General features: G+C 41.0%; 2 protein-coding genes across 2 annotated transcripts in view; both read right to left on the reverse strand.

Annotated features, from left to right (window-relative positions):
- Positions 1 to 21619: 21619 nt before the first annotated feature.
- STK31 (serine/threonine kinase 31) lies at positions 21620 to 60531 on the reverse strand. Its single transcript, XM_069860400.1, is given in 24 exon segments — positions 21620 to 22113; positions 22115 to 22306; positions 26997 to 27065; positions 28972 to 29097; positions 30478 to 30627; positions 31444 to 31530; positions 31777 to 31902; positions 32557 to 32682; positions 33057 to 33137; positions 34137 to 34238; positions 35268 to 35399; positions 35872 to 35991; positions 37040 to 37156; positions 39612 to 39791; positions 43163 to 43285; positions 50011 to 50170; positions 50990 to 51105; positions 52856 to 53015; positions 54763 to 55118; positions 56581 to 56739; positions 57466 to 57540; positions 58523 to 58621; positions 60306 to 60358; positions 60447 to 60531. Coding segments are annotated over 24 exon segments (3027 nt in total). The 3' UTR covers positions 21620 to 22080.
- A 6830-nt stretch (positions 60532 to 67361) lies between these two features.
- FAM221A (family with sequence similarity 221 member A) overlaps positions 67362 to 72089 on the reverse strand; it is a 5793-nt gene continuing 1065 nt past the window's right edge. Inside the window, 4 exon segments of the mRNA XM_069860401.1 lie at positions 67362 to 68358; positions 70084 to 70166; positions 70843 to 70953; positions 71050 to 71078. Coding sequence (XP_069716502.1) covers positions 68296 to 68358; positions 70084 to 70166; positions 70843 to 70953; positions 71050 to 71078 — 286 coding nt within the window. The 3' untranslated portion in view covers positions 67362 to 68295.

Below are 72089 nucleotides of genomic sequence, written 5' to 3' on the forward strand. Positions count from 1 at the left end.
AGATGTATTTACAAAAACTTGGGCTGTGTCTGTGTCCTGGAGTTGAGATGAAGCTTGTACAAAGGACATGAAGTCTTGGCACTGGTGAGACCGCTCCTCGAATCCTGTGTTCAGTTCTGGGCCCCTCACCACAAGAAGGATGTTGAGGCTCTGGAGAGAGTCCAGAGAAGAGCAACAAAGCTGGTGAAGGGGCTGGAGAACAGGCCTTATGAGGAGCAGCTGAGAGAGCTGGGGGTGTTTAGCCTGGAGAAGAGGAGGCTGAGGGGAGACCTCATTGCTCTCTACAACTGCCTGAAAGGAGGTTGTGGAGAGGAGGGAGCTGGGCTCTTCTCCCAAGTGACAGGGGACAGGACGAGAGAGAATGGCCTCAAGCTGCACCAGGGGAGGTTCAGGCTGGACATTAGGAAAAAATTCTTCACAGAAAGGGTCATTGGTCCCTGGCAGAGGCTGCCCAGGGAGGGGGTTGAGTCACCTTCCCTGGAGGGGTTTAAGGGACGGGTGGACAAGGTGCTGAGGGGCATGGGTTAGTGTTTGATAGGAATGGTTGGACTCAATGATCCGGTGGGTCTCTTCCAACCTGGTTATTCTATGATTCTGTGATTTATTCACAAGACCAGCAGGAATACACTTCCCAAAAGACATTTACACCAGAAGTTCCAGCACTAAACCTATCACTTCCATCAGAAATACAACATGCATTTTATAAAGATATATATGAAATGCACTCGTAAAAATGTCAGGATTAATTCCGCAGAGCACACAAGGGCAGTGCTGGGTTTTACACCTCTGAGCAGCCCAGAAGGTTCCTTGTGCCTCCTCTTGTTCCACCTCCAGCCTGTGCCCCAAGAGGGCTGTGCAGTCACAGTCTGTGGCCAGAGGAGCGCATTTGCAGGTGCCCACAATGAAAGGCACTTACTTACCCCACCTCTTTATCCACAGAGTATCTGTGATCCATGGACAGGGCTGAGAAGTGTGGTATCAGGTGCAATTTGCCTGAAAATTTCTTTCTGCTACAATAATCTGCACCACACACAGAGATTTGCCAGTGGAGCACAGTGGGAAATCTTGATGGTTAAAGAGTTAGGCAAGGCTCACCTGGACAACCTCTCATCCTGGACAACCTCTCATCCTGGACAACCTCTCATCCTGGACAACCTCTCATCCTCATATGTGGTCACTTCCATAACGTAAGGATTTTACGCGACCCATGATTCTCCAGATGAAAGCAACATCTCCATCAACAAAGCAGGACCCTTGTTTTCATTCACCAAGATTTCAGAAACAAAAATACAGGTCTGAGCAATTATCCTTGAAGGAAAAGCCAACAGCAAAACTGGAATGCATTAGCCATAAATGAGGCAATTAAGCCTAACCTTCACTAACCTGGCAGGTCAATGGTACAAACTATATGCCAGGAATTATTTGGGTCCTATAGATGCCCTTTAAAAAGCCAATTATCTGGAAATGAGTGACTCTGTCAGATGACAATACAGCAGCCCTTCAGAAAGTGCTAGTGGGGGGGAAGGGGGGGTGTGTCTCTCCCCCTGGCCCACAGGCAGCTTTCTAGTATAATTGAACAGCTCTAACTGTTCAGAGGAAGTCAAAGGTTTCTTTCAGCTGAAGGTCTTTGGAATTAATTACACTGCTCTTAGAGGGGAATGGTAGGGCACCTTTGCTTGGATGCTATGTTAACATATAAGTTTTTAACACAAAAGAAGTGCAAAAGTAAAACAAAAAAAAAAAGAGAGATGGCACAGCAAGCTGTATAAAACTACCAAGTCTTTCAAAAAGAGGTGAAAGACAACTGAGCTTGAATTACTAAAAAAAATAAAAGCATTAAAATGGCTGTGAGGGTGAATATGCAGAGCACAAAGCAGGCAGGACAGGTGTGCACATCCTCAGACAGGTGGGGAGTGGGAAAATAGGGCCTTGATTTCAGTTTGGCTTTCAAAACTAAAATACTCATCTGCATACTATCTCAGAAAGAGCTAACACAGCAGCTTCACCCCAGGTGCTTCTCCAGGTGACACGGCTGGCCTCATGGGAGGCATCTTAATCAAGCAATCTCAGGTTCAAATATAGATTTAGACTCAATTATTTTGTCTCAGCCCTAATTATTTTTAGTCCATGAAACAAACTAAACCCAGGGAAATATTACGAATTATGGTTTACCCACAGCCCTGACCCCAAACCACACCTGCACCTCTCAGACTCAGCAAGAGTGAACCAGGAAAACCTGAAAAAAAGGCAAGGAATCACAGAATCACCAAATAGTTTGGGTTGGAAGGGACCTTAAAGACCATCTATTTCCAACATTTATCTGCCATTTTGTGTCTTATCAAGAGGTCTCTCCTTTCTCTGCTGTCCCATTTACACCTATCTTGCCCCATTGCCTTGGGTAACCATCCCATCTGTCCCTCATTTTCCAGCATCTTTAAGCAGCAGGTGCTGTAAAAGCTCACCAGAAAGCCAAACCACAAAACGGATCCAATAGCAAAAAAAATGAATAAGACAAAAATCATTACCTGCAGCCCCTGCCAGTAGGAAATAAAACCCTGGAGATGAGCCAAAGCCTCACAGAGAGAGCCTTTTTAAGCTCAGCTTTCAGGGTGGCCAGGAGAAATGCTCTGAAAGGCAGATCTCTGATCTGATTCACCTGTGAATCAAGAGAAGCCCTTTGCCCCACCCAGGTGAGCACTGTTAACCCTGAACTGAGGGGGCTGCTCACAGTCATAGAATCATAGAATCATAGAATCACCAGGTTGGAAAAGACCCATTGGATCATTGAGTCCAACCATTCCCATCAATCTCTAACCCATGCCCCCTAGCACCTCGTCCACCCGTCCCTTAAACCCCTCCAGGGAAGGTGACTCAACCCCCTCCCTGGGCAGCCTCGGACAGGGACCAATGACCCTTTCTGTGAAAAATGTTTTCCTAATGTCCAGCCTGACCCTCCCCTGGTGGAGCTTGAGGCCATTCCCTCTCGTCCTGTCCCCCGTCCCTTGGGAGAAGAGCCCAGCTCCCTCCTCTCCACAACCTCCTTTCAGGGAGTTGTAGAGAGCAATGAGGTCTCCCCTCAGCCTCCTCTTCTCCAGGCTAAACACCCCCAGCTCTCTCAGCCGCTCCTCATAAGGCCTGTTCTCCAGCCCCCTCACCAGCTTTGTTGCTCTTCTCTGGACTCTCTCCAGAGCCTCAACATCCTTCTTGTGGTGAGGGGCCCAGAACTGAACACAGGATTCGAGGAGCGGTCTCACCAGGGCCGAGTCCAGAGGGAGAAGAACCTCCCTGGACCTGCTGGTCACACCGTTTCTGATCCAAGCCAAGATGCCATTGGCCTTCTTGGCCACCTGGGCCCCTGCTGGCTCAGTCGTAAGCACTACAATTATTCTCGCCGTGGCTGCTACCTTCCTGCACCTTCTCAGCTCCTAAGGGGGAGCAGGCTGTAGGCACCATCTCCCCCAGGCATCCATCCCTGCTGCTCCGATTTTGTCACTGCGATGCATAAAACTCAGCACTATTTTGTAACCATTGCAACACGAGAGAGACCTGCGAGTTAGCAGAATAGATGCCACTGGCAGAACACAGGCTACTTTAATGTAATGTACAAACACTGCACGATGGAACTACGCTGTTTCTTCTCTCTGCAGCAGCATCAAAGCACAAGCCAGAGCGCACACCCATAGGATATTTTTCCTGCTTGTTACGACACAGGCCTTGACTATTAGCATTAAGCCCTTCTCTTGAGCATTCACCTTCTTCAGACCTCTTCTCTTCTGCTCTTTGTGCAGGATGACAAGCTGCCTCACACTGGCTGCAGCTGCATTTAGGAATTGTGGACATTAGGAAAACATTTTTCACAGAAAGGGTCATTGGTCCCTGGCAGAGGCTGCCCAGGGAGGGGGTTGAGTCACCTTCCCTGGAGGGGTTTAAGGCACAGGTGGACGAGGTGCTGAGGGACATGGGTTAGTGTTTGATAGGAATGGTTGGACTCGATGATCCGGTGGGTCTCCTCCAACCTGGTTATTCTATGATTCTATGAAAAGTCTCTGAGGCTTGAAGAGCACGATGCTGTCTGGGGTTAGGAATTTGTGTACAAAAGCACTGCTGCTGATGTAGGTTCTTGCCTTCACAGGCCAGCAAAAGAGAATAGGAAAATCCATAAACATCAGCAGAGAGCAGGGAGTAATTGGAAAACATGAGATCATCAAACAGCAAAGTACTGTAAAATCATTATATGCTTAACTTCAACATGCAGACTGCATGACTCCAGCTTTGTAAGACACAACAACTATCACAGCAGCCAATTAATATAAAATAAGCACCAAAATCAACCCCATCCATCAGCTCTGTAACTATCACATACAGCCCCACCCTCCAAACTCCTTCAATAAGTGTTTAGTATTTTCTCACCCCAAAATCAGATATACAGCGGAGGACGGTTTTCTCCCAGGACTATTTTCTTCACAGCACACGTCACTCACCCCTAAAGCTACGGGTCTGTAACAGTGGCTGCTGTGTGTGTGCCAGCATCTTACACAGGTGAGCTGAACAAAAATCATCTCCTGGCGTGCTGCACATTTAATGAGCTGGGATCTCTGAAAAGAAATAAATTTACATATTTTATATTTATTAGAGCTCTCAATATAAGCAATTGCAATGCCTGGGCCATTAGTTAAGCTGCTTTTTTGGCTGATTATGTTATCAGAACTCCCTATGGTGATCTGACTACACGTTACCATATTTTTAATGGCAGTAACGGTTGCTGTACCTGATCTGACAATCATAGGCATTTACAGTTGCTTTTTTGAGAAAAAATATCTCCAGAAAAAGTGACCCTGTGGTCCTTTCAATGAATCTTAAGACAAAGAGCACACTGAGTTCTCCTCAGCAACACAAGTTTCCTCTGTTATTAACTTCCCACTCAGTCCATTTAATGCATGCCCCACTGACACTGGACCTAGCAGCTTGTTTCTTACTAGTGCTTAAAGTCCTACCAATTCATCTCTGTTCCCATTCCATATTTTTTTCCATTTCATTAACTGCTTAGGTCTGTTTTTTCACCCCATTTATGTGATCACTGCAGTAGTTTTCATACACCTCAAGCAACCTCCTGTTCAATAACCATCAAGCTCCTAATGCTGCTACCAGCTCCGTGTTGACTCGGTCCTGCTGAGACAGCCCCAGGTTCAGTCTGCTCGCACTGCAGCCTGGACACGTGCTGCCATCAACTTATAATGGGAAAAGCATTAGTACAGAGGGTAAAAAACCCTACGATCTCAACTTAGCACTTTTGTAATCAATAAGAGCTCTCGCTCAGACCTGACCTTTAATCAAACAACACAGGATAACAACAAAAAAGCCTCCAAGGCCCTAAGATTACTAACAGGCAGTACTAGTAAATCTCAAAAAGCTAAGAGACACTTTGGAAAACAACAGAAAATGTGGAGGGCAGACCTAACCGAAGTATTTGGCATCACTGTGACACTGTGACTCCCTAAGTCAGCTTCTTCTACCATTTAAGTTTTACCCATTTCAAGGAACCAGCTGAAGCAGGAAGCCTGAGATGAAGGAGGTTCATAGGTTTTCCTTGGAAGTTCAAAATCGTGTTTGATTCTACCTCAAATCATTCACTTCTTCAGCGCCTGGGAACAAACTGCATCCTCTTGAAGTCATGGCAAAAGTTTTACTGGCAGGCGTCTTAGAGATGGCTTTCCCAGGGCTGTCTTCACAGAGATGACCTCTTGTCTGAGATTTCTCCTCTTTCCTCTATTCTACATCCTGTTCAGCTGCACTTCACATGGCAAAAGTGACCACAACAGTTTAGACACACCAGAGGTCTTGTGGTCGCACATTAGTGTCCAGCCACTGTTGTCACTAGGTACTGTACAGAGATAAGCTTGACCTCTCCCTCTTTTAAAGACTAGATTTTCGGTCTTCATACCACTACTTCCCAATATCAACCTTTACCACATTTTATGCCTCTGCTCCTATTATTGTGGTGCTTCACGTGATGTTCAGGACCTCGCAGACCCTCAACAATCTCTCGCTCTGCTGATTCTACCTATGCACGACCAACGTCTGCTGCTCCCCATTTTAGAGCCTGGAGAAGTCATCCTACTCAGAGACATTTCTTCAGCACTACTGTCCATCTCATGTTTCACCCTCTGAGTTCCTCAAAACATCCTCTATGCTGTTTTTGTTTACTATTATAAACACTTTCCTCCTGCTTTGGCCAGATCTGTAGTCTTGCCTACACAGACAACTGATGCGAACTACACTGACATTTCTTTTTGCTTGGTACTTCTGTCAAAAAAATTGAAGGATGTCAGAATTGTTCTATCTTTACTCCAAAACAACCCAGAAATACTGTGTAGGAAAAGGGATACTGAATGTTTAGCACCAAAAGCTTTTATTCCATTTGGCAGAATTGTAAGATGAATCTACTTTGTAGACAACTTAGAAAAGAGAACAGTAAACGGTCTTTAAACAAAGAATCATGCTGCCTCAGTTAACCAGATTCATTTGCTTGTAATGCACGATCGTACTAATGCTGCAGCGTTTCAGAAAAAATGGGGTGAGCAAGATAATTTTGTAATATGAAAGCAAAAATTCTAGATGCCATTCTAATATATCCTAGAACAGCAACAAGTATGACTCTTTTTCCTTTTTGCAGATGGTTACATCAGTCACTTAGGAACTGCAGCATCATTTCCAAGTGCCTTCTCTACCACAGGAAATTTCAATTAAATCAGTTATTAAACCCAGTTAATTAAAGCTGCATGATTTCTATACATGAAGTGTATAGAAGTGCTTGGTTTTGTTCAAGGGAGGCTTACTTGCTCTTGATCCTCTTTCTAATCAACGTAAGCAAATCAATATATGAGAGTTGATACAGCCAGTGCTTGTTGAAGGATGAATTCCAAGTAATTTAGCTACAGTTAATTTGGAAAAACTTCACTAAACAAAGCCAACCCAAATTGCCAGTTTCTCTTAACTGAGAATTGATCATTTGTCGTGATGACACGGAGGGGTGGGGGGATACATCCCTTCGCTCTACAATATTAAAGGACTAATTAATGATTTCCAGGTAACATTTTAAGTGAGGAAAAGGAGAACTTGGATGGAAACTACTTGTCAGAGCTTGAGGAAAACCTCCTGTCTCACAAAATGGCCACAGCCAATATTGTGAGATTCTACAAGCTCCACGCAAGGCCTCACATTAAAACGTTTGCCGTAGCATTGGCTTGTCTTCCCTCTCTTCCTACTCGCATCCCACAAGCTTTTCCAAGTGTTTTTCCTTTGGTTCTTCCATTCAAGAGTTCCTTTAGGTTTTTCTCATGTCTTCTACGTTCATTCCTTACCCCCTTCAAATCCACTCTTGTCCTTCTCTCCCTTTGCCTGCTGCCTTCTCAGAACTCACTTCATCTCCAAGTCCATTCCAGGCACTAGTAAATGTGGGTGCTCGGCAGTCAAGCAGAAAGGGAAAACCCAGGCATCAAGGGAACCTTACTGCCTAGGTCTAACCTGAAATAGACTGACAGGGGAGCAATTAGAATGCAATTTTATGTAATAGGATGATTTATTCATTAGTACAAGGCAGGGATAAAAGCTTACAGCTGATGAGAGAAGCAGGTTTGTTACAGCTGTCAGCTCCACCAGAAAAAGGTATTAGTCATGTAATTTCTTTTTATTTTTTAAACCCTGAAAGCATCCTACAACGATGTGTATGTGCCCTTCCTTATAGAAGAAGGCTTTGCACAGAGTTCTTTATTTTCATAATTGAGCAGCAACAATTAAAGTGTCATGAGATGATTTGTCTGTCAGTGAGTTTGATTGTCCCATGTTTACCAGAAAAACATGTCTAAAAAAAAAATGCAATAGTAAGGTATTTTTGAGTCCAATATCTATATACTTCTCCATAGTAGGAAGGTTAGTAAGCATCAGGTACTTCAAACACACTCTAAGCCAAGAGATCTACACAGAAATTCAAATGGTTCTTTTCAAGAACAGCTGCATTAATAGGAGGCAGCTCCTGTTTTCAAAGTAATTTCAGCACAGAAGGCTGAGTACCAACCTCTAGAGCACTTCTAAAGCTGCCCTTCCAACCAGTTTCTGCAAAAGATCACGATCACGTCTACAACGCTGATGGCAGAAGAGAAGGAGATCCTCGAGGCTTTGGTTCATCCTCTCACACACTAGCCACAAAGTCTGGGACTCCAGAAAGTACAGAGCACTTTGCTTTATTTCTCAGTGATCCTGACAGGAGAGCACACTCCCTGCTTTGCAGTAGCTCCCAGGTAGAAGTCACGTTGGATGGGAGCACCCAAAGCCTATGTGACGGAGAACAGTGGCGTTGCTGAGACCGCAGCAAAACCATATTTATCACTTGGTGCGACTGAATTGGCAGGAAAAACAGGCAGAAAGGACCCTTGCCCAGTACCGAGTCTCCTGGGTCATTGCTCAGAATACTAAACTATGGACTAAGCACCAAGCAAGAAACATTGGTGATGGTTCACTTCAAGCAAGATTCTCCTAAAAGAAACTCCTAAGATCCAGGAAGGCACCTGGTGATCTGTAGAAGCAACTAAGGCTGGTAAAGAGACACCACATACTGAACAGAGTGAGGCTTCAGACCAAAAAAAGTGAAGTGTGACAACAGGAAGGTCCCCAGGGGAGCAAGTTAAAACCAGGACGACTACAGTCCATCTGTGGATTTCTTAGTGTGAGAAGACCAAGTTGGTAACCCCATCTTGGATGGTTTTTGGACTGCTTCGATGTCTACCTAGGTAAGCTGCTAAGAACACTGACCCATCTTCAAAGGAAGAGCGTGAAGTCTAACTCTATCAACAGAGCAGGCTCTGTGTTTCTGAAGGGAGCTGTGATAGGTGGGTTATATAGAATCATAGAATCACCAGGTTGGAAAAGACCCACCGGATCATCGAGTCCAACCATTTCTATCAATCCTAAACCATGCCCCTCAGCGCCTCGCCCACCCGTCCCTTAAAAAAACCCCACCCATAAAGAATTTAAACACCTTAATTCTGTAAAAAATGACAGAGGTTATTAAATTCTGTCATTAAACATGCTTTTTTTCATGCTCCTCTTGCAAAAAAAAGGTACCAGAAAAAAAAGCAAACCTTTTTTTTAAAAAAACCTATCTTTCTAGTGTTACAAATCCCATTCATAGCACCCTGCTCTGCAATGAGACCTCATCCCTCACTGGAAGGAAGTAATCTACCACCACATCATAGTGACCTTGCAACACAATTCAAGCAGGAGGTACACACAGTGGTAGAAGGGATGTCAGCTTCTGTTTAAACCATAATACATAGAAAGAAATAATGAGGGCTCATCAGAAAGCACACAAGACACTTCGTTCTGCGCTTCATGCAAAAGCATCAATTACAGAAGGGAAGGCAGCAACATAACGTGGGAACATCACAGAATCATAGAATCATAGAATAACCAGGTTGGAAGAGACCCACTGGATCATTGAGTCCAACCGTTCCTATCAAAGGAACAACAATATGCCATCTGCATAACTTATCAGAGCAGGCAGGTTAATCCTGGAAAAGGAAGGAGTTCAAGTGATGTCCTTTAATCAATACCTTGTTTTTCAATTCATAATGAGAGGAAAGCACTAGGGCCACGTGCAGGCTGGAAGAGTGGAAAGGCTGCGGTTCTTCCACTGAGAAGATTAACTGACGGCTGTAAAAAAACACTACAGAAAAGCTAAGTGGAATCTGCTCCGCTGTCTCAGTGCACAGCTTAGGGAATACTCAATGGATGCAGGGCTAGAACCTCAGAGGCTGTATAAAGCAGACACTTTTTACCTTCCAGTCTCAGCTTTTACCAAAGAAAACTGAAGACAGATATAGAATTAAACAAAACTGCCAGTGAGCTAAAAACCAGGAATTAAGCACCTACTGTTACGACAGCTCCCGAGGAAGTTTCATCAGGATGCCATGGGATTCCCACTCCATGAGCAGTTACGGCTTTGGGGGGGTTGCTTTCCTTTAAGACAAGGACTCTAGATCCAAGTACTATCAGCCAAGACTTGAATGTCTCAACTAGAAGCAAATGTGTTTCTAGGAGAAGTCTGGCTGGAAAGCTGCCTGGAGGAGAAGGACCTGGGGGTGTTTGTTGACAGCAACTGAACATGAGCCAGCAGTGGCCCAGGTGGCCAAGAAGGCCAATGGCATCTTGGCTTGGATCAGAAACGGCGTGACCAGCAGGGCCAGGGAGGTTCTTCTCCCTCTGGACTCGGCACTGGTGAGACCGCTCCTCGAATCCTGTGTTCAGTTCTGGGCCCCTCACCACAAGAAGGATGTTGAGGCTCTGGAGTGAGTCCAGAGAAGAGCAACAAAGCTGGTGAAGGGGCTGGAGAACAGGCCTTATGAGGAGCGGCTGAGAGAGCTGGGGGTGTTTAGCCTGGAGAAGAGGAGGCTGAGGGGAGACCTCATTGCTCTCTACAACTACCTGAAAGGAGGTTGTGGAGAGGAGGGAGCTGGCCTCTTCTCCCAAGTGACAGGGGACAGGACGAGAGGGAATGGCCTCAAGCTCCGTCAGGGGAGGTTTAGGCTGGACATCAGGAAAAGATTCTTCACAGAAAGGGTCATTGGTCCCTGGCAGAGGCTGCCCAGGGAGGGGGTTGAGTCACCTTCCCTGGAGGGGTTTAAGGGACGGGTGGACGAGGTGCTGAGGGACATGGGTTAGTGATTGATGGGAATGGTTGGACTCGATGATCCGGTGGGTCTTTTCCAACCTGGTGATTCTATGATCCTGTGATTCTATGTTTCTATGATTCTATTGGTTTGGTACAGAAATAAGATGCCTTCAAAGCAGTCCCTGCAAAAGCAGCTGGCTCTCAAAGTATTTCAGAACCAATCATCTGCTCTATGAGGTGTAAAGCATCTGGCATCTCAGTCAGCAGGTTCTGTGCAATACGCCACCACGACACAGAACAAGTCATCTCCAGCGTCAGCAGCGCTGGTGCCTTTCTGCAGAGATTCAGCACATTAGCCTGAAGATACAGATACATGAGTCATAGAGAGACTCTTTCAGAAAACAGCAGTACAAACATTTCTGCTCTTTATATGAAAAGCGCTACTGCTCAAAGGTTTAAGGTGCTGGTATGCACCTTAAGAAGGGGGAAAATAACTGCATTGAGTGTGTACTGTAAGAAATAGAAGAGATACTCTACAAACTTCTGTGCTGAAACATTCAAAAATCAAAGGAAAATCCAACAAAATCAAGATCAGGTCATGCTGGTTGCATAAAAAATTAGTAAAGAGAATGTCCTCTGGAGACACTTGGTTTATAAAAAATCTTTGTTTCAGGTTAATGATACAGGCTGAAAAATTTATTTCCACGTCTCCTGCGTTGTAGAATCCAGCTTGAAAGCAAATGCTGTTCTTGAAGCAAACAGGTGACATGCTGAATTGCACTGAGAATAAAAAGCCTCCTCCAGCCAGCAGGCAAGCAAACAGTTCCTGATGCGACTGCACGGAGGTTTTGGGTACCTGTGCAGCAGGTAAGGCTCTGCCCGCACTGAGGCAGCACCCAGGGGCTCCTCTCGGGCTCTGGGCTTTGTTTTTGCCACAGAAGTTGACACATGAAAAGTTTCTGCACTGATTTTTTCCGAACCAGGTGAGATAAACAGGCAACAAACAAAAAGCAAAGGAAAAAGACAGACCAAAACCTAAAGATGCACCATTGCAGGGGTTTATAAGGCAACAACAGCTCCAGATTTGACTTTAAACACACACATCTTGTCAGGGACCCTCCTTTTACTGGGGCAGGGGAAGGGGGATTTCTCTGTTCCAGCTGAAAGACTGATGCCAACTGGGCAAGAGAAATAATCCTTCCCGTCTACGGCACCACTGAGTCCTCCGGAGCCCCGTGTCCAGTTCTGGGCTCCCCAGTACAAATGGGACACGGACGTACTGGAGCGAGCGCAGCAAAGGGTCACGAAGAAGAGCTGCACGGATTAGAGCATTTGCCATGCAAGAAGAGGCTGAGAGCTCAGCCTGAAGACCAGAAGGTTCGAGGGTGGCCTTACCACAGTGTATAAATACCTGATGTAAGGGTCTAAAGGAGATTGAACCTCACTTTTCTTAGTAGCATCCAATGAAAGGAGAAGAAACAAAAGGCACAAACTGAAACACAGGAAATTCCACTTAAACATAGGAAAAAGCGCTTTTTTTTTTTTTTATTGTAAAGGTAGACAAAACCTGGAAGATTACCTGGAGAGGTTTGCTGTCTCAATTGGTAGAAATACTCAACACTTGATTGGGCACGGTCCTGAGCAACCTGCTTTGAGCAGGAGTTCGGACTAGATGATTTCCAGAGGCCCTTCCCAACCCCATCCACTCTGATTCTGTGACACGCTGGATCTACGTGTCTGTTGTTAGCTTAATATTCAAAAAAGCGAGTGGAGCCTAAGTCAGGGAGAGTAAGTACATAAATAGATATGCAGGCTAAATCAATTTATCACAAACTCTTTTTATTTTTTAGTAGATTTTTTTTCCTTTTCCAAGCATGTGTACATCATCTGTCTGCCCACACACTTGTGACAGTTGTGAGGTTTGCCTTGGCAAGCCCTGAGTTGTTCACATCATCTTGGGGAATATTAAATTAAAATGTCAGCTTTCAGATTAGATACGTTTGAGTGCCTTTCTGTATCTCTGTCAGCAGCGCAGTGAGGAGAAAAAGATCTTGGATGCAAACAGGCTTTGCCCTAACATTTACTGACTCCTGAAGAAGAGTAATTGAGTTGAGTCACAGCACAGCACAAAAAAAGAAGTGAATGCAAGAGCGCATGCACACACACACGTTTTTTAATCATCACTCGCAAGAAGTTGCATTTATTTCACAAAGAAACACTTTGAGAAAGTATAAGGATGCAAAACCCCCCCTCCTGCATGATAATGAACAGCTGCAAAAATACTGTTTCCAACAGGCATTTTACACACTTGTTACAGAAAATATTTTAAAGGCATCAGCATCTGAAGAAATTGAATCTTTGACAAATGGTGCAGTCGAACCATGGATCCAGGTGGCAAAGTAAAGGCTTGATGCTGTAACGAGAATGTTTTGCATCCTTTAAGTGACCTGCTAAAGAAAATATGGTTTGAGTAGACACCTGAATATGAACAGAGAAGTATTCTGTGCCGCTAGCTGGCATATGAACTGATGCAGCCCTGTAAAGTTGCATTCAAAGGATAAATACCCAAGAGACATACAGTGGGGTCAAGGGATTCAGTACAGAGGAAGACAAGATTAAGCAACACTGAAAATCAGACTGAGATCAGTCATCACATTAATGAAAGTGGAACAACTCCTGCTGCTGCACAAGGCAGAATGTTCCTTGGAATGGAAGAAACAGCGCAGTTGATGGGAACTGACCCATTAGCTTCATTGGAAGAGGACACTGAAACTTACCCAAAATAGGTTTGTTTCGGTGGCCCATTAAGCTCCACTTTTACAAAGAAAATCTGCCCCAAAATGAACAGTAGTTTCATGTTTCCTTTATCACTTTGCTTTTACATACATTTCTTCAAATGCTCGGCTAATCACAAAAGATCTTTATTCACACTATGTAATAACGCAGACTCCTCTCCATGACTGATGAAGGCTGTTCTATGTCAACACGTACCACACAGTAACAATCAGTAGTAACCGTAGAGAAGATTTTCAGCCCTAAACAAAATACCCTCTTTCTCCCACTCCAAACATGTACTTTTCCTCCTGTTTTCCACTAACAGCTTATAAACTTCCACTACCATTTCACTTGATCTTTTTTAAAGACTACAAGAAACTTTATAAGAATACTATTTCAGCTTTAGTTCCCACCAAGAAACACTGGATAATTAAGAAAAAGGCCATCAAATTCATATAACCTGTCCACCAGATATTACCTAGATATGTCTACACAAGATCTGTATGTTCAGGACAAATTTATTTTCACATTTTCCAGGAAATTATAAAGTCTTTCTTGTACGTATGTAATTTTGATAGGAATGGTTGGGCTCAATCCAGTGGGTCTTTTCCAACCTAGTGATTCTGTAATTTAGGAATTACTACAGGAGCTGTATGTTAATGCTGCAGCCTAAAAGAAAACACACACGCTTTCATCCGTGCTGTTCCACTCTGGGTCAGCAAAACAACACACAAACCATTCCTGTGCAGAAATCAAAGTGCTCCCAACACCTTTATCTTTAATCAAACATACCTGTCCTAGGTCAACACATTGATTTAAAAAGCAGAACAAAAGCTAGATAGGCATTATAGCTCCTCATCATAAATATTTGAGCACACAGCAGGGGAAACAGTGTCCAAGTTCATCAAACCACTAAAGAGAGCTGTTTCAATCCACCTCCACTCACTAAACCACTTTCAGTGTCTGGAGAAGGGCCAAATAGTTGCTGAAATCGTATGAGAAGCAGCTGAAGTCACTTGGTCTGTTCATCATAGAGGAGACTGAGGGGGGACCTCATAGCAGTTTGCTGCTTCCTCACATCTCTCTGATGACCAACGATAGGACCCGAGGGAATGGCAGGAAGATGTGCCAGGGGAGGTTCGGGTTGGATATTAGGAAAAGCTTCTTCCCTCAGAGGGTGGTGGAGCACAGAAACAGGCTTCCCAGGGAAGCAGTGATGGCACCAAGCCTAACAATATTCAAGAAGCATTTGGACAACACCCTCAGACACTTGGTGTGAATGTTTGGATTGTCCTATGCAGGGACAGGAGTTGGACTCGACGATTCTTGCAGGTCCCTTCCAACTCAGGTCAGTCTGTGATTCTTGATTTAAAAATCTTCTGATGAGGCAGAAGAACACCGCACGTTCAGAAACAGACTGCTGGGAGATGTGGGATTCGTCTATACCTTGAGCTCACTGCCTGTGGTGGACTTAAGAGCATTGGCACATACCCTAACTAAGCTCAGAATGATTTCTAGGGTCATATCAGATGACTGCAAACCCTTCCAAGACAATCACTACTCTAATTCCATGGATGCAGTGAATAGAAGAATGCTCATTGTCAAGGCTGTCTCAACAAGAGGACTGTCAGGGAAGGGACACTTGAGTTTCTGTTTATGCAATTTAATCAGTGCAAAGAGTGTGATGAGATTCTTTACCTCCTCCTGGTCCAGGATTCTAACGCGACCTTTGATTGTCAGGCTTCCTGAGAAAGAAGCTAATAGCAAAAATTTTGTATCAGCTAATGGTCTAAAACATTCTTCAAACTGAATCTCTTCTGGAATTCTTGGCTCATTGCTCCCTTTAATAGACACATCTGTTTGTATCCTACTCTGTGTATTATTATTTTTTAATACTACTCCTACCAGAGACAGCTGAACAAAAGCAGGAGGTGTAGAAGTTCACCTCTTCCTGCTGCTTATTCCTCCGCCTGAAGGCAACTGTGACTAGATCGTTGTAACTACCTCCGCTGCAGATACGCCAAACAAGCACAGCAGATGGGGAATCAGCAGCAGATGACAACCTGTATAGAAAAAGGTCCATCAGGAGGTACCATCTTTAAAAAAAAAAAAGGAGGTATGAAAGCAGTGGATACAATTTTGGCAACATCTCTCAAGGGATAAAGTCAGTCCCACTCTGAAGTAGATTTTCTGGGAGGCCCCGTGTGAATATTGATGTAAACGCAGCTTCCTGGCCCAGCCTGATGACAATTCAGCAGCGGGCAGTGTGTTATCTGGCAACCCCACCCCCCTGGCAGGCAGTATACTCTAAATAGAATGTTTCCCAAGAGGATGAGACATTTGTGGGTGTTTTCAGCCTTGTATGCAAACATGGATCAGTATCTCACTAATCATATACCCATAACATTCTGGCCACAAAAGAGTTCCTGCTTGCAGCAATGCATTTGACAATTAGCTGAGGACAATAGGCTTCTGTATAAAATCAGTTAAAATGCTTTAAAACCAATTTAGAGATGTACTGAACAAGACTTTACAATTGATAAAGCCTTTGCTGAAGTCATCCTTGCAGGCAGAACTTATTACTTTGAGTGCTGCAGGTCTCTGGAAATGTCAAGTTGCCTTTGGTAGAGAGCAAGTCGTGTGCAGCTTCCAATAAAGAGAAAAGGCCAGCCGCTTTTTAAGCTTCCTAGGACTGGAATTGCAGACACAACTTAATTGCATGCAGTTGACCCAAGTCTCCTTTCCCTACCATCTGCAAAAGAGAGATTCTGACTCAGGCTTCTATCTTTCAGTTTACCCAAACCTAGGTACTCAAGTTCACACATTTTTCCTTGATGAAACCAGCCTACCTAGTAGTGACAGCTTAAGGCAATATGATATATTAAAAAAAAAAATAATACAAAATACAGATCAGAGTATAACAAAAAAGAGTTATACAGCCCATCTTCCAACCCACAGTAGTTATACAAACCCGTCATTTCTGCCAGTCAGTTGCCCCATCTCACCACTGCACTGGAGGCTTCGAGCCTCCCTAAGCCATACATTCCAATTCTGAATCAGAATGTTTCTTTCCCTAATGTCTAATCTTAATTTCCTTTGCGGTAAAAAGTCAGCCCATTAATCCCCAAAGGACAGAACAAGTAATAAGAGCTGTTTTTCCACATCTGCTCAAGGCATTTACCTGTTTGAAGACTTAAACCCCACCCTTTCTTTACCCAAATCCAGTCTAGCTCACAGATCCTGGTTTGTAGATGTCTGACTTCTTCATACTCCTTCCTAAACTGTCTCTGTTGATTTTTCAGTCTTCCCTGATGCGTGATGTCCAAGTCTGGAGAAAGTACTCGGCCAAGAAAAAGGGTATCCCCATTATTTTAGTGAAAAGACAAATAGTAGCACTGGGGTCACCGGAGATTTTATAAGTCTCAAAAAATCATGTCTTCTACAGAATTTGCTCTAAATCGTATAGTCAAAAGCAATGATTTTGCATATTCTTTAGAAGTGACCCACTCTTGCACAGCAGCTTATGCCAATGAAAGTGAGTTAGCATATTAGGATTTATCACAGCAATGGAAAAAGCAGAGATCTTAAACAGTGGCTGACAATTCCAAAATCAACGTAGCTCTTATAATGGCACAGTTGAACCATTTATTCACAGAGCACCTCAGAAAAGTAACATGAGTGAGAGAAACGAGAGCTGGGAAGCAGCAGTGCTAGAGGAATCTAAGCACAAACACCAGAATGCACACAGGTATGTAGACATGTGCAGGATAGACATGTGACAGAAGGGAAGCCTGCAAGAATTTTATAAAAACTGGATTTGTTTCAGGGAGAAATGCCACCTCTTAGTGGCTCACACTGATTCTATTGTTACTTTGCCAATTCTGTGGCTAGAGCCAATACCCCAGCACTTTAAACTTACATGACTTTTACCTTAGCATAAGCTCAGAAGCTTAATAAGAGCCAAGGGTATCAATTTTGTACCTACGGCCGTTCATGATAAAGATGCCAGTATTTTTATGTCCGTAACTTCTTTCTCCTCACCACGTGTTTCCTGAAAAAGCAACAAACATTTCTAGAGCAAATTAATTTTCCTGAATAATGCAAGTTCTGATATAGTAACACATCTCTACCTATCTGTCTGTGTAAAGGCTGATCCGTTCTGTAGAGCTTTTCAAACCTCAAAACGAAGTTACCAGGTGGTAGGTGCTGTTGCTGACACAGCACCTAAAAGGAGGGAGCATTCCAAAACAAATCACATCACTTTGAGGATTTTAAACTGAAAGTGAACCCACGGAGAGTAATGAAAAGATTATGCTTTCTCTAATTAAATTAGAAACGTCAACCATTGAAGGGCTTGACAGTACTTCTCCACCAGCACTGACTTAACATTCAGCAAATGCTGATTGCTTCCAGCTCAAGTCAGCCCAGGATCACTTTGTAAATGTCTGCGCGCTGATCTATGGTGGTAGGTCACCCTCAGCAAATGAACAAATGCATTTCAAAACAATTAGAACAAAATATAAAATTTAGGTTGAGGTAGCGGTCGCTTGATAATCTGAATGGCTTAATCAGCAAGTGCTTCACTGAAGCAGGGGAAAGCGTTTTGCAGACTTAAGAGGTCAAGAGGGACAGATTTACTACATCTAAGGAGGAAAAATCAAACCTGTTTTCTCTCTTGCAACTGAGGTGAGACAAGACAATTCTGCCACCTTACTGTTAAGCTATTTATCTGATGACACACTATAAAAAGAAACGAATAGACTTATGAATCATAAAATGATACTAACTGCAGTGGATGATGACATTCATGACTCAGGCTACTAAGATTATCACGTTCCAAATTATACGACTTGCATTTCTTTTATGTATTCCTTTGCAGCTAGTATAATTTGTGGTTACCATCAATTAAATGACAGTCATAAATGGAACCTCTAAAAGATAAAAAATGAATCGTGATGTTGAGCCAAAAAGCAAATAAAAATGTCAAAAAATTAACTTTCTAAATGCCCTGAAGCATAGTAGTAAGATTTTAACACAACATGCTGGTCTGTCAGTACACTCTGACTAGAAAATGTTTTACATTTTCAATAAACCAAGTTCAGGATTTTGTCCCATCTGACAGCACTAACAGCTTGTTTCCTCTTGCTACTGTGTTCTTGCAAAGTATGAAACCAGTTAACTTCTCACAGAGTTAATTCCAGCAGGAAATAATACTGCCACCTATGCTTTCAAACAGCATAGAGGTGATCTGCATAGACACTATCAAGTAGCCTTGAAAACTTGCTTAGAACAAGGCTCAGTACACGTTTCTTAAGCTTTCTATCAAAACCCATTTTTAGAGACTTTCACTGAAACAGAAATACCCAGGAAGGAAAAGGTGGTGTTCAAATACTAAATCATTGGAATCCAGTATCTCCCGGAGTTCCCCACACCGTTTCTGTCTCCAGCAGTACGAGCAGGTAACTATAAATAAGAATGAAGTTTTTGAGCCCATCTTTAAAGATTAGCTGCTTCCCTAGTAAAACACTGGGGTAAGATGCAGCGCAGATTCAGACGAGGCTGGAAGCCCATTAAGTTTGAGGGGAAAAAAGGCTGCTCTTGACAAATCACTACAGCAGACCCCAAAGCGTTGGAAACCGCTGCCCTAGCTGCACCTACAAGTCCCACATGTTTTCTCCTGCTCCTTGAGCATCCCACGCGACCAGTAACAAATGGCAGCGCCGGCCCAGACAAATTCCAGTCTTCAATGCTCTCCAGTATTAAAAGGAAGAGGAGCCTCTGGGAAGGTAATGACTGTGTGCTTCATTTACAGAGAGATTCACAGACCATCCCAGCCAAAAAACTTGTGCTACATTCAGTGAAAAAAAAAAGATGGCATAGAAGAACTGTCAGAGGCTTGTCTCTCCTCAGCTCTATCAAAAAGTATCTCGTATGGCTATCAGCTGGGAGGGTTGAGCAGCTCTGGGGGGAAGCATTTAGAGGTACTGGTGGATGAAGAGGGCAATGGGCACTGGAGCCCAGGTGGCCATCAGGTCAAGAGAGGTGATTCTGCCCTTCTACTCTGCTTTGGTGCCACCCCACCTGGAATATTCCATCCAGCTCTGGAGTCCTCAGCACAAGACGGACACAGACCTGCTCAAGTGGGTTCACAAGAGGGCTACAAACATGATAAGGAGCCCGAGTTGCTTCCATATTAGAACAGGCTGAGAGAGTTGGGATGGTTTAGCCTAGAGAAGAGAAGGCTCCAAGAAGACCTTATAGCAGTCTTCCAGTACTTAAGAGGGGCCCATAAGAAAGATGGGGGGACACTTTTTACAGGGCCTGTAGTGACAGGGGGGGATAATGGTTTTAAAGTGAAAGTGGGTAGATACAGACTAGATAAAACAAAGAATTTTTTTGCAGTGAGGGTGGTGAAACACTGGAACAGGTTTGCCCCAAGAGCTGGTAGATGCCCCTGTCTGCGCCAGGACACTGCTCAAAAGTGCAGAATGACAATATCAAAGAAGAGCAAGGCAAGTTTCATTTGGGCTTCTCAGAAGCAGCAAGTGAATAAGGAGACAGACTGTTCCTACAGCATCATTTCAACCTCCCTTCTCTATCCTCCAAGTACCCATCTTCTAGCCATAATCGATGCAGTTGAGAAAGGCGTGTCTCAAATGAAACAGCAGGCAGCCCATTGCCATGGCTACGTATTCAGCTTTAGCAAGTTAGCTGTAAACATGAACCTGGACCAACCCCTTTTCTTAAGTCCTCCAGCAAGTAAGAAATTAAAAGAAATCTAGGGCTACAAAATCACCATAGAAAAGGTCAAAGTAGAAACAAACAGAATTGGTGACACTAAGACTCTAACCAACATTTAATTCAAACGCAAAGGCTGTCTCATACCTTGACACTCTTCTATACCAAAAAGGTTCAGAAGTTTTATTCAAGTTCTTCTTGGGGGAAAAAAAAATAATATCTCAAGTGCTATGTTCCACATGTAAAAACCATATTACTTACAGCTGATTAAGAGATTCTGAAGAGATTGCCATTTTTTTTTTCAGTCAAGCATACACAGAGATTCTGGTTTCAGAAAATCAAGGTTAGCAATTTGGGGATTCAAGTAGTATGCTTTAGACTGCACGGACTCTGGAACAGGAAAACTCCAAAAATTTATTTCAGCATACACGACAAAGCATGACACAAGCCATCAAGTTAATCTTTTGACTTCTCCTCAGTGTTTAACATTAATTAAACTGAAGTTAGCCTTTTATTAATAGTGAAAGATAACAATCAGCGTTTGAAAAGCATCCCAGAAAACTGCTTAACTGTTTTTTTTTCATTGACAAAAAACAAGGTACTATCTTTGTGTGATTTCTGTATTGAAAATATTTATCATACTATTCAAAAATTCTACATGAAATATTTTAACAAAGTTTTTGCATTGGTTGTACACACATGACAGAAGTTTGAAAAATCATTATAATTTAATGAAAAAAGGATGAGGCATCTTACAAGCTAGTCCATATAAAGTACTAATAGGTTTAAGGGTAGAAAACGAAGTCTAATATCAGAGGTGGATCTGCCAAGGTGGTACTTTCCATCCACTGTGGGCTGTATTATTGTACCTCAGGGCTCCCTAATTCCCCTGGTGCCGCTTCTTTCCCATCACATACCGCAATTCTACATTCTTCATCCAACATGAAGCTTCAGTAACTCCTCTACAAAACACTCTCCTGCCAACAGCACTGTCCAACAGCAACACCCAGAGGCTAAATACATCACTACAGCACCTCTGCACATTTTGACCTGTTTCTCTCTGAGAAGAAAGGGAAGCATTTATAAAGATAAGCAATAATTTTCTGTAAAAATAAAGAGCTGACAAAACTCTTTAAACAGCAACAGTAACAGCAAAGTGTTGCAGGCAAAAAAACCCACTCATGAAAATCTTACCTTCACAGCTATTAGGAACAACACTTAAGAACAAATGATATAAACACACACTTATTTAGAGCAAATAAGCAGTACTTTTTGCAAATGCATGTGTATGGTACTCTGGTTGGCAGCAGCACTGCAAAGAATCAACCAGAAGGATGCCTGCTTTCTAGAAAGCCAACTACTTTCTTCAAATGCAGGAAAAGGCAGGCTGCTCTCCATCTCTCCATTTCTTTTACCATTTTTCAAAGCAGTAACTTTTTTTTTTAAATCTGGAAGGCTGCTGCTGTAGGAACAGCTTGTCTGTGCAATACAAAAAGCCTCCAGCAAGAAGGTAATGCCCTAGAGCATCTTGAAGAGGAACACGTTATCTGGAAACACAGCAAGAAGACGGATAGAAAACAGGATACAAAACCAAGTTACTACAGCTTCATCTTAAAGATCTCTGGCAACTAGCGAGACCATCCTCTGTAAATTTAAAGCCTACATAACAGACAAAGGCTGACAAACTAAGAAGAGAATCAGTAATATCACACTTACACCCCCAAACCCTTATTTAGAAAAAATGTACTCAAAACCAGAACATGGTGAAGATTGTGTAATCACAAAACATGACTGCACCCGACAAATCTTTTGTATTTGGGGTTTTCAGATGAGGACAATGATTTCAAAAGCAAACAAAACCCAAAAGTCTCCATCAAACACCTAATGGAAAAGTTCCCTATCTATTGAGTAGGGTTTGCTCCATTCTCCTCAGTTATTCACATTCTTTTTTTTCTATTCATCTGTCTTCTCAGAATCATATTCTTCACATGGCTCTTGCTGTTCACCAGGTTGTGGTGAAACTGGAATTTCATCAACTATGAGGAAGCAATCATCCTTCAGCACCTGCTCAGCTGTCAGCCTGTTACAGCAGAACAATTTCAGGAGAAGAGACTTAACTTTATCATCCTACAAACAGAGGAAGAAGGATTTCATCAGTAAGGAAAACAAACTTGATTACATATAACAATCAAGTATTCATCAAATACATCTTGTAAGTGATTAGGGCCCACGCCCTCACAAAAGGTTGCACCATAGTATTCCCAATGGTCAGCAACACTTGACAGTCATAGGTCATAGTAGTCATCAACAACAGAATAAAAGCGAGCATTCAGCACCAGGTCTGTTAACCTAGAGCCAGTGTATTTCACAGAAGAGCACGAATTAATTACGCTTTAAAATATCAATTCACTGAACTACTATAAATTAGAGAAATACTGAAGTTGGTCTTTCTACTGAGAAGGAGCAGAACACGTGCCACTCACCTATTAGAAATTCATCTTTTAACTTTTGTCGTATAGCTTTATCTCTACAAGAGTAAAGGGCAAAAAATGCAAACCATAGGAATGGGCACTAAATCAACAGCAGTTATTTTGCTATTAACCCACCACTTACACTCAGGCTCTTTGGATTTATCAGAAGGGATTATGTGCATAAATACTTCACATATTAACAGTGCTGGAGTCCATACACAAAAGATAAAAACACAGCTGCTTACATGTTTGCATAAACATCAGCTGTTGAGGGGAGAAGAGCACACACTGGATTTGGACAAGGGAACTGCAAGGAAAAATCTCGAATGCTGATCTGGAGGATCTAGATTACCAAAACGTAATGGGAGCAGAATCCTTCTGTTAGGAGGCTTGCCTGTTCACAATCTCGAAACCAGCAACACATTTGATCAGGGTCAATAAAAGAGCAAAGCACAAGATACCCTTACACCTTTCGCCTATCCCCATTTCACCCAGACAGAAGAATCAGTGTAATGCAAAGGAATGTACACAAGTAGTCAGAAACTTGAAGACAGAAACGAGAACTCAACTTCCAACTCTTTCACTAATTATGAGAGTGACTCTGGAGCATCAGTCACTCCTCAAATAATCTGAAATCTGGGCAAAAAGATGAGCTCTGAAAACTGTTGATCTTACAAGCATAAAAGACTGTCAAATGTTTATAAAACATTTTAAATGCTCAAAGGAAAATCTCTAGCTAAGAGGATCCAAACATGTGCAATGAAACAGGAGCGACCCATGATTACACACTTCCTCAGCAAAATTAAAAAGTGAAGAAAATTTGAGCATTCAGAGGGCTTGAAAAGCTTTGTACTTGTATATTTGCATTTCACACTATCAAATGTCTGTCATCAACAAATATCCCCTTCTTACCATCTTCTCACACTAAGGAAACTGAAAATTGATTCCACAAAGAATAGTGCCTTAAGACATTTCATCATGTTTGCTCCATTTTACTGTGTTTGCTCTTATTTTACTCTTGTTAAAAAAAAATATGCAGAACTGGATGCTGAAACATCCTGAACACGGAAGCTTGGAATGGCTAAATGAGTGGCCACGAGATCATAGCTCTAAACTTTGTTTTTCCCCACCCTGCAGTCACCTAACATTAATATCCCTGTTTTAAAGCTTTATGCCATCTTCCTGTGGCAATTTTACATTTGCTGAAAACACCAAAAATTTTACTAGTAGCAAGTGTGCAATTCCTCTGGGCAGGAGACTGAGAAGGAAGGGAAATTACCAGTCCATCAAGAGGCTGCAGATGGACATGGAGATTAATTCTGAGTAAGCTGATTATAGATAAAGCACTTAAAAGCAAAATAGATTTTCCCTCAAGAACTGGGACAAGGATTAACAGCCAGAGGTCTAAAAGACTCCCCAAGAAACAGCTGAAAGATATTTATGAGTATTACATTTCTTAGTAAAGCCCTCATCTGTGTCCCTGTGCACTCCAGGCAGCATGGATTGTTTTCCAGCGTACTTTGTGGTCGATGCACGTGCATGCACACACATCCAGGACAAATCCTTAAAAACTGCTGACAATGACGTATTGGTTAGAATCGTATCACCTGACAAGGTCAAAATCAAATGCTGCTTCTTTTCATCAGGGGAAAAAAATTAAAGACATCTGCTCTTATTAGAAGCTGTAAAATTAATTAATCCCTGCTAAGAGCAGTAATGGCTAAGTTCATTAATTGTCCTTGAGATACAGGCAGCTGTTTACACTCCAGAAGATACCTGCTACAGAAGAACAGACAAGTATAATATCTGGAATATCATGGCTTCGATATACACCACGGGAGGTTCAGATTGGACATCAGGAAAAATTTCTTCACCAAAAGGCTTATCAGCACTAGCACAGGCTGCCCAGGGAGGTGGTTGAGTCACCAACCCTGGAGATATTTAAAATGGTGGCTGAAGTGCTCAGGGATATGGTTTAGTAGCAGACAGGTATAGTCAGACTCTACGATCTCTTTTCCAACCAAATGATTCTATGAAACTGGCCATTTAAACTTGGATTTGCGTATTTCAGATCTTATTTGTTAAACATTATCACAGCAGAAATTTTATGGAAGCAGTGGTGAACCAACCGCTACTTTTAATGTCCCTAGAAATCTTTCCTACTTTCTGGAACAAATAAGTTTTCCCTTATGCATGAAAGAAAGTCAGTACCTAAGGATTATTATGCATAATCCTGAATGATGCACTGGGCAGACAGTTCTGTAAAAGTTTTGTGGAATACATTTAAAACCCTCTACTTAGGCCTAATGGTGAATCATGAAGCACTGAATCATCTTTCCTATAGTATTGAGTGTTCCATGAGATTAATTTAATTTTTAATAAGAAACCATAATGAGCAATAAGAATTTACAGGATCCCCTCCCTACTCAAATGCTGCATTTTTTTATTGTCCATGGTAGTGTCACACCGGAAATAATTTTGCAGAGGGATTTGGTAGACTGTCCTGTGCTTTCATCACAGGTGAACACTGCTGAAGTTATTAAAAGACAAACTGTAGAGGATGAGAGTCTCATAATAAGACCAAACTCTTTACAGTTCTGTGTTGTGCAGTGATACAGAAGCCGCCCTCCCCAGACAACAGAACCATTACAGCTGTGTTAATCTAGTGCTGTATCATGACAGTTTCTTAACCTAAACACAGTAAACAGGACACACTAAGCTCCTAATGAGCACAACTCTAGCAAATTAAGGCACTGGAACAGACTGCCCAGAGAAGTCACGGCTGCGCCATCCTTGCAGGTGTTCAAGGCCAGGCTGGATGAGGCTTTGAGCAACCTGAGCCAGTAGGAGGTGTCCCTACCCAAGGCACAGGGGCTGGATGATATTTAAGGTCCCTTACAATCCAAACCTACAATCCTATGATTCTGTCATAATTTAGCCCCATGCTTTAACAGTTCTCTCTGCAAAGCAGGTCAATCATTAATACACAAGTATAACCAATAAAGAGGGATTTATTATTTGGGTTTCTTTTTCCCTTCACAAAACAATCCAAATTTATCTGACCAACTCCACTGCTTTGTTTTCTTATTTTCCATTTTAAGTATTTTTCTTCTTTTCTGGAAAATATGGGGATTAACCTCTAACTCTTCCCTACGTTTCCTAGAAATTTCTGTCCACAACTTAAATATTCACTTAAAAGCTAAACAGAGTCACCTGCTTGCAATATTTTTAATAACAGTAAAGTCTTCATTTAAGAACTTTCAAGGCCTTTTAAAATGAGAAGAGCAAGCTGTCACTTAAAGTAAGATGAACAGAATAAGCATGGTATAAGTAGGAGTCCATACAGATTAACAAACACAAGGGTAATCCACTCAAAGGAGATGGAGGGGACAAAGGACAAGAACAAACCAGTCAGTAACCAGACAGGGGGAAGTACAACAAAAGTATGAAATGGGAGAGAGTTAAAAAAGAATATAAACCCAAGTAAGGAGAAGTACTTAGGTAACTAATGCACACAGAGAGAAGGCCATAAAATTATCTGCTTATGATTAGCATCCAAGAGATAGAGAAGTTAGTGGAGGGTCAACTTCAAAGTTGAAGACCTAGATCGAGAAACATGAAGGCACACTCGTTGTCTACTTATTCTCAAAGAGTCATTGAGAGACTGGGTAAGAATAAGCTTCCAAAAAGGGACAGAAAATAAGAGTTTGAGGTGGCAATAGTTCCTGGCAAACAGTAGAGAAAGAACAATAGTTGAAAGTAGAAAGAATGAGGGCAGCAATACAAATTTGTTACCATGCAGGGTCCACTCGCATCTGTGCATTTGTTTGAGAGGCACGGGGAAGTTTGTTTCACATATACAGTCAAAAACTCACAAAGAATAAAGGGCACAATACAACTTACGACTGCATTTAAGCAATTAAAATGGAATTCGGCTGTTTTATTAATGGTCAAACACTGTGCAATCATTACGTAGGAAGACAAATGAACAAAGTCAACTTTGATGACTTCAAAATAGACAGGTTCCTAATTGAAATAACCTCCTTTGAGGCTGAATCTCAATGACTTATTCCCCAAGTCTGTAACTTATTGTCATTTAATTAATAGCCATCAGTGAAGAAGTTGCTCCTCCTGAAGTCAGAGGTAAATATTAAGAAAATTCCAGGGTTTTCTACCTTCTTAAAGATCCTTTTCTTTGTGTGTGCTACTCAGAATAAACCAAATGGTCAATTAAGAACATTTTCTCAATCCAGCACTTACAATGAAATTACTTGGAAAAAAAAAATATTGATTAACCACCTCTACACAAAAGCAGTCTAATCTTCCTCATCTAATAATTAACATACCATGACAGCCCCATCCATCTCAGGTGTTCCATCTTCTTTCACGCCAAACTCCTGGTTTTGAATACAAACCTGTAAATGAAAATATATGTACATATTGCACAACACTGGTTTGTTTAACAGAACCTAATTTCAGTCAAAGAGATTCCAGGTTTCGAGTGAAAATGTATTGTTACAGGGAAATAGCAAGGAAAGGCTTTTTTCCTAATTTTACATTAGGGTAAAAGAGGTAAGGGGCTCAAGTTCCTCTTACAGAGAAACAAGGAGAACAAAATTAGTATCAGAAGGAACTTTCAGGGGTCAGAAGAAACAGACTTTTAAAAATATTCTGACTCAAATTCACGCCTAGGCCACATGTTTAATTATATAATCCTCTTTAAGAACGCTGAGGGGAAAGAACACTCCAACCCATAAACGAAGCAGAATTTCCCCAGTCTTCACACTGCCTAGAACCACGCCCGAGCACAGCATTTTTCAAAACCCTGCCTGCAGGTCAAGCTGAAAATGCCTCTATTCTGAACTACACAGACACCAAAAGGCAGCATGTGTTTAGTCAGTGCTGGGCTCTTGTGACACAGATCCACAGAGAACTCAGAAAACCAGTCTCTAAATTTTAGAAGTGACACTGCTGCATTATGAAGGAGAACACAATTTCAGATGCCTATCATGAAACTGGTGGCTGTTGAACATAATACTAACACCTGAGCTAGAATTTTTCATCAAATGATCAATACAACACCAAGGCCAAGCTGAACACTAGTCACGTGTGGATTAATCTGAAATTCAGCCGGTAAACTTGGATGAGGTTTCAGAAGAATACTGATCTTCCCCTATCCCAGATATTCTCTTTAGGCAGAGCCAGCTATTTGTAAGACTTTTTTAATTTCTTTTTTTTTTTTACTGGTTTTTTTTCTTTACTTTCTTTTTTCTATCCTACTTGTAAAAAAACGTTTTTCTAGAACAGATAAAGATCTAAATAGTGGTGCTGAAAGTGTTCTAACTAAGCTGAACCACATTAATAAATTATAAATCTCTATAATATTAAGTTATGCTTTAGTTTGTCTGTTTCAATAGAAAAAGCAATTTTAAGCAACCACTTCCTAAACTGGGAATAAAACATAATGAACAGTGACTTTTATACGAACTAGCTTCATTATCTCAGCACAGGTAACTGACAGTGGCTACCTATCAACTTGTAGTTTACGTTTGTTAGGAAGGGTTTTTAAGATATAACGGCACAGAAAGGATTACTAAAGCCATCACCACGCAGCTGATGAAACCACCACTGTTTCCAGAAAGATTCCCCTCTACCTGGAGCTCCAATTGGTATTCACAGAACCAGTTCCAATACATCAAACCCTCATCAAAATCACTGGGTAGCCTGTGGCTTTTCAGGTTTGAAGGAGATTTGAAGTTTTCCCATTCAGAACTCAGGGCACTGATGCCTCGAGTTGGGGAGGCAGCAATATGGTGCCAGAAGACAAAATGAGATGGAAGACACGCTGTGCAACGTGCACCCTAACACAGGAAAGTAGATTGCTTTCTCCTCCCTGGCACAACATGCACTAAAAAACAAAACACTTATCTAAGCACTGTTGCCAGCACCAAAACATATGACAGTCCCACTCTTGCCTTTATCTTCCTTCTCTTTTGATTTGGGAACTCCTCAGGGGCAAGGTCACAAAAAAAAAAAAGAAAAAAAAGGCTCACAAGGAAGCACAGTAAGAACTGACAATCCACAGCATGAGGAACAAAAGCGAGATTTTTGTTCATATTACTACACAAATTATATTGTATATTTTACAGAAAAATGCTCATAATCACTAACTCCTATTCATTCTACACTTGCCACTCAGTTGAAAACACGGACATTTATTTCACCAAAACAGCTCAAAGGAGAAGCCGAAGATAACATTTATGACTTTATAGGCCTGCTACAATTCCATAATATTACTAGAAAGTCTCCCACGTAACATACCCAGAAGAGAAGGCAGCCATAAGCATACATGTCAGAGGCTGGAGAAGGTGGCTGTCCCATTTTCAGTTCAGGAGAAACTAAGCTCAGGGTGCCGACAACCATAGTGTTTGCAGAAGCACGTTCTTCCTATGGGGAAAAAAAGGTACCCATAATTTCAAGCAAGGTCAACAGCACATTGAAGCAAATTTATCTCCCATTCCCTTTCAATGGGTCAGGCGACTTTACCATAAAGTTCTATGCTGACCCAGAAGGAAATGTAAAATCCTCCTTCATTGATCAAAAAAAAAGTGGTGTGGAAAGGAAAAAAAAAACTTAGAGATACTGCCACACATCTATCATCTGTAACTGTAATAGAAGAATAGGAATGAGAGATTTTATATCATAGTATAACTGTTGAAGCTCATAGAATGGTAAAGAATATAAATTGCAACACTTCTCAAATTAGAAAATCTTAAAAATCACAAATGTTAAAAGACATTTGTCACTATTTTGTAAAATTTTACTTCTAAAGTACCGTTCTGCCAGCTTTCCCGTTTTCTTCTTCCCTGATCTTTACCGGAAACTAGCTGCTTACTCCCTCCTGCTTTCCAGTATATTCTAGAACTGTCTATCCCCTTCCATGACAGCAGTGAGCACCAGCTACAGCCAGGCTGGAGAAGACTGGTCTCCAGATTGCCAAGACTACTCGGTAACCCATCAGTTGTCAGCTCCACTCACGCATTCGGGATTGTGCAGAAAGCAGAAGCACTAAGCACTACTGACACCCCTACAGAGAAGGCACAAATTGGACCCAGGCTGTGAACCACGGAGTGGAACTTTCCTGCTCTATCACACATGAGCTGCTCGCTTCCACACAGCCCACACCTGAAGGGAGGAGCAAAGGGAGGGACAGTCTTCCTCAGCTCTTGCAATTTTCACAATGGCGCCATCTGCACTATAATCTTTCAGAAAATTCAGCTGTCAAATTTTTAAAGCATCTCTCTTAAGCATGCAGCAAATTAAGATTTATTTCAAGGGAAGCACACCTGGCTGTCCAATCATCTGACACTCTTCATGACGTTAACAGACAACGCATTTCCAAAGCAGAAATGAGGGTTTGTCAATAGAACTTACTTTTATTTATATTATGTTTAATATTTTATATTAATATAATATTCTATCACTATTTTAAAAAAACAAATAAGCACAAAGCAGACCTCTAGCACAAAAATTAAATATGCCATTAAATATACAAGACAGCCAAACAAATACTGCAACTTCTTTTTTTTGTTCCACTCTTTTGGTTAACTACAACCCATGCTCAGAAATTCTTTTTTTCCCCTTCAAGATTAAATTGTGTTTACAAAAATTTCAACAAGACTCAAACTGTCCAACCCTATCTGGCATATGAAGCCTCAGTCTCACCGCTAAGCACAACATTCAGCAACAACTCTTTCAAATTGCAAACCCAGTTGTCTCTTTTGATACATAATTCTGACTAAAAGTCACCAAAGGATTTTTTTTTACCTCCGATTTTGTGAAATCAAAGTCTCCAACAATTCCTTGTTTTCGATTCACAGCAAAAACATTATTGCCATGCAGAGATCCGTGTACCATATCAGCTCCATGCAATGTTTGTAGACCTTGGGCCACTCCTTTCATCACTTTTAATGCCTCCTAATGATTTAATTTGGGTGTTTATTACAAAGACAGATATGGAAAAAAAAACCAAAGCACAGGATCAAGTAAGCTTCTATCCAAAACTAAGACTTTTTTTTTTTAAGGTTGGTACACATCCAAAGTTCCTGCCAATTCCATTTTATAAGCATGGACTAATTCCCAGTAAGATTATTATGACTTACGCAGCCAGACAGGGAAAAAGAAACAAAAAAAGCAATCACTGATTAAGAAATCACTAGCATGAAAAAATATAGAAGGAAAGAAAAAAAAAAAAAAAAACACCACAAAAACTCGGGCAACTTGGACCTTTACAAGTAGGCCCAAGTCAGCAAACAGAAGCTTCAAGTCAAACAGAACTAGAAAAAGAAGACTGTACTGGCTTCCAGCTACTGCTTCTTCAGGAAGGGATGATGATCCAACATGCCTATACACTGTGTGGGGAGGAGGATAAAGTAAGGGAAGGGAAAAAAGAGAAGTACACACAAGATTCCTCTAGAACTTCAATAAACATGTGCCTGCCCCTGAACATCTAACATGTTCAGTACTTTTAAAATGTACTAGTAATACAGCTGAGGAATTAATATCAATAAAAGAAAAAAGTGTATCCAACCAAAATGTCTTTTAGAAAGTTATAAACTACTGCTTGACCAGATGCTAAGAATGCCAGTCAAACTATCCTCTGCAACTTCGTACAGTCATTGTCAGCCCCGAAAGGAAGTACGTTGGGGAAACCCTAACACAGAGCAAAACAATATGAGTTCAGTTCAAAAACGTACAAAATAAAATGCTGATAGTCTAAGTAGTTATACTTACTTCTAAAGTCAGAGGTGCATTAGCCTGTAAATCTCCTAGACTTGCTCCTGGGTAGTACGGGACCATTAAATATAGCAAAGGATCAGACTTCAACAACAGCAGAAAAAATAGAAGAGATTGTTTCAAATGTCAGTGATACGGAGAAGTTAAAACACACGCTAGATGTGTGATAAATCAATTAATTATGTTTACTAAGTAGACAGTTGATCTAAACTTAGAAAGGGAGCATCTTCCTAACTCAATGCTCCAACTTAAAATATGCTAAAGCTTTAAGGTGCAATTACAAGTCTTTCAGCTTAAACAAAAATTCAAGATCATCAATTTGAATCTTGCCTTGCAGAAAAGAAGGAACAACAGTTTTAATAATCCAGATTTCTCCTTCTGCTGATTCCAAGCTCTATGATACTTTGCAACTCTTTCTATCATTTTGGCTTCCGAGCTTACATCTACAGAGTATCCCTTGAAAACAAAACAGATACCCACATTAGTACTCCTAATGCCTCTTAACATTGCATTAAACTTTTTTTTTTAATTTAAAAAATGCATATTGTTAGATGCCATCAAATTACTTCCTCTTCTACTTAACACAAAACTCAATTCCAACTGTCACAGAATGTTCCCTTGTTTTCTTATTAACTCTTAGAAAGTCTGTTCCAACAAAACAAGGAGTGGATCTTTAATATGAGAGTGAAACAAAACAAGTGAAAAGCAAGAACATTTACAACTATGTCTCCCATAATACTAAATCCCCTGTTTTCACAATTGCTAGCAGATTGGTAGTGATGCAGAGCAAGGAAAAAGGGAGTGGTTCCCAAAAACTCTCCGTGAAATTACCAGGAAGACAAACCAGAACCTGCAAGAAGAGACAGCAGTAATGAAGAGGAAAAAGGTCCCACAGATACCAGAAATTGAAGACAGTAGAAGGGAAAAAAAAACAGCAAGCATCATGGAAGCAATCCAGAAGGAAAACAATGCTTCATGTTCTACAGGCCCCGACAGAAAAAATCTACCATCTGAAAAGTGCTGTTAAACCCAGGGTCATGAAGGTAACAGCACGTCAATACGCCAAGGCTTTACCTTCAACATTAACCAAAAAGCCAGTGTCAACCTTACCTTTAGAAGAACCTTCTGGCCCTGAATTTCTGAACACATTAAAGGTCGCTTTGTGCTCAGTTCCTTCCTGGGCTCAATATCCAAAAGGTCTCGCTCCAGGCTGTGTGTCAGAAGTCCACCAGAGTTCTGAAGCACATGCGCAAACAGATATCCACAATAAGAGCAAAGCATTTAACAGCTTTGACTACCTCTCCTCTTCCTCAATCAACTTAGCAAAGCATAAAACCAACTGGGACATGTTAAAAAGTTACAGCATCTATTACCAAAAGACTGGCCATGACGAGGTAGCTAATGGTTGGACTCGATGATCCGGTGGGTCTCTTCCAACCTGGTTATTCTATGATTCTATGATAATGAAATGCATTCCTTGAACATCCCCCAGAAGTGGAGGATAAGGAGGAAGACAACAACAAACTATGTTTGTGGACTGACACTGTGCAGAGCCTTGATAGTGTGCGAAAGAATAACTGATAGTGCATTCAGACACTATCTCTGCTTACCAGATAGCTTAGAAGTCCTGCTTCTGGATAAAGAAGTGGCAATTCAGGGAACCATTTCTGTACCAAATATGTAAGCTTCTCCTAAAAGAAGGAAACAAGGCCCACAGAACCAGGTCATTGGTTTCTGACATATATAAATATATACTGACATTTGCAATGCATACCCAGGACATTCAAACGTACATCAACCAAGACCACACCTCCTTCAACAACATCATTCAAACTCAACACTGTCATTTGCTTTTTAAAAATAAATAAATAAATAAATAAACCTATGCAACATGAATGCAGCAGTTCAATATGGACAGATTTCTAAAAGCTCAGAGGTTGGGTAATGTTGAGGCCCTCAAACAGGTCACGTACTTTCACAGAAAACATTTCATCTTTCCTACAAGAGGCTTTAGTAGGCCTAAACAAGAGAAAACAATTTCACTACAGGTAAGGGGACAAAGACAGAAATCAAGCAGTAACACAGATCAGGCCGGCATCTCATGCATCTCCAGACCCTGCACAACTGTAACGCTGTGCAATACTGAACACAATTTGTGTGTGTAATAGTACACACAAGTGTTATGTCTGCAGAGGAAGGTATATCGACCACCACAAACCCCTAGTGCCCTTTTACTCACGAGGCAAGTGTGTCCAATTCTTCCTTCTGTATACAAGACTTAGAGAAACAGAGATTGCCTTCACTTCAGAATAAATGCAAGTTTTAACCTTAGTCACTAGTAAACAGTTCCCCTTCTTGGAAGAAATACAGTCTTTCTTCAGCAACTGAGCTTACACTTTAACCTCCAGCTCTTCTGGGCTGAAAACTACAGATCGCATGTTTTTCTAACCTCATCCCCTTACTAAGGGGGGAATGGGGCAGGAGGAAGGTCTGAAGCAACTATGTTCAGAGATAAAACCGATGAGCCTCCATGCCTTCTCCCATTGGTTTCACCACAATAGGGCCATCTTACCATTCAACACTACAGAAATCGCACTTTTTATTTTACCCAGAGCAGACATTAAAGCAACTGAAATGCAGATGTGTCTCATACAGGCTTGTTTTCGTTGCCCAAGTAGCGTAATACTTACATATTCTTCTTGTTCCTTAGATACTTCCTGAAGAATTCTATTTCTTAGATCAGCAATTTCCTCTTCTTTTTCTGCCATTTCAGAACCAGTGTAATCATCAGACTGCATTAGGAGTAACAAAAGTTAGTGTGAATCTCATCTTGCTATTATGCCGAACAACGGTAACCGACTGTATCAGGATTAAAAAGTAGTTTCCATCTCACAGTTCTGGAGTTGAACGTATTCTCAAATGCGTATTTTACTCAGTCTCCTTCCTGGAAACCCAAGAGAATCTCTTAAAAATCTAATGACTGTGAAATAAAGGTGTGGCCTTTATTTATGTGTTACAGACACATAAATGGGTTCTAGCCCTTTGCCTACTTGTCTCCCAAGTCGAAGAGCATTTCTTCTTTTAATTAGATGATCACATATAATCACAACAGCAACACCATTCATCCATGAGCAACACCAAGTTCCATAATTCATTTACTTTTTGTCTTCTAAGCAGGCATTTTCCTCATGTTGCTACCTCATTATTCAAGAATCATTTTCCCTATGTACTGCATTAATGTGCCATTTTAAATCCTTCTCGGAAGCTCACTGCCCCTTTATAATGCTTACAGAGACACATGCAGGTTCTTTTTTCTTTAAGCATCACCTGGATAATTAAGAAGCAGCACTGAAGCTGGGGTAATATTTACGTTCTTTGGACTTCTCTCAGGGGTAGCGGGTAACCCTGAAAACTAGAACAGACATTGACTTCTAACAGACATTGTCACTAAAAGGGAAGGATACATGTTACTAACAAAGTGAAAACTTTAAGTCACACAATCAGCACAGTAAAAAGAGTTGGACAACACTGCTCATGCTGTGAACAGTGACTGTCACCAGAGGGACTTGGTTAAAAGCACAGTCTCATGGCTGGGGAAATGAAACAGAAAAATGGCTATGTATCAACCTCCTTTTTTTAAGCCATTTAGTCTTGGTCTCAGGAGCCTGTAAAACTTCCATAGCTAAAGGCAAAATTCAGGTCAGAAAACAAACTGTTCTATACAATCACCACTTACTTGGAATATGCAACATTGGTGTTTCTAAACCAATTTACAAAAAAAAAAACCAGACAAAACCACCAACACTGTAATGTTTCCATACTTCCTCTAAGTTGTTCTTTGCAACCAGCTTCCACCTTAACATTCCCTTTAAGATTTTCACAGTTTTCTTAATTGATAGTAAGTTGCTAATATCAGGTCTTCTATTCATCCATTCTTCAGCCTCTTTTTTGAACTAGAAGTTAAAAGGAAAACAAACACAAACAAAAAAAAAAACAAGAAAAAAAATCAGAAAGTGTTCAAGCATCCTATTTTAACATGTTTTAGTCCAATGTATTAGATAAACTGCCTGAAGCCTATCTCAACTAGCCTTTCAGGGTCTTTCCCCAAAGAAGAGGGTTTTTATTGGTGTTTCATTTTAATTACATTAACAACTTTGCAGAAAACCAACATTCTCCTTAAAGCTCAATCCCCTTAACTTACGTACTACTGATTAGTAGTGAATGTATTTAACTGAAATGAAGCATTGGCTGAGGTAACGCGCAGCTGCAATTCACAAGCTTTAACCCAACCAATCTCTCATCACTAATTATATTCCTAAAATGTCCTTATAAAAAGATAAGAGGACATCTTTCAAAAAGAAATTATGTCAGAAAGGGTTACTATTATAGATGAGTGAGAAGAGAATAAATAAGGCATAAACTCACCTCAACACTGGCCAAGTATCTGTTCTGTATGACAGCGATCATACTTTGCTCCTGGTGAGCGTTACATATAACTTTATTGTAAGCACTCAAAATTATTCCCTCCACTGCTTCATCAGGCTCCTGGGTTGAATTACACAGAAGGAGAATGAAGACTGAGAGTCACTCCTCATTTATACACACCAATGCTTAAGATGTAAAACCTTTACTGAGAAATTCCATCATTAATGGAAAAAAAATCATTTATCAGATTTCTCACTCTCTTCTTAAAGAGATTCTAAAAAGGGAAATCTAAGAGTTCATCCAATAATTGCAATACAATAAAACCAACTGGCACTTCTATGCGTAAGTTCAATTTCATATTCCACATTTTATTAAAGAGGTTTTTTTAAAGACAGCATCGTTAAACAGATAGGAAGTGTTAAAGCATGCCAGCATTTTCTACCAGAAACTGGTTCCTGGTTCTATCACAGAGAGCAGTCACAAGCAGGCTGAACTACCGATTTGTTGTTAGCTTGATGCTGAATTAGAGGACAGGTTCAACTTTGGCTGACACGACTACTCTATTACACTGTAGGGACTCTCACTGCAGAGACAACGCAAGTACCTCAAAGAGTTAGCAAAGAATGGAGGAAATGCTTATCAGAAAAGATAAAAATCTGGGAAAAAGGCTAACACAAGCATAGAAAAAGATTACAAGACAAGAACACTAGTGTCCCATGCAAAAGGGAAGTGATGAAAAACATCTCTTAAGACTGGAAAAAGTCAATTTATCCATACACATTCATCCAGACAGGCAATCCCATTATTTTAAACATTAAGTTAATTTTCATCACCTGTATTTCAACACAAGCAGAAAAAAAAAAAAAAAAAAGCTTCTCTGCACATGAAGAGAGAAGGAACAGTTTTCCCAGTATTTCTTAGTTAAGTCAGCAACACATACAGCTAATTCCTGCAATCCAAAGCTGTCCTCCGCCTGTTGCCTGGAAAACACATTGCTCCCCAGAGAGAAGAGAATCTGAGTGACTTTCATCACATTTCCACAAAAAAAACACATGCTGCCTTGTAGCAAATAAACTCGTCTGATACATTAAGAAAAGCTTTAAACTGAAGTCAAAGATGTATAAAATATACAGAAGTCGTTGACACAGTAGGCACGATTAGAACTTACATTTAAGTCAGCATCCAGTTCTTCAGAAATAGCCAACTTAGCCTTTTCGAGAATTTCATCTACGTTGCCAAGCATTTCGTCTAAATCTAAAGATGCTTCCGACATCAGGTCAAAACACTTCAAAGAGGAAAACAAAACCAATCAGCCTTGGAAAGTAAAGTGAACAGCTAGCAAGAAGGCAGCAAAACCAAGCAAGAAATCAGAATTTGTGTCAGATCTCACCTTTAACTGCCTCACATTTGAGCAATATGATTTCTAGAACTAACAGTGTTAAGACTCACCAGCCAAGAAGGAGGTTGATTTTTGTCTTGATCCAAGTTTTATTTTCCTAATCTCATTTTGATTTTTTTTTACCAATAATGAAACAGTACAAGAATCCAAATCCTTCTCCTATTGAGTTTTGTGTCAAAAATCAACATGTGCTGCCCACACAATGATCCACAGGATGCTCAATATGGCAGTTTCACTACAGACTAGGCTTTCCATTCGTATGCAGCAGCACCTGAGATAAAGACACATCCTGGGATCTATTTCACAGCTTATCAAGTGTGAAATAAGGTTAAAGGTTTTACCAGGAAACTGCAGTGTTCTCACAGAAGTCAGAAATAACTTCACTTCAAAAAAATCTAAGATACAGAAGGTGCTAGAGAAAAATCAGCAAGATCAACTTATAGTTACATTGAATGTTATTTTCAGCAAAGTTTTATTACTCATACCTGCAGAAGAAGAGATGTTATACTGGCAACAAAAACTAAAATGAAAATATGGTCCTTTATTTAACACGCAACATACACAGTCATAACAGAAATGTGCAGACTCCACCTCAATCATTTACCTATCAAATGTGTATTCCCTGAAAGACTGTGAAAATATTTTATTGTCTTAACCTTAAAGGAATCAAGAATAACAACTTCAACAGTGTAAGTTCAGACAGTATGTTGCTCTATAAAGCCTGGAGCTGCATACTGGAAAGGAGCCATCTAGTCTCTCAACATTTCCTTGTCTGTCATTGACCCACTTCCTGTCGTAGATTCTGATCAATGCTACATGAAATTAATTTAGATTCAGAAAGAGAGGAAAAGGAGTTACTTAGTTAAAATGAGAGGGGAAACACTTCAATGATTCATTTGCTCTACATGACTGCTCATGCCTTTTTTAAAAAGGAGCTAGAAGTTAAATTCCAACAGAATAACTGCATATGAAAAACTGAAATGATGAAGATGGATAAATGAAAATTGCTTGGTTTACCAACCCATTACAGAAGTCTGTACATATCCTGCGCCTGTGAACTGTTTGCAGAGTAGTTCAGATTCAAAACAGGTAAATCAGAGTTCATCACAACAGTAACAAAGATTAGCAACGTTCATACATGCAGAATAGCACTCTGAATTGCACCCAGCAATCACAGAAACCCACCTGCAGGCTTGTTTGCCCTCTCCAATAATGAGATAATTATAAACATCTGCAAGTAATCATATTCATTAACATTATATTGCACATATGACATGCACCAAGTCCACACTGCTGCTGAACAGTATTTATTGTCAGGTCAAGGAACACTACTGTTATTCCTAGCAGTATCTGGCCAAAGTAAATGTTCTGGGTACAAAGAAATGCAAAAAAATACGGCAGAAAACCTCTTCACTATAAAAGGCCATAACTCTTGTGGATTATGTACAATTCACACGGGCAGGAAGGCTATGCTGACACAAACTGAAGACGTTTACACACAAGTGCAACAAGGAGATCAAGGAGACTGGCCCCGCGGGAATGGAAAGAAAGCAGCTTACAGTCTTCCCAGGAAGATTAAGTGTCCTAAACTGAGCAAGAACGTAGATATTAAACACAGAGACAGGAAAGCCACAATTCTACCTCCCTACTTTGCACTTTCTTTACAACCAGAACTCAATGGATGGTAACCCACTTCTACCATTTCCTTTTAAGACAAATAACACACAACACCAATGCTCCTAACTTCCTACAACTCAAGACGGAGTCAGCATCAGAATGGTATTCCGGAAAATACAGCAGGACATGCAAATACAAGTGGGCGATTCCTTTGCATAAATTTTCCCTGCTCAGCATTTCAATGAGGAAAACAATTCTGTTATGTATTTGTCTGCAACTTGTACCTAGATCACGTCAAGTCAGACTGGCTGCTTCTTTGCAGTGGTCTCACGTGACTTCTTTCATCAGCATTTTTGAACTAGAACCTCTTAAAATCTTAAGTCTTTCTAGCCAAAGGTCGCTTGAAAGAACCAAGTAAATCTTTTCAGTCACAATGAATAGATAGAGCACACTCATACAGAAGTTAAACTTGCATAAAGATACTGATCTCAACGTAAGAGATGTCTTTTCCTTAAAAGCATAAACTGGTTCACCACAAAGATACGGTAAGAATAAAGGTAAATTAACACTCCATTCCTCAACACGCTACCTTCCCCTCTGTGTTGAAGCACTGTCGTTTAGCACCACTGCTCATATGCACAATCTCCCTGTTACAGGCAGTCGTCCATATTAATGCCAACTCCTCGCAAGCTCAGTTAGTGTCAGACTTTCCTGTTAACCGTACCTTTACAATACCTCTGAGCCAGTCAGCAAGAATTTGCAGAGCTGCATCTGTCTGATTTCTGATGCAAATTAATTTCTTCATTTTAGTACTCTTCCCCTTAAAGAACTGTTGAAATACCTCCTCAGAGTCATCTGCCTCAGAATCTTGACTGTACATCATTTCCACAGAAGCAGACAGTTCCTGTGCATCAAGAGAATCAAACAAAAACAGGTACCGGAAGAATTTTAAGACAGTATATTCATCTGTATAAAAATCAAGACATTTAACACAGAAAAAGCTAGCACTACCTGCTGGCATAGAATCACTTCTACTATAAAAGCCTCTTTCTATATCCAGTGAAGTGTATTTTATATCCTGCTTTCCTCTCAGATGTAGTGGCAGTACTTCTACCAAAAAAATGCAATGCAGAAAAGGATCTCACACAGAGATCATACAGCCCAATTTACCCCTTCAAAACACATACACCACAAAAAGCTTAACAGCTCCTAAGACATCATTCATATTCTACTTTCTTCTTCACTACGGATTGGACTTTAAAGTCACACTCATTTGGATAAAGAGCAAAATGGTGTTCAATTTACAGTGTTCCTCATACAACTACGCAAACTCAGAAAACAAAGTGAACTTGTACTAAGAAACAAGGTGAGAAGCCAGACACCCAAGGAATGCTTCTGGACTGATACCTCCCTGCACAAGTCACCAGTCAAATATCTTCTGACACACCTTTGTCAGCACACTGACTCCTAGATGAAACAGCAATTATCCGTGTCTGACCCCTGAAGGCCCTCTGAAACAAGTTTTACAGTCTGGAAACTTCTATTTCCATCTAAAAGCCAAGTATTCTGCAAGTATAGGAAGCACAGGGTCCACCTCCCACCTCCAAACAACACCTAAGCCATGTCCATGAAGAAAAACACAACACACCTCTCTCTTCCTCCTGAGAGTGTTTTTCATCTTTGTACCCTGTCAGATGCAACAGCCAACACTATGGAAAATGCAGTATGTCAGAACTTAAAGAAACGGCTTGTTAGGAGCCTTTCAGATGCTTGAAAGACAGAGGTCATACAAACAACCAAATCTAACTCAAAGGAAAAAAAAAAAAAGAACTTGGCAGCAAGGAACTCCTCTCACTGGGACTGTGAGTACTGTGGAGGTAAGGAAGTGAGCTTGATCAGTTTTGTACAACTACCCATGTCAACACCACACCCAGGCCCCAGCTCTACAGATGCAGAACAGCAGTTCACACTGGAGCCAAAAGCACAAGAACTTCCTCACGTAACAGCTAACTATCAACCCAACCCAAAACAAAACCAAACCACCACCACCAAACACACAACCCCGCAAAAAAAACAAACTAAACAGAAAACGACACCACCAAACAGTTTTTTATAAAACTCCAGAACTGATTTCATCAAAATAGTACAACAAACAGCATTCATTTAGTACAACAGATTGTTTAAAGCAACAATTTCCAGCTGAGCCAGGTGAGCTTTGTGCAAATGTGCTAATCTATAACCAAAGACAAAAATGTTTGTGCTAAATTTATGGAGGTTATTTAAACCACACGCGTGCACAACAGATTTTTCTCACACTCTTTTTTGAGCAGCTGGATTTTAATACACCGGGACACATGTGCAGCACAGCACGGAGGAAGCCAGGTTAAAATGGAACAGTCTGAATGAGGGAGATAAAAAACCTGCCCTCTTAACAGCTGCCAAAAGTGGGTAATAGAACGGCAAGAAGCGCTCAGTAACAGTTTGACATCCAATATCACATCCCGTTTACAAAACCAGCAGCACTAGTTACACCAGAAGAGTATCTGCATGCAATCCATCGGCCTGTCCTCAAGGAAAGAATCCACTGAAGTTTTATTGTATTTCCACCCATGTATTCTTCATACTGTACACACACCTTCCTTAAAACCTATGAGACAAAATGTGTGATGCAGAAGGCAGGTTTGCAATATACAGCCTCAGTGGGAGGGGCATTAGCTCCCACACTCCTGTTCTCAGAGACACTGGAAAAGCATTTGCTTGTCTCCGACAGCAGAGCATAAGCTCTTCAGCTCTATAAACTGCAACCAAAGGTTCTTACTGATATCTGGTAAAAAAAAAAAAATTGCTTCCCTACTTGGGAAAACTATGTTGATCTTCTAGCTCCAAGTATGGTTGGACTCGAGGATCCGGTGGGTCTCTTCCAACCTGGTTATTCTATGATTCTGTGATTCTAAGTACAAGAGAGGACCATCAACACAGTCAAACTAAAGCCTAAAGTTCACTTAATACACCTAGCAGCATTTCAGGACCCTTTCAAATATTTTCAAAGAACTATTAAAATCTCACTACAGTAAAATTACCTAGAAGATGCTTAATGCCTACCACCTAGTGGATTAGCACAGCATAACCTTTAAACACACACCAAAAAAAAACCTCTCCACAAAAGAGAAAAACGCCACACAACAGCACACCTCAACTTCCCTCTCTCTGAATGAGCAGGATCCACACAGGGGCTTCAGTGACAGAAAGCAATGAAATGTATCCAATATCTTTTCTAATTAGACATGAATCTGCATATAAGACTAGAGCCAAAAAAGTAAGTGTATCAAAACAGTTTTTGAATGGTGTTGAAAAATTCAACTCCATTAGAAACTGTTATTCTATGAAAATTTGAATGCTTCAATTTATTAATGTGGTTCCAGCTTTATAAAAACTTACGTGCAGCCAGTAATCTTGGTGACTTTTCATAAGAACCCAGTATCATACACATGTGGATGAATACATCTCTGAAATTTGTAGGAACAAGCTGTCAAACTCCTGCCAACCTTTTTCCCCTCTATATACATTTGCATAATCAAAAAAAAAAGCAAGTAATATTCCTGAAGTTTAAAGAAGAAAAGAAACTATTTCTGATAGCAAAGGCAGAAACACCAGCATGGTAATATTTCTATCAGTGAAGTTCTCTTCAAAAGTTCTTACTGCCTTTACAGAGCCTACTTCCATGTCTACTTCCCCACTTTGTTACTGGTTTGGCTGCAAGGGAGAGACCGTTGGCATAAACACGTGCTCCTGTAGTGTTTAACTCCCACCTTAAAAAAACCCAAACAAACACTTTTAAACAACTCACACTTTGTTACGCTAGTCCAAACTACAGAGCTATCTTAACAGAAACTTTATCAAACAAACACTGCCACAATTTGCAGGGTAACTGCATTGATTTTTTTCATTTTAGGTTCTCTCAATTAGCATCTGCCTTCTACTAAACATTCTGTGCTTTGTGAAGCTTGGTTAGTTACCAAACAGTACCATACGAGAAAAGCTGCTGCTCAAATCTGGGATCAAGATAATAATTTTCCTTTAGAAACGAACATCCAGGAGACCAGGATCATTAAGTAACACTGAGAACTATGCATGTCAGATGTACAGCTTAACTCAGAACTGTTACTGAAAGCTTCAACTGCTGCTGTGAAGGTCTCCAACGAGAAAACATTTAAGAAATACCCTCCACAGTTCCTCAGTGTTCCAGAACCAACACTGATAAAACAACCTCCTTACCTGTAACTTTCTTGAGCGCTCAGAGAGGGGCAGTTGATCCACTTCCAAAATTAATTCTTCCACTGCTGAATACAAGTTCTGCCGTATCTCATCTCTCTTCGCAATGAATTCATCTCTTTCATCCTTTGCAGAAGGAAAAGCACATCAGCAACTCACCCCCAAACGCCACATACACAATATGAAAAGTGACGCAAAATAGCATTGATCTCTGCGAAGTATGATCGGTACGATACATGCCTGACTGGAAATGAGTAAGAAAGCATATTTTGTTTTTAACCTCTACTCCTAGACATGACCACCTTGCAAAATACAGCATTCTTTACAGGGTAAAAATATTACTTACAAGACGACTAAAGAAATAGTTTCTACAGGGCTGTTGATGATAACAGTAGGAGTCTTTACTGTCACTTGTAAACTTAAAATGTCCCAGCTGTCCAACAGTTTGTTATAATATTACAGAAACTGGGATTATCCACGCTTCTATACATGCCAAATTACATCCAGAAAGTCAGACTGCAAAAAACTTCTGGCTGCAGAAGAACATCCTAGAATCAAAAAAACTTTACCAATTTTTTCCTTGCCTTCCAGCAGGAAAGACAGATAACCTGCACACTCCCTGCTGATAATGTGCAGTAAGATCATTAATAATTTCCCAGAAACAAAAGCAAAGTTTCCCTTGCATGACTGGCAAGATTAGTTCCACTAATGGGAGAGGAACCTCATATTCCCATCAGACAATGTACCTAAATGATCAGAACCAAGGCTTTCAAAATGGTTGAAGGAAGTTACTCAGAAGCATACTTGCAGTGTTCTTGCGACAGTGACTTAACCCAGCACACCCAGAGAAATATGAAAATACACATGAAGATGGAAGACCAAACTACAGCTTTACAGAACTGCTGTAAAAGATTTGCTATTGCCTTCAACATCTGTCTCTAAAAATGAAAAAGCAAGTAAAATTACTTACGTAGCTGTAAGTCACTGTTCTGACACGCATTCCTTTCCCCACCCCAAAAACCTTGTAGAGTCCAGTGTGGAAGGCAATTAGTAAAGAAGCAGAAAACGGAGTTAATCACGGCACTAATATCAGTTTCACACGGAGCCAAAGAACAGCCGAATGAAGGCTTCCTGCTGACAAGCAATATGTAATAGAAACATATCTGCAATATAAGGATGTATACACAAACACTGGTTTTCAGAGTTTCTAAATTAAATTAGCCAGTGAAAGCTTAGAAGTTGACTTCATCAAGAGTTTCTAAGTATCCAGGGAAGACAGACTAGAAACCTTTTGCCTGTTACAGAAAAGGGCAGAATGAGATCCGATGGCTGGAAATTGAAAGATGGATAAACCCCAACTAAAAATAAAATTCCAAGTTGCAGCATACACTGCTACAAAATTTAAACTAGCAATTGAACTAATATTGTAATTCAGCCAGATATTAGTGGGAAGGATAATAAAAATCAGTGGATTAAGCCTTGCTATAGAAGGTAAACACAATGTCTTGTTTCAGCAGTTAAGAACACGAAACAGCAAAAACTTCTGCACTTTTAGGGCATCTCAGGTGACCAAAAGCACACACAACCTTTACAGAGTTCCTGCTTTTACCTGCATAAGACAGGAGGTAGTTTGTAAAAAAAAAAAATACTGTAATGCACTGCACAAAAAAAATGTTCTTTCTGACAAGAGGTCTTTATTCCTTTATAAGGCAGGATTTCTGCAGAATATTACTTCAAAAACTAGAGCAACAGAGACTTAATGTAGTAGGAGATTCAACCAGGCCACCAAACGCCAATTAATACCCGTTCAAACACTGGAGTACACTTAGCAGTCTGCTCATGGCTAAATGACAATCCAGGAACTCAACAGATGGCTGGGAAGCCACAGAACAAGTCTCTTTGCGGTGTCTGCTATTTAATTGGGTACACGTGACAGTTCATGGCTCAGATAATGCCTGTTAAATAAGAGTAACTTCACAGAGTTTGCTTCAGAGTTAAGCTGTTAAAATACTGTCAATGTGCTGCTTTACAAAGACGTGAGCTCCTTACAACAACAAACAGTAGAATTAAGCAGCTTTAGAACAGGCTAAAGGCTCCTCAAACCACAAAGTTTATTTTACGCCTCGTCCATCTTATATCTCTCAATAAAACAACTCCACTAACAACCCAAACTCAATTCCACCCAACCACCAGACCTGGCATGCTAAATGTCAAGCTAGCTTATCATTTTGTTTCTGGTAACTACAGCAACACTTATGGAAATACATAGGAGCAGGATACAGAAACATAGAATCACCAGGTTGGAAAAGACCTCTTGGATCATCAAGTCCAACCATTCCTATCTGCCAGTAAACTATGTCCCTGAGCACCTCATCCACCAGTCTTTTTAAACACCTCCAGGGATGGTGACTCAACCACCTCCCCACCAAGTATACCTATAGTGCAATCACCTCATCAATGCATTCTTGCTTTAGTGTGACTTAATGACCTCATAAGCAAGAGAATAAAAAAGAATCCTCCTCCTCGAATAAGTTCTAACCACTTTTTAGAGCCTACTTCTACTTTTGGACTCAGTTTTTGGCTCCCTTTAGTTCAAGTTACCACTTTGCAGTACACAGAATAGATAAAACTAGCTCTGGCATCAGTATCCTCAATAAATGGCTCTGTTTATCCCACTCTTCCCCACCTTATTTTTTTATTTTTAAATGACCAAATGAGTACTTTCCCTTTTTTAAATATTGGCATGATTACTTTTCCATCCTTCCCACAAAAATGCTAAATATGTACACTACAGTCTCCAATGCATTTCTAAAACAAAATCATAAATTAAACAACTCACCCGTAAAATTTTATCTACATTGACTGAGAAGTCAGAATTTGTATTACAGGCTGCTATAAGCATCTGCCTACATAGCCATCGGGGGAACTTCTAATTGTCTCTGTTTTTTCATCTGTAAAGCTACCATCCTCTCAGTAACATTTCATAGGAGAGCTGGTTAAGTGACGAAGACCCAGAATCACAGAATCACAGAATAACCAGGTTGGAAGAGACCCACCGGATCACCGAGTCCAACCGTTCCTACCAAACACTAAACCATGTCCCTCAGCACCTCGTCCACCCGTGCCTTAAACACCTCCAGGGAAGGTGACTCAACCACCTCCCTGGGCAGCCTCTGCCAGGGACCAATGACCCTTTCTGTAAAGAATTTTTTCCTAACGTCTAGCCTAAACCTCCCCTGTCGGAGCTTGAGGCCATTCCCTCTTGTCCTGTCCCCTGTCACTTGGGAGAAGAGGCCAGCACCCTCCTCTCTACAACCTCCTTTCAGGTAGTTGTAGAGAGCAATGAGGTCACCCCTCAGCCTCCTCTTCTCCAGGCTAAACAACCCCAGCTCTCTCAGCCGCTCCTCATAAGGCCTGTTCTCCAGCCCTTTCACCAGCTTTGTTGCACGTAAATAAATAAGCCAGCGCACCCTCACCACTAGGGACTTTATCAGAAAACTCAAGGCTGTGTTTTCTACAGCATCACTTCTACGGCAACACAGCAGACGGTTGGAACCCCAACCCCATCACTGATTAACCGCCTAGAGAAACTTGGACAAGTATTCCAAGTGACTTTTGCTGGGAACAAACTACCGAGTGAGAACACAAGAACACCCGTACCTTCCTATTTGGACAGAGAATTTAGATCAAATTCTATGATTATTTTTTAATATATTTTTAAGCATTTCCACTCCAGAAGAACAACCTTTGTTATTTCCATACACACCATGCCCCTGTACTGATTAATCAGTCTACTGATTATCTTCCTACATTTCCAAGATATATGTTACTTAAATACCTTATTAAAAACAAATGCTCCAGTCACCCTTCTTCATTCTGGGGGCAGCATGTAGGACAGACCCAGTTAAACCAGCGTAAGCCAACTAAGGAAGTACAGACAATGAAAACTGGAAGGCCATTTACTCCCAAACTGCACTCAGGTTTACTCACGTCTGTGATATTTGTTTAAGATGCATTAGGTTTCCCCCAAAGCAAGATGGTGTCCACTTTCAAGAGCTTACAAACAAATGAGCCTTGTGACATTGAGAGAGGGCATCAGCGCTTCAGGGAAGTTAAAGGAATAGCACATTGCTTAGGCAACTGAATAGTAAGATTTAATTCAGTAAAACCAATTTTGACAGCTGGGTTGACAGATTAAGCAAAATCAGTTAACAGTTTGCTACGATTTAATAGCCAGCTATTTCATCCATCTGGTTGGGTTCACTGGGCTTCTTGTACACTGGATTTACATGCATCTCATTTTAACTGAGCAAGAAACCAAGTCAGTGACATGAACATATTCAGTTGTGCTGTTTGTTAGCCCATCCACAGTCAGAATAATTTAAGTAGAGATGATGAGCAGAATAGCAAGCACACCTTTTACTGTGGGCATCCTGGACAGTTCTTGTATTTGAAAATGCAGTTGCCAAGATTCCGTTACATGTTTGAAACATGTTTGAGACAGATCTTTCAAAATCAAAATGATTCTCAGGGAAAAAGCAAAGTCACACCGCCTTTGTGGTCCCACAGCTGTTGTGTGATGCAACTGTAACTCCTGTTCTGCGCCCTTCACCTACCAAAGTCTTCAAAATACTGCAGACAATTTCCACAAGAGCCTTGAGACGTCCTCCTTCCAGCTGCTACCAATTTGTCTTGAAAACTAAATTAATTCTGCAGGGAGCTTTACACTTCAACACATTCCCACTTGCACACCCTCTGCAGCAGTCTGGGATGTATACCTGACATCCAGCAGAACTCGTGTCTTCTTTATTTTCCCCAGTTTAAACCATTGGTGATGCTACCATGACAACTTCCTCTCTTCAGATAGCAGGATTCTTTTTTCATTTTTTTTTTTACAACAACGTGCTCTTGAAACGTTATACGAGATTTCATGCCACCGCTCATTTACACCTTAGCTTGGGCAACCAGGAACAACATCAGAATTGGGGGGGGTGGGGTGCTGATTTCTGAACAAAACTAGTTTTCAAACCCTGTGTGAGACCACACCTTGCCAACATGAAACACCACAGAGCTACACAAACCCGCGTGGAGCTACCAGAAGCAGAATAGTGCTATAAGCTCATTTTAGCAGCATTTCAACTATTTTGACAATGTAGCACGCTATAACGCAGCATGCAGATGTGACTTCACTGTTAGCCATTCACAACTGAAATGGGTGACAATGTCCAGACTGTCCAACACATTCCAACAAATTAATCCACCAGTAAAACCTCAAGCAATCTTCAAGAATGAAACCTCTTTTTATAATGTTTCTCAGGGAAGAATGCTATTTGTTGGGGTTGGTGACTCAAAAAAAAAAAGAAAAGAAAAAAAATCAACCCCCACACTGCCAGCTGAATGACACCACAGCAACCTTCTCCTCTTTGAATGAAAACTTTGAGTCTCCCCAGTCACTCCACTGTACTTGCATCTGTCCCAACTCTTGTCCACATTGTTTTCTTACTCTTTAATCCCAGTCCAACTGAGTCAAAGTAAAACTGAACAAGGGGGGCAAAAACAAGTTCTAAGATGGCTTTGCTTTACTTGTCTGCAGTTGTTTAACAAGGATCGAACAACTCAGACCCACTTGTGCTCAACCAGCCCATGTAATCTTCAGAAAACTTCAACCGCTACTATTTCACGCAGGATGAGACAGTTGCCTGAGGAAAGTATGTGAATCCCTAAGGAGCTCTGGCTCCTGGGCATTTTGCAGTGTAGCTATTCTATGCGTTGCTATTCTACATGTTCAAGGCCGGGCTGGATGGGACCTTGGGGAGGCTCATCTAGAGGGAGGTGTCCCTGCCCACCACAGTGGGAGTTGGAACTAGATGATCTTTAAGGTCCTTTCCAACCCAAACTATTCTATGATTGCTCCCCTACACAAGATGTAACACTAAAATGTCATCTGCTTATTAACACTTATCTTAAAGTTGTCAAGTTTAAGCATTTGACTTCCTTTTGTTTACTAAAACCAGCTTCTTTTCACCTACAGCAATCACATGCATGCCATGGTGTAGACATTTTAATAGCTTTCCCTACACAACCAACCACAGAACTTACTTAGGTTCTCTTCACGGCTCATTATGTGCTAGTCCATTTCATGAGCTGTTAAATTTGGTATAATACAGCAATACTTCTTAGGCAAACATGCTTAAAATGTCTTAGGTTATACCTGAGAACAGTCACAACACATCTGTTGTCATGATCCCAGCATGGATCCCAACTCCCATCCCTTCACGCCTGCCACGGACCAAGGAACCTTCCTGCTGCCGAACGCAGCGTCACCACACACGAGAGACGCAGTATACAACCATCCTTATGAACACACTCATGCTGGCTGGCTTTTTCAGATCCGTGGTTGCAGAGAAGTTGCGCTAGATGGCAGCTTTCTTCTACAGAAGTCCACTTTGCTCCACAACTGTATTTGCGTACCTCTCTCCCAAGACTCCCCATGTGAGGGAATCGTGTGAGGGAATCGTACACGGAGCAGCAGCACGCTGCTTTAACAAAGGGTTTTAAAGACAGACACTGCAGCTGCACAGCTGAAGTGGTTTCTCACAGTTATTACTGAACACAAACCCTTCGGCTACAGCGTTCTGATTTCCTTAGACTTCTTCACAAAACCAAGAGTCCACATTTAACACAAAAAATAACTTCACAAGTACATCAGTTGTGGCAAATGTAGCAAAGCCTCAAACGTTATCTAGCAAAGGACTTCCATGCTGTGCTCATGCTGTCCAGCTACACTTATAAAACTAAAATACTCTATCAATAGTTGTTACAGATCTTGAAAAAAAAAAAATCCAACCTACCGCATTGCTGCATAACCGAATCCTCTCTTGAGCCAAGTCATACTCTGTCCAGATCTTCTGCAGTTTTTCCAAGGAACACGGAACAGTGAGACGTCCTTCTGTAACTACTTCTATGGCTTGTGAGAGTTGCTCCACGAAATGACTGCTCGTACTTGTTTGTCTAAGTTGTAAGGAGGAAAAAAATATTTTTCCAGGATTTCTTCCCCAGAACTTTAGTATTTTAAGAAGCAACACTATTCAGAACCCTGAGAACATACAGATTTTGAGATAGCACCTGCCATGTTAACAACTTAGTTTCTTTCAGGTAGCAGCAAATAATTTGTCTCATTCAGCTGTAGAATGTTTTTTTTGAGGAAGGAAGAAGGACCAAGAATACATTCATTATACTTCAGTATTGACAAGGCTGGGCATGGAAATTCTCTCCTGCTTCTAATTACCCATTTGCCCTTTTTCCTTCCTTGGCATTTTTTCTAACTCATCTTCCACACACACCCCAATATGTATATTCCTTCTTAAAGGAGCTGATGGCTTTTTCTGTTTCAAGTCTTCTTCCCGCTTGTCTTTTCTTTTGAAACTGTAATTTGGGCTATCCGAAGAGATATACCTCCCACAGCAATTACCAATACCCAAGGAACCCAGACTACCCAGTTACGTTTAACAACTAGCTGCATTTACTAATTAGTATCTTCCTCAACAATGGAACTGAAAGCTTTCCTTGCAACAGCTATAGTAAAGGACCAGAAGTGAACAGAAGCCATCTGATAAATGCTGAGAAAGACAACACATATTCTTCAGTTAGCTTCCAGAAAAGCTCAGGTTTCAGCCTTACTTTAGGGAAATACTCCCCTCAGTACACAACACTACATTTTGCTTATAAAATTAACGAAACAAAACTTTTGGGAAACAAAAAACCATGCATGACTTCAAGAGATAAAGTGGACAATGACAAATAATACTATTTTAGAAAAAAAATACACACCTAACTTGTTTCAGTGTCTTCACCATAGCAGCCAAACTTCTCATCTTCGTTACAAAAGAAGTACGCAGGGTTTCCTCACAACTTTTAGCAGTCTTCTTGGATGCTTCCTTCTCTCTCTGATTTATTCATCATTTTTGGAGCAATTAACAAAGAGAAGTAAAGGCAGATCAACAGTCAGTCAGGGTTACTAAAGTGCAGATCATAATTTAGACTTTTGAAAAGTAGGGATAAACACACACGCACATGCATACGCACAGAGCTGGCCCTCTTCAAAACACTTAAAATGCCTAGAAAGATATACATACAATGAGAATAATTTTATTTTAATAGCTTCTTAAAGGTTAATTGTTCGTTTCCTTCCTCTCATTTCAGCCGTGATGTGTTCAAGTGTATTTCTTCAATTACTGCCCATTTGCCAGCAAACCTTCAGACAACATGGAATTTTTTCTTTCTTTGCTGAAAAATTCCTACCCACTAGTCCAGGGAAACTAAAGTCCAGGACCTCATTAAACTTCTTACTCTCACCACCACCAGACCTTCAAATGGCATGGCAAAACAAAAACCCTGGCTGCATGCACAACCCATCCTGACCTTTCCTACAAGGAATATTCTCAAGACAAAATATGGAACCAAAAAAAGCCCACACACCACTTAAGGCCATATTCCTCAAGAGACAACCTGCATCTGAAAAGTCTTGCTCTCATACCACAGAGATGCTTTATAAACTCACTTTAGGTAACAGAAGAGATTTGTTCGCCTTTCATACTCACAGCATATTAAAAAACCCATCAACAAACGAACAAAAAAAAGAAAAAGAAAAAGATTTAAATAGTTTTGTATTTGCAGATGAGCATCCAAACTCACGGCTGCAGGGTGTTTTTTTAAGTACCCCACACATCACCCTTCTAGAACAAATCACTGTCTACCATAGTGCTTTTAGCAGGGAACAAATATTTTCTTACTTAAAAGAATATCTACAACCTTTTCTTTCAAACCAGTTTAATTACATTCAACACACAAAAAAAAAAGTAATTAAAATTTGTAGAAAACAGCTTAAAAAAAAACCCCCACCAGTCTATACTTAAGAAAGGCTTCTAAGAATTCCTTGAATTCAAGTATTTTTTCTTAGCTGTAGGCATATTTTCTATTGCTTGTTAATTTAGTTTGCACAGAAGTGCACAAACCTCCTGTCTTCAGTTGATGGGGAACCTGTGCAATGACAGTTAGTATATATATAGAATCCCAAGCGTTCTAGGCAGAGGTAACTGAGAAGCAAAGCTGGCTACGAGCAGTTCTATTCAGGTGGAAGGAAAAGGGAAACAACTATGGGCAAGATCAGTTTTCTGAATTGTCACAGGCATTTACACAACAGCAAATTTTCCTTTCCTATCTATAGGGATAAGAGCTTGCACAACATTTTTCTGAATTCATGAGAGCATCCTTTCACACAATCTTTTCTTACTACTGCTGTTTATCGCACTTAAAACCATGCACAGCATTTTTAAGCCTATCAGAAACTACTACTATGTATTGTGCTTCTCAGGGAGTGCTACGAACTTCCCCTGGCAAGAAACATAAGCATCTTTTCTATTAAGCAGCAATTATGGAAACAATAGTTTTTAACCATTTCTAAAATTCCACAGCTTCTGTGATGCTTAGGAACTTTCAGCCCAACGCACAGAAAGCTGGTTTTCCCTCTAAGTTAGTGAAGAAAGGATTACATCCTTATACACAACGCATGTTTTTAATTGCAAAGTGCAAAACTCCACATTCAAACTGAACTCCTACATCCTAACCAGCAGCATCCAGCAGCAAGCATTGTCAGAAACATGAGGACAGACGAGCCCTCTTCACACTTCCACATACCTTAAGTTCACGTTTCAGCTTCTGAACCTTCAGTTCTAGTTCTTCCTGTCTCTGCAGGAGATTTACATTCTCCCTTCTCAGAAGCTCACACGAATTCTGATCTGGTTTTATTTGTGCCAAGCTGGTGTCTGGCGCTGATGCAGAAACTAGCACTTTTTCCCTTTTAGAAATTAAGGGGTATTAATTAAAAAAAGAACCACAACAAAACACAATATGCATTTCTTCATGCTATTGTAATTTCAGTAACAACTACAGAATATAACATCAAAAAGCCTGCAGAAGCACCTACACAATCATGCTTTACTTCTACAGAATTTGTATCCCTATCCACACTAGTCATTACAAGGACTGTTATACAACACAGAGGAAAACAATAAATCATTTGAAGACAACCCTTTCATCTGTTTTCACAGTCATGAACTCAAGTCTTTCCCATCCAAAAACCATCTTACCATACCACACTGCAGACCCTGAAAAGGCAAGGTCCACTGTAATTCAAAACTGCTACGTACTAAACAAACCAAAGCACTTTAACGTTTTGGATCTATACCCTAAAAGTTATTTTTACAACAAAGAAGAGTGACATGAAGCCAGTGACAGAGACAGTACTGTACGGTACCAAAGCTCCACTAGACCCCACATCAACTTCATCCTCAACTGCATGGCTTTGGTTACATCCTAGCTTCCTTCTCTCTCAGCTGCCTTTGCAGGTGTATCACCCTAGGCTATAACTGCTCTCTCTTCTTTAAAATCAGATTCTGAGCATATCTATAACTCATAAAACAGGCAGCTCAGAATATCAAACTAATTCAGGATGAGATCCATTACTATAAACTCAGACTTATGCGAAGAGCACCTCGTTTCCTTTTAGCATGCATTTCATTTAATATTTTATGTTTGTTAACAGCACAGACTTGCCTAAATGATCTAAGTATAAACTAGATTTGTGTACCATGCTGGTACATGGAAGGGCGTGTCTTCAGGTGATTCATTATAATGTTCAAGAAGCTCAAATCACGGAACATCAACAAATTCTAAAGAAGTTTTTTTGGAGAACATTTCTTCTTACATCATCTCAACTTTCTGAATGCCAAATACCATCTTTCCCACCCACAAACATTCTTCTCAGCAGCCTGTTGCCATGGCAATCCTAGCAACTGTACGACGAGCCTCTTTAAAAAGATTTCTGAGAACAACTGTAACTGCCAACTTACCACCACCTCTTGTCAATGTAATTACAAGTTGCAGAGACATCATTATCCCCTAAAGCTCACCTCGAACTGTGACTGCTGGCTTTATTTCTTACAACAACATGCTGTTAAATGCCTACACAAATAAATCACCAAAACGTGTTTGTCCTGCTAGGTTAGTGTACTTCCACACTTGTGTCCAGGTGAGTTTTTAATAGAGGCAAATAAATCGGCGATAGCTACAGAAAGTCTCAATGAGAAGCCTATGGAAATTACACAGATGCCAAAACAAGTATCATTGCATTGCCTGTCACTGCAAAATCCGCTAGAGGCCCGATGTCCTACAAATTTCACTTTCCACTAAGCTGTCCACTATCTTTCCCTCTGCTTACTAGCTGATAGTTCTTCCTTAAGATACACGAGAACAGTCTGTCTCTGGAAATCTAACAAGAAAGAACAAGCTATCCAACCAGTGACAAAACTAACGAACAGCTTTCTACAGATTAATGTTCTGATTCCCATCACGACAGCATGGACACACACAGAGAATCACACATACTTCCCTTCCGTTGAGTACCAGTATTATTACTTCATGCTGGAAAGACAGAAACTGAATTTATTATTTTAGATACCCTTCCACCTTCTCATATACCCACATCCCAGCAACTACGGTAATCCGAGCACTCAGAAGTTTTCGATGGCATCCCAATGCCTTACTTTGGGGCAAATACATGGTTTCCAGTAGAATCCTGATCCCTTGCGCTGGCAGCTACTTTGTCAGGGCATTTTTCTGGGATACTGTACAACACATAACCAGATCTGGTTGTCCACCCTGGTAATGGAAGATTTATCTTCCAATGTTGGTTTTGCATGCCATCTACTTTTCTCTCTTCCGCATCTTCGGTGTTTCCTGAGGATGTGCATTTTTCAGCAAACCCTGCCTTGGCCACCTCTTCACCAATATCTACTTTTTCATATTCTGCCTGGGCAATAATGGTACCATCTCTCTGCTTGGTTCTGTAATGTACTTTTATATCTTTTTCAAAAATTAGGCTGCTCAGGAACTTCCTCCCCTGTAAAATAAAAATACGATGAAATTGTGTACTGAACACTTTAGTGTTCAGTCTCTTTTTTGTAAGATAAAAACCAAACATGTTTAAGACCAAAACCCAAAAATGTAAGCCTTACCTGTGTGACTCAAACACATTTATTCTGAAAGAATGCTGTATCTGTACAACTACAGCTGTACCTGATCTAATCACTGTCAATGTCAGATTGGACTTCAATACCAATAGTTCTCCCTTACTGTACAGCTTTGAAAAATTCAGTAACATTTATAAGTGACAAAAGTCCAGTGCCCCATCAACTCTCAATAGAAGTTGGCAACCAGATTATCGAAGTCTTTTAGAGGATACTAGAAAAACTATTTAACAGTACCATAAAAAATTAAATTTAAAAAAATGTAATTATTACATTGTTTAACAGCCTTTCAATAAATGGTCCAGAAGTTGAAACAGAACATAGTGACAAATAAATTACGTGTACCTACCTTATGGAACCCTACCCTACTGAAACTACTCATTTGGTAATCAGGAACTGCCAGAGTTGGCAGCTATCAGTTTCATCAGTAACAAAGAAAAACAGCTTTGAAAGACTAGTGAATGCACTCAAGAACTTCACAAGAAATCTGCGATAAAGTTACAATTAACAAGGTTTTCTTGGTTTAGTCCCAGCACTTCTGAAGACAAGCTGGCTTTGCTGAAAATCAGGAATGGAAGGGGTGAGAGCAGGAAAGCTACGTGGAGCTAGGAACAAAAGCTCTACCTCAAGCAACAAGAACTGTTCAAAAACCAACGCACAAACAAAACCCCAGGGAACTGATAGGAGAGGGTTTTGGCCGTCTTAAGTAATTACATGAAGCACTGTCAGTAGGACCACAGAGATGAGCACGCCATTAAGACTGGAAATGATGTCCCAGAAAGCAAAACCACCACTAGTAAAGCTCCACCAATGGTCACCAGTGCCATTCAAGAGGGTTCAAAGATTTTACCAGACGTGCTGGCATCAGCCTTACTATGTTCATTGCTGGCCAGTGATAACAGAGCTCCTACTATCATTCACATTCACCTGCTACTCCCTCTCCTGACCGAATTTTTGTAGAGTACTCAGTACGGTATTCAAGCAGCTCACAGATGTCAGTGAATTTACTGCAGGTTCTGTGACCAAGGGAGATACTTTTCCCTCTGAAGGGAAAAAAAAAAAAAAAATCAAAGATACTTTGTTTCTTCAGTGCCAGAAAAAAAATCTGAGTCAGTCAGAAATAAACCTGAGGCTCTGAAGATGGCAAAAGTGCACTCTGAAAAATCACACCCCCCCGCTGCACAACATGAACGATTTTTAACAAAACTATTTTAGTTTCTAGTTCAGGCCAACAGATCAGACAGTCCCTCCCAGTGCACCCTGCCTTCAGTTATTCATCCAACTCTTAGAAGATTCCTCCTGGTGAGTCTAAACACTTCAAAATCTGTTACTCACCTGGTTAAACATGTTCAAGTTTTGACAAGTTGGTATCTGCAGTCCCCAGAGTCTGTACTTCTTGGCAACACCCGGACATTGCAAATTGGGTGGGATTTCAACTATGTCTGATCTATTCAGAACCTCAGAATTTCCATAGTCAATGTACAATACCTGACACTGCAACAATATAAAATATAAATCAAGAGAGGCTACACTCCTACAGAAACACGTGCTGACAACTCCTAGAACACAAGCATTCTAACACTCGCGCACACTGGAGAGATCAGAATCTCATAGGCTAAACCTTGATACCCTGCAGAGAAAGGAATCAAGTTAAAGAATCTCTTAAGTTAGCACCTGCCCAAGAGATTAGTGACGAAACCTGAAGTAACAAAACAGATCTTTGCTGGCAATTTTTACTTTCTCTAGGGCCTACAACTAAGAAGCAATATAGAAAACTTTCTTCAATTGACACATCGGCAATCTAATGTTCCCAAGCCAACCAGCCTGTTTAGAAATTATCATTTTAAATAGGAACTACTAGCCTTGTGTATCATTTACTTAATGCTGATCAACAGCTCTTTCAGATCATTTGTATCACTCATCACACAAAGGCTGGCTTTTTCACCACTCAAAAGTTCTGAAAATGAATTACATTGCTTAACACTAACTACCACTCATGAATCTCTTTATTAAGATATACAAACAGCACTTCACAAGTTGTGCAGTCTTTTCATCAGCATTTTTCAAAACTGCAAGTCATTTGTATGTCCCACGTGTATATTCATTAGTTTTAAATGCATTCACAAAGGAATTGTCAAAAAGAGAAGAGCAGCATTTATTACTATCATCCTGCATGTAGAACCGATATACGATTAAAGACTTTTAGAAAACACTTCCTGCCTTTTCATTGTTGATCACTTGCTGCACCGTGCATCTGTACCAACATGAATCTTCAGAAAAACACCCACCATAAATCTGGAAATTATGAAAAAAAAAAGATTAAGAGCATACTGAAAATAAAAACATACCTCCTCAAAATGGTTACTTGTAATAGAGTACAAATCTTACCTCCATACTCTCCTAGAAATATCCCAACAGTAGCATAAAACCAAAGTAATTAATGCATGATATCCTACCTCTCAAAGCAATACATGCTAGATACATCAAAAACACAATCCTCTACTCCAATAACAGCTCAAAGACAATTTTGCAACTACAAAACACCAACAATTTACACACCAGATGCCCACAGGTTTCTGTTAATGCATTGCTGCAACATTTTATTGACACTGACGGCTTAGTAAGCCTGGCAAAGGAAGAAGCCAGTCGCTTCACATACACAATGGGTTTGCTGCTGGTGCATTTTCTTCCAAGAGGAATTTTGAAGGTCCTGGACACACAAACAGTGCAGACAATTTTTTTTATTTAGACCTTACTCTACAATAAACCATCAGTAGGTCACACAAAATCAAAAGTCGCCATCACTCTTCATATGCTTGTCACAAAACTGCCGTTAAATATGTCCCTGCTTCCTTCTTACTTTGTCCAGCACATTTAACTTTACAGGTTTTTGCAATATCTTCCACACTTGTTGAGATGGAGCAAAAAAATCCCTTCTCTGAAAAAACATTGCTCTTTTGTTAAAGATAACTCACTACACTGGACAACAAAAGATAATTCAGCACCCTGTATATTAGCTTCCTATAGTATTTCCTGAGTGTTAAAAAACCCTATGCTTGCACAATTTAGCCGAAGTCTTTAGTGCACAAAGATTTCAACTGGCTCACACAAAATAAGAATTTTCTCTAGGAAAGGCTGCGGTTCTTAAAGAGATCATAACATAATATATCCCACAGTACATTCAAAGATAAAGAAAATACCTAAGTAAATGTTTGCACAGAATTGAGGCTTTTGCATCAGGTGAAAAACAAACTCAGCATCTATACAACCTACTTACCTTGCTAAAATCAGGTTTGCCAAGAACTGCATTAGCACTAGGACAAGCTTCTGCCAGTGCACAACTTAATTCCAAGAGCTCATTACATCTACTGACATTCTAAAAAGCATGGACAGAGGGTATGAGTTATTAACTGTCACTTTTAATAGATGCTTGATGGTTTATAACAGCCAAAATTTAAATCAAAATTGTCGCATTGCTGTTGAGACAAGTAATGCCTCACCTTAAGCTTTCAATCTGCATGGTTTTAGCTGCACTGTTAAGCCCACGCTAACTTTCTTCCAAAAGTTCATGGAATGGATCAGGGGCGGGTACCATACCCGAAAAAAAGCACGTGCACTGAATGTTTTTAACAGTTTAATTATCAGGCTCTGAAAGCAGTATGCAGATCTTAACCTTCCTCACAAATTTGAGTAGGTAATTGGTGTTATATTATTTCTTTCCTTAATACAGGAGACAACAGCTCCAGCAAATCCATTGTTGTCTTTACATGCAAGACTAGGGTTTTGGTTCAGATGAGAGAAGCAGAGCCTTTCCAGTTAAAATTTGATATCTGAACCACTGTAGAACCAGGTCAGTCCAAGTAACATGGCATTTATTAGCCAACATTCTACTCATAATGCAAAGGAAAGGAACTCAGAGCATGAAAGAAAATACCAGTGCAACTAAATACTTCGCTAACCTTAGAAGAACACTCCCAACTTTTGTACTTTACAATAAGAAATAAAACATTGTGACAGAGTCTCAGGAGAGGTTAAGAACACAAGAGAATTACCTACAACTGTTATATCTAGAAATCCCTTTATTAGAAGAAGCTATTCCATAAATAGAGTAAGTGAAGTTTGGTTCCTCTCCCCAAATTCCTACCAAGGACAAACAGCATTACCCTCTCCAGCCGGCTCAATGTTACACAGGTCTTGGCTAATATGCACACACACCAATTAGCCAGCAGACCAAACAGGAAAGGCAAAGTTTGATACCCCTTCTGGATTTTCCCCTTTTCCTGCTGTACCTCCCACATTAATGAAAACAAATTGTTTTCGTTTGGCTTGGGTTTTCCTCATTGCCACCCTCCCAAACACCCTCCTGCCCACCTACACAGAACCTGTAAGCTCCTCACGCCTTTGAACCATCTCCACATCCAGCTTCATTGAAACTGCCCCAAATGCTCAGTTGTCAGAGCGATCCACCCCCAGCAAGGCTCTGCCTGACTCCTACGTTGTTCTCCAGTCCACAGCAAATATTTCAACCCTCAATGTATTTTTTTTTCAGCTCACAATTCAAAGGGATGAACAAACAATTCCTTTTGACATTTCAGAAAAGAATAATAGATTTCAGTTTAAAAGGCAGCACTAATACTTACAATTTTGAAATCTAAATTAATTTTTTTTCCCTCCAACATCAAACACTATCATTTATTCTCACTTGTACAAAAACTTGATAGGGGAACAGGGATAAGATCATATAATCACATAATCATAAAATCACTGAGTTGGAAAAGACCTTTGAGATCATAAAGCCCAAACATACCTGTCCACAACAAAATCACATCTCTAAGCACTTCATTTACCCATCTTTTTAACACTTCTAGGGATGGGGACCCAACCACCTCCCTAGGCAGCCTGTATCAGTGCCTGGTAACCTTTTCAGTGAAGAAGTTCCTCCTAATATCCAATCTGAACCTCCCCAGGCGCAGCCTGATGCCATTCCCTCCCATCCCATCACTTGGGAGAACAGAAATCTCGAACACCTCAGTTAATACCAAACAGTCCTCCACATTCACCTGTGCCCAAAACGTCACAGCATCCTCCACATGGCTGCATACAACATCTTCAACTTGAGGGAGAGAAGAAAAAAAGACATTATTCTCAAGCGTAAGGCATGCATTTGTTTTTTTAAAAGCTACCTGACCTACACACAGTACCTTTGCCGTACTCTATGTCTTCATCCATGACAGTGGATCCTGGAACACCCCAAGGTACCTGTGGTGAAGAAGGGGATGAGGCCATCATTCCCAAGGCCAGCGCGTGGGGACGCGCGGGCACTGCTCCCCCTGCTAGTCAGAACTTCATGTGCTCGCTCTCAGCAGGCTCCTGGCCTCACTCCCATGCTTCTCCTCGCCTTTTCTCCCCAACAACAGAGAGGCACGAGATCCCTTAGCAAAAGCTGCAAGGAACCCCATAAGGCTGGCATGGCCACCGCTTCCCACCAGCAAAGCTCAACCCCCTCCTTCTCCTCTTTCCCCTTCTCCTCCTCCTCCTCTTCCAACTGTTCTCCCTCCTCCTCATCATCATCTTTTTTCCCCTCCTTCTCTTCTCCTTCCTCTTCCTCCTCCTTTTCTCTCCCTCTCCTCTCCTTCCCCTCCTCTTCTCCCTCTACTTCTTCCTCTCCCTCTTCCTCCTCTTCTTCCACCTCTCCCTCCTCTCCTTCTTCCTCTCCTCCCTCTCCTTCTTCCTCTCCTCCCTCTCCTTCTTCCTCCACTTCTTCCTCTCCCTCTTCCTCCTCTTCTTCCACCTCTCCCTCCTTCCTCTTCTTCCTCCTCTCCCTCCTCTCCTTCTTCCTCTCCTCCCTCTCCTTCTTCCTCCTCCCTCCACTTCCTCTTCTCCCTCCACTTCTTCCTCTCCCTCTTCCTCCTCTTCTTCCACCTCTCCCTCCTCCTTCTTCCTCTCCTCCCTCTCCTTCTTCCTCTCCTCCCTCTCCTTCTTCCTCTCCTCCCTCTCCTTCTTCCTCTCCTCCCTCTCCTTCTTCCTCCACTTCCTCTTCTCCCTCCACTTCCTCCTCTCCCTCCTCCTGTTCTCCCTCTCCCTCCTCCTCTTCTCCCTCTCCTTCTTCCTCTCCTCCCTCTCCTTCTTCCTCTCCTCCCTCTCCTTCTTCCTCTCTCTCTTCCTCCTGTTCTTCCTCCTCTCCCTCTTCCCTCCTCTTCTCCCTCCACTTCTTCCTCCTCTCCCTCCTCTTCTCCCTCTCCCTCTTCCTCCTCTCCTTCCTCCTCTCCCTCTTCTTCTTCCTCCTCTCCCTCCTCCACCTCTTCTCTTCTTCTCTCACCCTCCCCCCCCCCCCCCCCCGCCCCCGTGGCCCTCGGGAAGCGCCGCGCGCGGGACCCGCCACGCAGCCACCTCGCCGCCCGCCACGACGCCCGTCGCGTGCTCCGCGCGCGGCCCCGCCCCCCCGCACGCGCTCCCGCCCCGCCCTCCCAGCGCGGGCCGCTCGGCTCTCGCGAGAGTCGCTTTGGCGCCTCAGGAAGCGAGAGGCCTCGGGCGGGGCTGGGCGGGGCGAAGGGGGACACAGCGAGGGGGGGGGCTGGGGCTGGGCTCTTTTCCCACTCACGTACATACCTGTAATTTTTTTCCCAGAAATCAGAAGCGAGGCCAGCAGGGCGAGGGAGGAGGTTCTGTTCCTCTCTTGTGAGACCTTATCTGGAGTCCTGTGCCCAGTTCTGGAATCCTCAGCATAAGAATCATAGAATCCTAGAATTACCAGGTTGGAAGAGACCCACCGGATCATTGAGTCCAACCATTCCCATCAAACGCTAACCCATGTCCCTCAGCACCTCGTCCACCTGTGCCTTAAACCCTTCCAGGGAAGGTGACTCAACCCCCTCCCTGGGCAGCCTCTGCCAGGGACCAATGACCCTTTCTGTGAAATATTTTTTCCTAATGTCCAGCCTGAACCTCCCCTGGCGGAGCTTGAGGCCATTCCCTCTCGTCCTGTCCCCCGTCCCTTGGGAGAAGAGCCCAGCTCCCTCCTCTCCACAACCTCCTTTCAGGTAGTTGGAGAGAGCAATGAGGTCTCCCCTCAGCCTCCTCTTCTCCAGGCTAAACACCCCCAGCTCTCTCAGCTGCTCCTCATAAGGCCTGTTCTCCAGCCCCTTCACCAGCTTCGTTGCTCTTCTCTGGACTCGCTCCAGAGCCTCAACATCCTTCTTGTGGTGAGGGGCCCAGAACTGAACACAGGATTCGAGGAGCGGTCTCACCAGTGCCGAGTCCAGAGGGAGAAGAACCTCCCTGGCCCTGCTGGTCACGCCGTTTCTGATCCATGAAAGATACGGAGCTGTTGGAGCGGGTTGAGAGGAGGCTACAAGGATGATCAGAGGGCTGGAGCACCTCCTGTACGAGGACAGGCTGAGAATTGGGCTTGTTCAGCCTGGAGAAGGTTCCAGAGAGATCTTATAGCGACTTTCCAGTAGCTGAAAGGGGTTACAAGAAAGCTGGGGAGGGACTGTTCATAAAGGCTTGTGGTGATGGGACGAGAAGGAACGGGTATCAGCTGGAGAAGGGCAGATTTAGACTAGACACTAGGAGGAATTTCTTCACAATGAGAGTGTGAGGCCCTGGCCCAGGTTGCCCAGGGAAGCTGTGGCTGCCCCATCCCTGGGGGTGTTCAAGGCCAGGCTGGATGGGGCTTTGAACAACCTGCATCAGTGGGAGGTGTCCCTGGCCACAGCAGGGGGGTTGGAACTCAATGATCTTCAAGGTCCCTTCCAACCCAAACAATTATATAATTCTACAATCTTCACATGTTCTGTTATTCACCAAGGAGTCGTTTTAATGTTATTATGAACTTCCAAGAGTCAAATCTCTTCCTGATTTGGAGTCACCTCTCTGCTTGACCTTGCATTTGAGATAGGGAAAGCAGCCAAACAGAGGTGATCATAGAAGACACATCTGTTCATCACATACCATATTTCACACAAGATGTTATCATCTTCGAGGAAAACAGTGTCTGGAAAAACACGGCCTGAGAGAAAACATGCTATCAGAGGGGCATTCTGTCTAACTTTAAAAAAAAATACAATTATTTAGATGAAACTCTTCTTTGCTTACGTGAGAAAGTGATCCACCAATAAAACATTGAAAAGGACAAAGCCTTCAAAGCAAAGGCAATAATAGTTTTATTTTGCAATTCAGTGCTGAATCAGATACCCTTCCAAACAAGACATCCCATCTTACAAAAGTACTAGGTGTGTATATAGTACTTTTAGACAAAGAACCATGTAAGTCTTCAAGATCATCCAGTTCCAGCCTCCTACTGGAGAGAAACCTCCTACTGATTCAGGTTGTTCAAAGCCCCATCCAACCTGGCCTTGAACACCTCCAGGGATGGGGCAGCCACAGCAACTCTGGACAACCTGTTGCAGTGCCTCACCACCCTCACAGTAACAAATTTCTTCCTAATATCCAATCTAAACCTCCCCTTTTTCAGCTTAAAACCATTCCCCCTCATCCTGTCACTGCACTTCCTGATAAAAAGAGATTCTCCCCAGCTTTCCTGTAGCCCCTTTAGCAACTGGAAGCTGCTATAAGGTCTCCCCACAGCCTTGTCTTCTCCAGTCTGAAAAAGCCCAACTCTCTCAGCCTGCCCTTGCGTGAGAGATGCTCCAGCCGCCTGCCCATCTTCTTCGCCCTCCTCTGGACTCTCACTAACAGCTCCATGTCCTTCCTGTGCTGAGGACTCAAGAACTGAACACAGGACTCCAGGTGGGTCTCAGGAGAGCAGAGGGGTAGAATCTCCTCCCCTGACCTGCTGGCCACACTTCTCTTGATGCAGCCCAGGATACGGTTGGCTTTCTGGGCTGTGAGCGTGCGTTGTTGGCTCATGTCCAGATGTTCATCCATCAGTGCCCCAAAGTCCTTCTCTTCGTGGCTGCTTTCAATCCATTCTCTGGCCAGCCTGTAATTGTGCTTGGGATTATCCTGACCCAGGTGCAGGACCTGCTTCCCCAGCAAAAGAGTGGGGGATCAGTGCATGCTGATCTTGGGTTTAAAGCATAAAGGAGGCAGCAGCAGGGAGGCTCCTGCACTAATGACTTTCTCTCCACCGTCCTCGACGTACCCTCAGAATGTGCTTGTACGGTTCCCTGTGTGCAGCCTGTCAGTGCTCATCATCTGGTTTCACATGCCGTGATTTGCAATTTTCCTGCCTTACTCAATATGCAGAGGAGAACTGATGAAACCATTAGTGAGCAGGGTTGCCAGTGTTGCACAGGCTCCTGCTGTGGTGGAGCCTGAGACTTTCCCCAGGGAGGGAACTGCAAGAGCACGTGGGCTTAGTGCCCAGCCAGGGCCAACTGGCACAGGCACAGTGAATGTAAAATTAGAGCTAAAACCAGTGTAATGCAAATGTCGAGTTACTCCACCAGCAGACAAATGCTCAGGGGTCCAAAGCAAAAGGAGGCTTCTAGACAAAAATAACATATTTTGTTACGAGAAAAAAAAAATACAAACAGGTACAACTGTGCAAGGTCTTCTAGACTGGAAACCTTTGTTGCCAGTTTCAATTATATTTGTGCTAAGAAAAAAAAAACCACCTCTACCTGCAGAGTTGTCTCTTTTCTTAGGCCACACGGCTGCAAAAAAACCACCTCTAGAGACTCCAGAGACACGCAGACACGAGACCCGCAAACCATTTAATATGCATGACACGCTGTAAAGACACTGACAGCTTGACAAAGTAGTCGTGCATGGATGCCGTTCCTGGCTGTGAATTCACACATCACATTCCCCTGCTTCCCAAACCTGAGACAGACAGACGCGTTCTATATTTAGTATCAGAGCGGCACAGAAGGGGAAGGAGCCCCTTGCCCTCCACTTAGGATCACTGACCAGTCTCTACTATTGTAATTAAGCAAGGCACACCTAAGCCTTTTCAGAGGATAGTTAGAACTAGTGAAAAAAAGGATGTTCTGCACTCTAAGAATGTTACAATAATGGCAAAATATTGACTTGAAAGCCAGCCATTTAAAAAAATGAGAAGTGCTTAAGCGTTGCCTAAGACCTACACAATTAGGCTTTACCAGCTCAAAGCACTCTGTGTATGACAAGAAACCATTTCTCCCGTGGCAGATTCCTTGGCTTAGAATCAGGAACAGTTAATGTGTCTAGCTGAATGACAGATATATACTCACAAATAAATCATACCGATGAACCGATAACTTATCTGTGCCTTGATATTGTGTTTAAGGTTCACGACTGCTCTCAGGAAAGCAAACCATCAAAAGATACGCATTCAACTGAGCTCTTGATCTTGATTAAACTGAGCTAATGATCAATGCTAATGGCAAACATACTAGCATTTGGTCTCTGCTTTTCCCTTTACAAAAATTTTACCCTTACAAAGAAATATAAAGAAATTTTTCAATAGAATTGGAGATTGTGGTTTTGCTCCTACAAAAGTAAGAGTAATTCCAGTTAAGTGCAAATTTCATTCAAGACATGCCATCAGTGCCCAGTTCCCACAGCCAGCAGCATTATTGTAGCTGGTTTTCATGTATATATATATAAATAAAAATGCCGCAAGATAAGTACTACACTGGTACCAAGAAGTCAAAAGTATGCCCCCTAGTAAGGAAAGTGAGTTTCTTAAACTTGCGCATCATCAACACGTGTGAAAAGTGATCAGAACCTCTAAGCAGTATTTAACGCAGTTGGTATTTTTATGATCCCATCTGTTTTCCAACTAAAAGGAAATGCCATTAAATAAATGTAATGACTTTTTAGCATTATTTAAGTGGAAATTTTAAGTAAGTTTAAGCACAGAATAAATTTTTTAAAACTCACTTTGATAAAACCAATTCATGATGACGATGAAAGTATGGTTTAGTACGACTGACAAGTCTTTTTAACTCAAAATAAAATGTAAATAAAATCACGATATGTTATTTTCTAAAGGTGAAAAGTTATAAGTATAATAAGAAACATAAAATAAAAGCTTTTTGCAATTATTAAAACCTCTGTCTGTAACAATATTTTGCTGTGAGAAACTTCATCTCCAAAAATACACACATACATTTCTAGAACTGCATTCCCTAATGAGTATAGCCATGGGTATAAATAAGAAAAGTAGAATAAGTGTCTGCTATTAAGCTTGTAGTAATCTCTCTGAAGACTGAAACAAAAATATTTCTTCAATATTTTTATTCACAATTTTTTACCAGTGTTATTTTGATTTGTTTGTTTCTTGTAATTCTATTGTGAAATCCACATTTGCTTATGAGACTGAGTATCTGTAGAATGAGGACCAGAAGAGGGAGCTCAAATTAATATATTTCTTTAAGCTAAAGCAATATGTTAGAGTGTAGAATTTAAAGGTAAAGGTACTTTTAGAACATTAATTAGACATTTTGATATATTATTTGTTTAAATTACTGTAGCAGATTAACTTCTCTGATTGGCATCAATAGTAATAGTAGTATAGCTTGGTGTTAAGGTAAATGGCCTTTTTTAATCTTTCAGTTTGGGCAATTGAGCTTTCCATTTCCTTCTCACTGGGATTCCAGCCACTTCCATCAGCCACTGCAGGACCTGCATGCACCCCCAAGGACTCTCCTTCCCTCTCACAGCTGAACAAAAACGCATTCAGCATCACCTCTCTTCTTCCACTGATAAAGGCAGCAGGCAGGCACATAGACGCATTCTCTTTGATGGGAATGAGAGCTTTGCAAGCTCCTCCCAACCCTGCTATGAAGTCTCAGTCCACACATACCTCCAGAAGAGTCTTCAGCCCAAGAGACGTCTTGAAGTATTTGTAAAGACAAACTTAAAGACTTACACCTCTCTGTTTTCAAAGAAAACCAACAAAGTTAACTCAAGCTCTGTTTTTGCCTTCTATACTGCAGCCTCTGCCAGTTATTCTGCACCAAGTCCTTGCTGTGCTGCTTCACAGATTTAAACCACCCCACAATGTTACTGAATATTAAATTCTCCTGCTCCTGCCTTTAATACAACACACGCTGCCACAGCTGTGAATATGGACAAAGAATACAAAAGCACATCTCCCTTGAGGGACTCAGTCTGTGTTGGATTAGACATAGAATCATAGAATCACAGAATCATAGAATCATAGAATCATGGAATCGTAGAATCACGGAATTGTAGAATAGTTTGGGTTGGAAGTGACTTTAGAGATCATCTAGTTCCAACACCCCTGCGATGGGCAGGAACACGTCCCACTAGATCAGACGTGATGAAAGAGTATCTGTTGGATAAATAAGTTTATATCAAACCCTATATAATTATTTGTTTATGCACAAGAAATAGCATATCCATTTCCACTTAATGTTTTCAGAATTTTAGTGTAATAGCGTCATTGTTATGGACAGTTTCAAACAAACAGAACTGGGAGAATCGTAGTGCTAGAGAAATCTGGGATAAAGTATACAAGCAGAATCCCTTCAAGTATCTAGGAAGTATGCGTGGAAATGAGTTTACATGTATACGGGACGTCCTATGTAAAAAATATTTATACATTGACAAGTACAGAGTCTAGAGAAGTGTGAGAGAAGAAGGGTATGTTTGAATTTCATTTCAAACCAACAGGAAAAAAAAAAGATTTAAAGAAAAGATTAAAATGTCAGTATTAACAGAACAAATCCCACCAAGTAAAAATCCATGAACAAGATTAGTTCTAAGGACTCTACAAATAAAGAGAGTGCGTCATAAAAATCTAAGAATAGGAGTTGTATTTTCTTTGCCCTACTACAATGTAATACTTACACGCTTATTCTCTCAGATCCTAAATAATAGATCTGTAAATATCTAAATACGATTTTCCATTCTAACAGGAATATATATCTATGTAACAATTCTAGAGATTAGAAATAGATTGATTAAAGTACCAATTTTATTACAACAAGATAATTAAAAATTAATTTCAGCTATAGAGCCAACTAGCAGAATAAAGAAATGAAGACACACAAGTATGCAGGCAGGCACAGAGAAAAATACTCTTCAATACAACAATTAACACTGTGCCATATAATAAATGTTTATTTATTAATCTCATGGCTTCTTTGATGGCACTGGATTTTTCTCTTTCGGTCTAGCAGCCTTCTCCTTTTTCTGCTGTAACAAAGATATCAACAGTGGTTCAAGCATTAATTTGCAAGTCAGCTGGTAATGCAACTAAAAAAATCTCTACATCCAGTCATAAATTTTCCAGAGTGATAAATGCAATGGAGAGAGCTACAGATCATAATTAGCCCAACCTAGCATTGCTTATTTTTGCATCAGAAGACTAAGGAGCGCTTCCATAGCTCTGCAGCTCCTCCCCTATTCAAACCTGGGCTGCCTTTATCTCTGAGAATGGCGATCTAAGTATTTATATATTCCTTGAGGCCAAAGGGCCTCACAAATGTTTTTGGCTTTATCTTTATGTAAATGAAATACAAAGAAGTTTCATTACAGACGTTTTAACAGACACAGATGGACTAACCAGCATGGAGAAAATCACACAGGAAGTTTGTTGCTGAGGTAGATGCTAAATCTCCATCTCAGCGTCTCCTCAATGACCCACATGGTCTTCTCTTCCTCTCGTAAGATTTTATAGCATGGTACGATTTACCAACACACACACATTTAACTCTGCCATTTTGCAGTAAGACAATTATTAGTCCAAACAAATACATCTGTCCTTTTTAGAAGCAACAGTTTTTCTCAAGTATTGTTACATTAGTGAAAGAAATTATTTTTAGAGCAATTATTTAAAAGGGTTGCATGGACTTTTGCATTTCATCTAACATAAGATATCACATTGCTATCAAAAATGCAAGGAAATATAATATTTTTAACATGCTGTTTTCCCCATAAAGCAGTGTCAAAAGGAAGCAAAGCCCCAGTCCTGGCCTGGATGTCGACAGATGAACTCACTGCTAAGTAATCCTGTTGGGTCTACATAGGTACTCATTTTAAAACATTATTCCATATTTAGAGGCTTGAGGTTTGTATCTGAAATTCCTACTATTTTTTGCAAAGAAAAGAAAATCTTACGGAGAAAAAAAACTTAGCAATTTGAATTTGATAGGAACAGGTTTTCTCCTATTAACTGATACGATATTTGTAACATCTCACCATACTTTGTGATTATTTCCAAAATAAAGACAATTATTTAAAATTTCACAAAGCTAGAAGAAAGCTTCTCATTAACAAACACCTTGTTGCAAGCAGCAAGCATAAGAGCAAAGATGGTAAAAGTTAATTCTGCAACAGTGCCTTACAAAAGAATTAATAAACAGCCAAGACGCACTTCCAGCGGAGATGGTGGAGCTAAGGAGCTACTGTGGGGAAAAAAAATGTAGTTAAGCATCCAAATAACTTACATCACATTGAGGCAGCCAGCGGGGTGGAGGAGGCACCTCCACAAGGGTGACTCAGGACATCTAAGAAATGTGCACCATTTAGCCCAACTACTCAGACATTCGTAAGGAGAACATCATAAAGTTTGATAAAGGAGGTAGGAAACACATTCCTAAATGTCGCAGGTGACTTGCACTGAGTTGGCTTTGTTGTTTGTTTTTGTCACATAGTAAAATATTTTGGGTTCCGGTAATGGAAAGTTACCTCAATAAAAACCTGCCTAGTTAAGGTAAATACTATCCAAGTCATGACTGACCTCCAAAATCCTGAAATAGCTCATAACTGTATTTAAAACTTTATTTTTAAGAAGCTAGCGTTTTCTCAGGAAGAGAACAAATGATATAATGTATTAATATGCTGCTTAAATCATGCATTTATCTTTTTTAGACATCGTCTTCTGAAAATATATTTTAATTAATCAATAAATGTAGTAACTTGCCCATTCTTGATAACGTCTTCCATGTCATCACTTTCTGAATGCTTTCCATGAGAAACTTGTCTTATGGCACTAGAACCACCTGAAGGAAAAAAAAAACCTCAACTTTTTTCATTAATGATATTTGCTCTTCCATTAGTTACGTTTTACATTTGGCAAAAAACATTTAAAATGAGAACCCTCCTTTACAGGCAAGTAACAAACCCCAGTAATTTGAACCAAAAAGTAACCTGTTTAGTCTAGGCTAGCAGCTATTCTGAACAGGTTTGGAGGAGTTCAACAGTTATATTAACTGCTAAATTCTTATAGTAAATCAGGGACATAAAATAAGCATAACCAATCCATAATTCCATGCAGAAAAGACCTTCTGGCAGAAGGCAGTTTCACAGGTTTGTGCTGAATATGTATGATCCGTTCAGATAGGCTGAGTTTCTAGCAGGAATTAAAAAATTTAAAAACTGATCCAATGAATAAGTGACACCATTAATGGCAAAGGTACCAAATGCTAGAAAAAAAGATTGTTAAAGTTAAAAAGCACATCATGACCAAAAATAGCAAGCAGTGACAAAGCAGCTATTCTAAGCACTTCAAGTGCATGAATGTATTACCAACTTTTCACATAACAAGGCTTCGATACTAATTTTAATTTTTGACTTTAATTTTAGCCTGCAGCATCCTTCAACTCAGACATAAAACCAATTAATTTCATATTAAATACTTGTTGCAAGACAGTGTTATCCTACTAGTATATACAGCACCTGCAGTCTGTGAGATGGTTTGAGCAGAACTAGAAGGTCCCTGAAACGCTCTTAGAAATGGATGATCCATGCTGGCAACAGGGGATTCTAAAAGTTCAGCAGATGGAGCCCCTGCTTGAAAATAAATTGAATGGAAACAAAAATTAACTTCACGAGATACATAAAAAACTTACATTATGGGGTCAAAACAAGGCTACAGATTAATACCTACAACACCCAGTGCTGACTCCATAAACCTGAGTTTACAAAAAAAGCACAAAAGACTTCAAAAGGCATGAAAAGCTTTGTTTCTTTAATTCCTACAGCTACGCCATAGTTTCTAAACTTCAGACCAATCAAAAAATCAGATCCAAATTTTAAAAAGAAATGATGAGTGCATTGCAATACTAAATAAAACAGTATTTTGAGACAAAATAGGTCCATGACGCAAAATCACAGAGCAGCAGAGGTGTAAAGGCCCACTAACATGCCTGTGAAAAATAAAGTTCTACAAATTACTTCTTTTTTTTGTTGTTGTTTTTAAGCTGAACAACTATTAACCTTTGAGTTTGGGGGAAAAAAATGCTGTAACTGTATAAAAAGAAATACCTGGGCAGCATTAAGCTAAAAGATTAACATAAATATAACGTAGAAGTATTAAGAGAAAAACAGAAGTTGCAGAGTTCTTTCTAAAGCTCTGCTCCACTGCAACCAGAAGCTACGGGGACAGACACCAGAATTATTGATAAAGAGTTTTTTTTCTAGTTTGCTAAAGAAAGTTGGACAAGGTGGTCATAGTGGTGTCTTCACACCTAAGGACTGCTGGAAAAACAAGTCTGTCTAAAGTCCTACTCCTATTGATCCAGTTTGCCTTTGAACTTCAGAAGTCTGTGTGGAATTGCTACTTGTCAAAACTACTTAGTTGGAGAATTAAAATTTTATTTCAGGTCAGCTGCACAGGTGGACGAGGTGCTGAGGGGCATGGTTTAGTGTTTGATAGGAATGGTTGGACTCGATGATCCGGTGGGTCTCTTCCAACCTGGTTATTCTATGATTCTATGAGTTGAGAAAAGACATGAAAATACATGAATGTTACATTCAACCAGGCATCAGAAGAGCAGAGACGAACACTTCTCTCTCTCAAACTAGCAAGCTCAAGTAGAAAAGTCACGTGCATAGAATCATAGAATCATAGAATCACCAGGTTGGAAGAGACCCACCGGATCATCGAGTCCAACCATTCCCATCAATCACTAAACCACGTCCCT

Source organism: Phaenicophaeus curvirostris, chromosome 6, assembly GCF_032191515.1.
Source record: "Phaenicophaeus curvirostris isolate KB17595 chromosome 6, BPBGC_Pcur_1.0, whole genome shotgun sequence".
NCBI classification, from domain to species: domain Eukaryota; kingdom Metazoa; phylum Chordata; class Aves; order Cuculiformes; family Cuculidae; genus Phaenicophaeus; species Phaenicophaeus curvirostris.